Below are 72,089 nucleotides of genomic sequence, written 5' to 3'. Positions count from 1 at the left end.
GATAAGAAAAACCCATTTCAATGTGATGTTCATAATTTGTTTGGAGTGATTGATTAGGTTCATTTTACGTTGCTTTTCTGCCACTTTTAGCTAATCATGAAGATGAGGATGAGTGATGATATGATGAAATTGATGAAGGGACACTCACCAAGAACACCCACGCCAAGGCCAGGATTCGAACTTGGGACCCCTGGCATTGCAGAATGCTGTGTCGACACAGGGGTCAGCCTCAGTAGTTCGGAAAATTCCACATAATGATACTCTGAAGGCACCTGTGGAGGAAAATATTGCACCATACCTGAAAACCTGCCAAATGCTACTATGTCTCAGTGTCAACCATTTCTGAATATCTTCACCAAATATTGCAGGATAAAATAGTGAAGTGGGTCCCATGTGAACTAACTGAGCATCAGGAACAACACTGGCTTGAGATTTAAAGTAATCTTAGCTTTCACCATATAAAAAGAACTCGACTCAAATCAAACTGTAACCTGTGGTTAAATGTCGGTGCTGTGTGTTTGATTATATGAGATAATACAGCTTGGCTAATATTGCACTTTTGCATTGTAATCAAGTGGTCCCAGATTCGATACCCACTGGAAGCACATGGCACAGTAGTTCGGATCCCACTTTAAACTGTAGGTCCAGTCGCCGATTAGCCTTCTGTGTATAAAGTGTATTTAAAACTACAAATTAAACAGCACTTTCTTTTTTTCCCCTTTCTTCATACACAAGTAAGTATATGAGCTGTTTATCTGTGTATGCGCATGAAATTATGGTAAAAAAAACTTCGTTTGACTTAGTGCTAGTGTTCGAAGTGGAGGGTGATGCAGGTCACTGCCATCCCCGCAGCTCTTTCATTGTCACCATCTTAAACCATAGGAGTATTCTCCAACCCCCAAGGCTCGACCAAACATCTCTCCAGCTAACATATTCCACTTCAAGCGCAATTCTCTAATCCAACACAAGGCCACTAAATTAAGTTTTTCACATAATTTAGCATTATATTATTCATAACTGAGGTAATGTACGATCATGGCACAAAACAGTGTGCATTGTTCGCTATTTATCGTTGTTTTGAATAACGTGAGAAGAAAAACATTTTCAGAGGAGTTGGAAATTACTTTAAGTCCACTTTATGCACAGATTCATGATGAAAGTTATGCGAATTACTCACAAATTTAATAATAACTTACGTTTTGCGAGTATCTACGTATGTTGCTCCTGCGACATTTTGGGACGCAACTGCTCCCTTCCTCAGGCTGTTCACGTTTAGGTTATATTTAATTCATAACCACACCGACCTCTCCATAGGTACAGGATATGGGATTGGTAAAAGGTGTGTGGTTAAAAAACAATAAAAATCTAAAACCCATTACAGGTGCACTTATTTTTTATGCACAGAACCTACAGTTTAAAGTAGGATCCGAACCACTATGTGCCTCCACCGAGTATCGAACGAATTGGAAATTACATCAGCAGCTCATAATTTCAGACAAGGCCATTATATAAAACTATACATGTACTCTTCGCAACATCTTATTTGACCGCCCCGAAATAATTCTAAGTCCCGAATTCGTAAACTTAGCAACATTGTACTTCGGCTCTAGCTGAGAGTAGCCAACTTTGAGTTGGTCCTTCCACTAGACGAAAAACGCTGCGGTGAATGGTTTCCAATTTCGCACATTCCATGAACTTAGAAAATATAACCTGCTTTCGATAAAGAACCTTGAGGAATTCTTACGATTTTGCTTGCTGTACTTGAAATGAGAGAGGTTTGAAACACTGAATAGATTTTCTCCACCTGGAGGAAATCGCCATCAAGTTTGAACAGAAAGAAGCAAATTTATGAGGAGTTTATGTGACATTTTATTTACACTGTCCTCCATAATATTGAACAGTTCTCAAAAAATAATATTTTTCACGACTAGTCGAGAAAATGTGCTTGGAATGCAGGATGCTGGATGTTTCCACAAACGTCAAGGTGTTTTTAAGGATATAATGTCAGTAAGTTTAAATAGAGCAGTTGGTTAAACACTGCTATTTTCATTTTTCTTGAAGCATGAAAGGTTGCGGGTTCAAATCCCACCCTCTCCTTTTTTATTATTATTATTATTAGATGAACAGAGACCGTTGATATTAGAACATTAAAAGCAATTATCCGATGCACCCTTTGACTCTGAGGGACGTTTCTTCTGCATTTTTCCCCTTAAAAGCTGTTGATTGCCATGATTTAAGGTTCAAACTTTTTCTTTTAGCCATTCTTCATAAGTTGTGTTAACACACTCATAATGACTAATTTGCATATCACATACATGTATTAATTCTGGATCCTGTATGTAATGTTATTTAAGATATGTATTGTTTATGCTCTTCATTGACACCTAAAATATTTATTATTTCTATATACTAACACACACACACATATTAATAATAATAATAAACAGTGAGCTAGTGCATTACTGTAATGAAAGGGAGAGTTTAAAGAGTTCACACCCCTCGTTGCGGGGTCACAAAATGCAAAGCAACATGCCACGTTGCGGCACCACAAAATGCAATGCAACGTGCCACCACTCGCAACTCCAGGTTATGGAGATCCGAATTGGCAACACACCACTCCTTGCTCCGGCTGGTCAGTTGGGAACACCAGTTCTCACCCAGGGATCGGGATTAAGGCGATCCACCTTTCCTCCAGGAAGGAAAACACCGAATTCCAACACGTGACAGTAAATAAAATTCCAAATACTTTATAATTAAAATGTCCAAAATCTTTAATCACGAATCGCGCACGTACATACTGATTCGCACAAGTTAAAAGTTATAATTTGTTGGGTCATGCACGCTCGTAGGCAGTGACAAGCAATTTATTTAACACAAGAGTCTGCACACTGCCTTCACAGTTAATAGCAAGACCTCAACTGCCTACCTCAAGCGCGAGGCGCAGCATAACAGATCGTTCTAACTTACAATACAAACTCATAACATAAAATAACACAAGGAAAACTGGTAATTTATATAACACATCAATGTTAATTAGCGATAGTAAGCTAAAGTTCAGGTTGGCAACAATTAAAAATGCCAACATGGAAGTTTTTACATCGCCAAGAACACGAAGCATGGTTCCCCCACTCCTAACATAAACAGCCAATAGGAATACGATATTTTATTGAAAACGAGGGAGAAATACTTTGCTATAATATTACAATATTAAACTATATAGAAATAACTAAACTGATTTTATCAAATAAATCATATTTGCCCTTGTACATAAAAATGATTAAATAAAGATTTAGTTTATAATGAAGACAAATTACTTCAATCTGGTACATTGTTGAACAAAGATCGATATTAAGAAGAAATGTATTTAACTTGTGCTTGAAAAGCAATGAAAACGTTGCATATATTATTTGGGATAATTATTAGCCTATAAATTCTGAATAAATGTTGCAAAAATATGCGAATAATATTATAACATAAGATAATACGTAAATATATACATGAATTATAAAAACAATTAAGTATAAATAATTTAATCCAAGTTCTTAACTTGAAAGTATATGAATAAGATAAATGCCAATATACAACTTAAATCTGCCTAACATGGCGGTCGTTACAATTTTCCCACTTGTCGGCATAAAAAAAAATGGCTGAGTATATCGAAGTATTTTTTTTTAAAATAGATGCTTACTATCGCATAACACAAATAATATTCGATTAAAACAATTATAAAATTATACACTCAGATTACACTGAGGACATAAGTACTCGACTGATCCAAGTTTTCTGTCAAAAACAATATTTGGCATATGTAATTTATAGGTTACATGTTAACGTCAAAACTTTGAATAAATGTAAATTAATATGCACATACATAAACAATCAACTTGGATAATATAAGATATACCTTCGTAAATATAAGCTTGGTGTAACAAAACATTTTACAGGTCTGACAATTCTTTCATCCAATATTTATGTTCCTTTCTGGTCATTCTTATTTGACCTAGTTTTTATAAAGAGCACAATCTTCATTTGACATACTTTTGGCTTTGCTTCTTTGAGCTTATCAATAAATCAGTGTTTATTGTTTCATCAACAATGGCACTTCTATCTTGTTACAACCATTGTTGTTACATAACTTGCTTTGTTTAATTTGCTTTGTCAGAGAAAAATAAACAAGACACAAAATAAAAGAACTGATTGTTACATCAACAATGTTTTTTCTTACATGAAAAAGTCTTATAGCTTAATTTCCAAAAGAAATATCTTTTTCCGTGGTTCGTTTTTATCGTAGTACATTAAAGAACACAATGAACTAGATTGTTCATCATTGTTGAACATGAAAAAGAAAATGTTTGTTGAATAAATCTCATTGGTATTCCGAGGTTTCTTGAAGTTGTTGGACAAGGAGGATTGAATAAAAAGTTCCGAAGGAGCAACACCGATGTTTGCATAAATATAATTATTTATTAACCATATGTTTTCTGGTACAAATCGAGCCACAGCTGATCTTGAAAATATGGAATTAGACCAAACATGTACAATAACATTCAGTTCGATTTACTAAACAGCTGTTTTCCCACTTAGCTAAAACTTTCTCATACGCGTTTGCGTGTGGCATCGATAAAAGGTTTTGAAACACAGGCACCTGTTTCATTAAATTTAATTCACTCTCTACTCCGCTAAATCTTTCTCACCTTTCGGGAAATTCGACTTCATAAGCCAATAGTAATTGAAATGCATTTGAACTCTCATATAATTTACACTTCAGGTCTGTGCATTTGCTATCTACTTATCTTCACATTTATACTATCCTTTTTGCACTCGTGTCACATATAATATTTTCGGTGACGGAGGATGCATCACATAGTTGAAGTGTCAACTTATTTACTTGAAAGTCTACTTTCGTCTAGTAACCACATCAAAAGGAAACTCTAAAAACATGTCAGCGGGGAGATTCTTCACAACATAGATGTTGACTTTATGCCCATCAAAATTTCCTGTGTCCACTATGAATAAACAAACAGTCCAGCTAAAGTGGTGTTACTTTTGGAGTATTACAGTCTATAAATATAGCTCTTTTATGTCAGTTTCTTCACTATTTGACAGTGCTATTATAGTAGTAACATCAGGTGGTTTTACTGAGGCGGCTCACTCCTTGCACAATCATTGCCCAACTCGGAACGAATGAATTAGGCAAGACGAGTGTTTTCCTGGCCACTATGACCATCGAGACTCCAATAATAGCGCCTTGTATCATTTATGGCCTCTTGCTGCTCAGGTGTTATTTGCAGGTCTTCACTATTGGTCTCTGCGTTAACATTTAGTCTGCCCTGGAGTGAATCAGATCTTGACCGGTTTCCATAGTTCCGGTGGTAATAGTTTCCTCTTCTCGGAGGAGTCCAGCGTCTGGTCCTGTCTGAGTGCTCTCTGTTTGCACCGGGCGGTTTTGCTGATCTAAGCGACGAGGTTCCGGATACGGGCGATATTGTCTCTGAACCTGTCAATTAGGCCACACGTTCTGCATAATCGTGCGCACCTGCGGCGACCTGGTATTCTGCGGACAACGAGAATTAGCATCTTCATCATGTCGTCGCTCACCACCTGCGTTATCATACTGTCTGAAGCCAATGGGTTCCTCACACGACTCTTAAGCTTTTCAGGAAAGCAGTGAGATCACGAATGTTTCTGGGTGCATTCGCAAGGCACAGATGATGTACATGGAAGGGCAATTGTTCGATAATTAGCGTAACAACTTCCGGTTCTCGCAGAGTGTCCGATACATTTTTAAAACCCGTGTATATGCTCCAGGCATAACTTTCCATGCTCGCATTGGTCTGCTGCGAGTACCGCTGCCTTTGCAAGGCTGCCAGTTGCCTTTGCTTGGCCTCAATAGAAGCAAACTGTGCCTTAAACTGATCACAAAAATCCTCGTAGTCAAGAAACTGGTCACGATTAGCTGAGAGCCAGTGCTCTGCAGTGCCAATAAAAATTCTCGACAACAAGTCCAATCGACACTCATCTGGCACTTGTATCAGATCGAAGCTTAGGTTCAACTCGCGGAGGTATTTCTCGGCAGAATGGGCTTCGATGTTTCCATCAAACTTCGGCAGCTGGTTGATGTCTGAAATACGGGGAACTCGAAAAACACTATCTTGGCACAGGACACTGTCTTTGTCGGAAGGATCTTCGTATCTCAGTCCACGCCGATGATCGTTTCTTGCTTGCTTGGTGGGGAGAGACACAGGTACCTGTACATGAGTAGTTAACTGTCTATCGTTACCCATATTGTGAAGTCCATCAGCTGTTTGGGCACTGGGAACTGACTTACGGTTTAATTCAAGATTGTTTGTCACTGGAGGTGGAAGTTCTGGTGAAACTAAACCTGTACCTTCATGGAACGCCTTGTCTGCACGTAGCGATAAGTTGGTCACTCGTTCACCAAGATCTTTTATTGTGTCCATGAAGGTCGAGCGTGTTTCGTTGACCGTACTCTGCACATGTGTTCGAAGTCCCGAAATTTCACTCGACAGTCGACCACTGAGTCCCGTCACTTCTTCCTGTACAGCAACAACTTCAGTCTCTAAAACAGTCTGTTTACAAACGAGTTCTTGTTGTGCCGACTCCAGCAACAACTTCAGTCTCTAAAACAGTCTGTTTACAAACGAGTTCTTGTTGTGCCGACTCCACCTGAGTTATCCTCTCTTCAGTTAACTGAATCCGTGCAGGAATGGAACTAAGTTGCTGTACCATTTCGGATAACTGGCCCGTAAGCTGTTCATGGCGTCTCTTCTCTTCCTCCTTTTCGGCCTTCAATATCTCCTCGCACTCTCGGTCTTTCTCTGTGAATGCTGCAATCCACTGTTCATGTCACTCACGTTCCTTTTCCGCTAGGGAGGCCACCAAAACATTGACCCACTCAGGCATCATCACTGTTGCTGGAGATGAAACAGTAGCCGTCAGATTTGGCTGAAGTCGCACTTCGAAGCATTTCTGGCATCGAAACTCGTGATCACCTCCAACCACAACAGTCTCTGTCATTGGACAGCACTCCGGGTGATAAAGAAGCCGACACTCCAAACATTGGTAACCTGAAGCGTCGCTCCATGGCTGGCTGCAGCACGCTGCTGATGTCTCGGAGAGTTCGGTGCGAACTTTGCTTCTAAGTATCCAACGATCACCACGATCCATCTTCTGGAAATGGCAATGGAATGGGTGGACAAAACACTAAGGGAGCACTGGGCAACACTTCACTGGGAAGGGGGAATTCTTCTTTCTTCGCGCCCCTTAGTTGCAGCGCCACAAAATGCAATGCCCCACGTTGCGGCTACACACAAATGCAACTCCCCACGTTGCGGCACCACAAAATGCAATGCAACGTGCCACCACTCGCAACTCCAGGGTATGGAGATCCGAATTGGCAACACACCGCTCCTTGCTCCGGCTGGTCATTTGGGAGCACCAGTTCTCACCCAGGGATCGGGATTAAGATGATCCACCTTTCCTCCAGGAAGGAAAACACCGAATTCCGACACGTGACAGTAAATAAAATTCCAAATACTTTATAATTAAAATGTCCAAAATCTTTAATCATGAATCGCGTGCGTACATACTGATTCGCACAAGTTAAAAGTTATAATTTGTTGGGTCATGCACGCTCATAGGCAGTGACAAGCAATTTATTTAACACGAGAGTCCGCGCACCACCTTCACAGTTAATAGCAAGACCTCAACTGCCTACCTCAAGCGCGAGGCGCAGCATAACAGATCGTTCTAACTTACAATACCAACTCATAACATAAAATAACACAAAACTGATAATTTATATAACACATCAATGTTAATTAGCGATAGTAAGCTAAAGTTCAGGTTGGCAACAATTAAAAATGCCAACGTGGAAGTTTTTACATCGCCAAGAACACGAAGCGTAGTTCCCCCACTCCTAACATAAACAGCCAATAGGAATACGATATTTTATTGAAAACGAGGGAGAAATACTTTGCTATAATATTACAATATTAAACTATATAGAAATAACTAAACTGATTTTATCAAATAAATCATATTTGCCCTTGTACACAAAAATGATTAAATAAAGATTTAGTTTATAATGAAATAAATAAAGATTTAGTTTATAATGAAGACAAATTACTTCAATCTGGTACATTGTTGAACAAAGATCAATATTAAGCAGAAATGTATTTAACTTGTGCTTGAAAAGCAATGAAAACGTTGCATATATTATTTGGGATAATTATTAGCCTATAAATTCTGAATAAATGTTGCAAAAATACGCGAATAATATTATAACATAAGATAATACGTAAATATATACATGAATTATAAAAACAATTAAGTATAAATAATTTAATCCAAGTTCTTAACTTGAAAGTATACGAATAAGATAAATGCCAATATACAATTTAAATCTGCCTAACATGGTGGTCGTTACAGCTAAGATTGGTAATGTTATGCCCATTCCTTCGTAATGACTGATGTTAAACCCCTCACCTCCATATCGTAGCTTTGCACCCTGTAGAATGGGGGAATCGAACCAAGGGATGTAACTTACCCCCACCAATTGTAACACTTGATGCCAGAGACTGCCCCGAAAGGACCAGGTGTGAATACCTAGCTTAGCATTTAGTAATTAATGCAAAACTCATGTTGAGATTTAAACACTTCTGACTGAGCAATGAGAATGGCAAATTAGGGTGAAAACATGACTTACATTGCTCGGTAACGAATAAATCTATAGCTCCAGCTCCTCCAGCCGATTACCAACAAAAGAACCCGTCCCACTCTCCTCACCTGATGTTGTTCCATCTCTCGACCTTCGCTTACCTCACTAAAAGTAAACATCCTAGCCGTTTCCTGTGTAACTCATTATTCTACAATATTCTAAGAGCAAGTCCTGACAGGTTCTTTATTCGGGGAATGTTATGACATTCCGATGCATCCAAAAGTAATACTAAATCGCCAATTAACGTAAGTAAATGACTATTGCGATGGAGCCGATGTGATAAAAAACTACTGAGAATAATTGTTAAATCGCTACTACTTTGTATCCAAAATACTTGTCTTATTTCAACAGAAAGTATTATATCTAAGAAACTTTCTACTAAATTTGCAATGTTCAAAACAACCACCACATTAGCTCTACGTAACTTGATTTTGTCTCTTCCACGTGACACATGATTTCTTCCTACCATTGAAATAGCTTCCGGAAATGCTGAACCTCTTTCTTACTATTTTCTTTTGCCTCGTGAAATACAGAGACCATGGTTAAATTACCAGCAACGTGGATAAACTTTACGTCAGTTAATACTCCTGAAAAAATCCTGCCTTGATGGAGTATCGAATGCACGCCCACCCTCACCCTCGTCAAAATCAAGCACTCTACCTCTTCTCCAAGTAGCTCACATTAGCTGCCAGTTTGAAGAAACCAATGCACACGTGATGTTATTACAATTGTGTAAAGGTATTCAGCAAAAATCGATAGACACTGAAAGGGAAGAATGGTGAACTTTTCCATTGGTGTTTTGTCATATTTTGTAAATGGTGTGTAAATGCTGTGTTTTGAACAATCGTTCAGTTACGAAGTATTTTCTTGTTTGTTGAAAGTAGGATTTCGAAAGCGAAGAGGAGGCAGTTGAACTAGCACACGGTTGCCAAGAAACTTCAACCTTCCCAAAGACTAGAAAAAGAGAGAGAGGAAAGAGATATTCAACTTCTGAAATATAAAATATGTGTGCAATTAAAACAATGAACATTTTTTTAAGTGCATATTAACGAACTACAACCGATGATAAACCTACTTTCATGGTGAAAAACTTCATTGGTCTCAAGTCATTTTCGAAATATGAACCTGACTTTTCTGTATTATAAAGTGGGAATGTGGCAATATATTATCCCTCAGCTAGGAAAATTTACGTAAGCCGCTGTCTTCCCTCCAACTTATTCAATGGCTATAATGTTTAATCCTACAAGCTGTCCTCAGCTATCTTAAAAGCTCTAGCAAACATCCCCACATAAGACTTTTCACTTCACACTACACTACTACAGAAATGTGTGTGTCTTCATCCTTCGAACAGAGTGCTCAAAACAACGTGAGCTGTATGGTGTAGGGGGATCGTATTAGCTTGCAGAATGGAAGGTCCTGGGTTCAAATCTCCTTCCTTGCAGAAACTTTTTCAGGAATATAAACGGCCTTGGACAAGAATACCTGTCTACATTTCAGGTAAATTGCCGTTGATTGACATTATGCAATTTACATCCTTTCTGAAAGACATTTGAATCGTAGTAAGATGCAACGTGGAATGTGCAGAAACACGTGAAGCAAATTGAAGTTTCAAACGTTGAATGGCATAAAATTTGTGGTTGCATCATGGAAAATCTGACTTACATTTTAGGTCCGCAATGAAGATCACAAAGAACAAAGACCTTGTATATATATTTGTATTGTTTTAGGTCCACTTTATCACTGATAGGCTATCGGGACTGCACCTACAGTTTGAACTGGAATCCGAACCACTTTCCAATGTGCTTCCACCGGATACTGGACCCCTTGATTACAATTTACAGCACACTATTTAAGAACATGTATTTATGAGATACAAATGCTTAATGTGTGCTAACATAACTTATGATATCTCATTGAAATACAATGTGTTACCTACATAAAATCCTGCCAATCATTGATTATCGCTGAACTTCTGATAAGTACTGCACCAAAAAATCAAGCAAGCTGAGGAGAAGCATTCCTCGAGGAATGCATAAATACTTTAAGTTATTTATTATAATCTTATATTACTATTACAACACTTTGTACTCAGTAAATAACCAGAAAAAAAGAAACAGCATAGGGTGGGATTTGAACCTACGATGTTTCGTTCTTGACGTAAAAGTATAACAGGGTGTCTGTCTGACCAACTGCTCCATGAGATTACTAACATGAAGTTTTGTAAAACACGCTGATCTCAGTGAAAACAAACATGTGCTGAAGTTCCGAACCATTTCTCACCACAGATCAAGGAGAAGATGCACTTTGCAGAATCGTCCGGTATTGCGCAAGGTATCTTTACTGAAATTTCACCTAAAATTGTGAGAAATTTGCCTTTTTGCATTCAAATGTGACGACAATTCTCTCCAGGTGGAGGAGAACCTGTTCAGTGTTTCAAACTGCACATACATTTTCCTATTTTCGATTTCAGAACGAAGAATCCTACATTTTTTTTTTCTACATTCGTATTTCTACTTGCGATTTTTGTTTAATTATGTATTGTATTACTGGTTTAGGGTTTCAAACTTCATGGAATGTGAAAAAGTTTTAAAAAAGATCACAAGATCAATTTTTCTTAGAAATAAGAATTATTGCAAAGTTTGCTACTATATGTTTGCTCTGAGGTGCTATGTTGCCAAATTTATGAATTCAGGACTTTGAATATTTTCAGGGCAGACAATTAAGATGTTGCGTACAGTACATTGTAGTATTTTCCATGTGGGAAAGAATTATATATATGAGGGCAATTTTTTTTTCAACCTCAGATGACGCTGCCAGGTCGCCCATGAAGCATTGTGAAGTGGGCATTACGCAGCTTTATTGGCATCTCCCCCTGCCACTACCACCTCCAATGCCAAGGCCAACGCTTCAGTTGAAGCTAAGCGACGGGCACGTAGAGATGTCTGCTACGACTCTCCCGCCAAGTGTGAGGTGTGTTACTGGTTGACTTTATGGAGCCCAGGACCACAATCAGTGAGGCTGCATGCTGTGAGACATTGTGCAGACTTCGCAGGGCCTTTCAGAAGAAACGGAGAGGCATGCTGTCTTTGGGCACTGTCTTGCTTCATGATAATGTCAGACTGCATACCCAAGACCTTCAACAATTTCACTGGGAAGTGTTTCATCACTACACCATAGTCCTGGCACTGAGTGACTTCCACCTTTTCCTGGCGATGAAGAAGTGGTTGGGAGGATGGCGCTTCCACACCAATGAGGAGCTGCTTCAGGACACTGTGCAGACCTGTCTCAAAAGACAGGGTGGCACCTTTTTTTGCAGAGGGTATTGGAAAGCTGGTGCATCGGTACGATAAATGTCTGAATCTTCTTGATTACGTTGAAAAGTAGATTATACGTGTACGTACCATTTTGCTATTTTTGATTTCATGCCCTATCGGAGGTTGAAAAAAAAATAGCCCTCGTATTTGTAAAGCAATTTAACAAACATATGTACTTCATACAATAATGACAGAAAATTATGGTTTTGTCACTGTCAATGGGGCCAACCTCCGTGGCAGAGTGGTTAGTACAACAATAAGGGGGGAACCCCCGAATGTTACTAAACCTCCACCCATATGCATTCGAGGACATACGCTTTGTCCCAGTGCCTCTGTGAATAAACTGGGCTGTCGTTTGCTCGAATTACGGTTCCCCCATTATTGTTTTGCTCTACCACTTCATTAAATTTCCCATTACAATATTTGAAAGTATACAAGAAAATAACAGTACTGCATACATGAAATGATTACATAAAATAGTATATGGACACAGTATTACAGTACACAATTATTTCTTCGTGAGATCGAGATTCTGTATGAAATTGTTTGCAGTTTATATTGTAGTTTGGTATGGCTGTAAGTACCGGATTCTGTGGTACCAGAATCTAAGAAATTGAGGATATGTATGGCTCGAGTGCTCTATTTAATATAGTTGGTTTTTAAAGGTATGATTAGGCTCCTGGACCAGCCACCGAGAGAGGGTGAGTTGATGGTTGAAGACCATTTTAGTTTGTATTGTTTCGTTGTTTGCTCCACCCCAGAGGCTAGGTGTTCCACCCTCGGTGTCCCGTCCCGTTTCCTTTAGGAGGAAGTGGACAAGGTATAGAGCACTCGAGTTCCTTCACTATAGAGAGTGGTTAGTACAGCATGGCTATGATGCCAGGTAGTAGAGGTGATTGGGTGCTAAAACTGGGATAGGGGAGGACAGTTTCCTTTTCTTTGTACACAAAACTTAGCATTAAGAAGCCTTAGTGCGGGAGCAAAAGTGTCTAAAAGTGAGGAGCAACTGCCCCCTAATCGCTGTCACTGATGCCTGGGATCCAGTTTTCGAATCCTGGCCCAGGCATGGGTGTGCCCCGTGAGTGTACCTCTATCACTCACCCTCATCGTTGCGATTAGTTAAACGTAGAAAAAAGGGATGTTAAATAAAGAAACAAATTTCCTTATAGTGGTAAAGCAGCAATCCATTTTTTTTAATTGATTCGCTTCTGGCCGCCCCTTGTGCTCTGGCATTTTGAAACATGTCTCCACAGATTACTACCTGCTTCCTTTCACACACACAACAAAGAAAATGAGTACTGATTGGCTCCTGCAAGCTTTCAGTTGGGAAAAAAGGAAGCGGTGGCTTGGCATCATTTTGTCCAACTATGAGTCACCAACAGGTTGACCAGTTGCTCACCCTGATTAAGGGAAATTTGGAATTACCAAAGATCTGACATCCTTTGAGACCCTGAAATCTCGTGAATGCCAGATTTCAGTCAGTTCAACAAAAACAAAGACTTACCTTCCCAATGTAGGGAAAGCCGATAGATAGTTCTAATTCTATGTAGTTAGCATATAATTCCTCCGATTGTCACGGTAAACTGAACAATCCTGTGAGAAGTAACTGAACAAGGATACATTGAATTGACTGATTGAATTGGTGTTTTAAGTGCACTTTATGCACAGTAAGACTAATTGGGACAGGACCTACAGTTTAAAGTGGTATCTGATGAACCACTATGTGCCTCCACCCAGGATTCCTTGATTACAAGGCAACGACACATCTCATGAGGTTTTTGGGTTCAATCCTCTTTTGAGGCATATTGCACAGTGGTTCGAATCCAAATTTAAACTGTAGGTCTAATTCTGATAAGGCTATCATAAGCATAAAGTAGACTTTAATTAAACTTTAAAAACATATTCTTGAACCTATTAGGCACAATGTGTTAAAAAAACCTGGCAGTTGGGAGGGGCACCACCCCACGGATCCACACCTGACTTAAGACCTCCTGCAATCCTAATAACCAGAGTTATCAATGCTGTTCTTAAAATTATGCATAACCATTGTTAACCCTTAGCCAACACAGCTGGGTCCTAGGGACCCGACAGAAATTTGTTTTGCCTTGCATTATGAGGTGTTTGGCAGCAATGATTTGACTGGCTCAGTAGTTTCCTAACCCTTTCTTTGTTCTCTTCGAGCCAGTGGAGTGGTTAACATTGTGAGGGTACTAAATGTGACAAAAGCAATGAACATTGAGTCCTCGGGACCCAGGTGTGTCATTAGTGTTACTTTTTGAGTTAATGTGATTTTTACATCGACCAAGTTAAATCGAGGATTGTGAATGAAAAATACATCCTTGCAATCTTGAATGATCCCCTAACAGATATTGACAAATATCAGAAGTGCTGATAGTGAATATGAGGTTAGTGAACAGGAATCAGAATCAGGGGAAAGAGTAGAAGATGGTAATGAAGGTGAACCTGCAATGTAGAAGATGTAGACAAAAGTGAGAAAAATTACCTAGGGAAAGGTACTCAGGCTGGCCACTCTAAGACAATGATAACATTCAAGTATAATTCCTTGTTTCAAGGCAAACATTCCAAAAATGCAAGGGTACAAGTAGGTGTTTCCTCTATTTCAACCTTGTGTTACCACCTCTCACCCCACACAAATATATTAACAATATAAAGGGTCTGTGAGATTCCAATGTATCGAAAAATTCTATATCAACACACACACTCACACATATATATACATACAAACATGGGATATACTAATCTACAAAAAATAGTTAATTGTATATGAATTTCAAACTCAAATTTACCTAATCAACTCCAATAATCGTCCATCTGTCAGATAGTGTGTTCTGCAAAGAACACTAACAAAGTAAACTGATTGAGAGAATTCTGTTTTATTTTTCATGCAGCTTTGTTTTCCTCTCTCGATAAAAATGAAAGCTAAGTGTGAAAAACTTGTCCTAAAAACTGATAAGCTCATATTAGCTGATGGTTATCAAAACATTTTGGATTCCATCATCACAATTAACCTGGCAACAGAAACTGGTGACATTTAATATCCACTCTTCTCATCAACTCTGCCAAATATCTTCAAGGACACCAAATATTAGGACTTTGCTCAAATCAAAATTAAAATCCATATAAAATGTTTTTAATTAATCCAAAGTTTTTTATTTTAACATTTTAGCGTCATTATTAAGGCCTGGAAGAATGTTTATAGATTAGTTATAAGGAAACTTCTTAGAAAACAGTTCGATTTTTAACTCAACATATTAAAACATATAAAAATATACATACATAGGACCATCAGCATACGCAGAAATTGCAATCAGAGTCTTAGAATAAGTTCTCTTATCATTTGACATGAGTTTTCAAAAAATGCAATTATTATTAGAATGTAAATAGTAGTTCCGAAAGTACATTCAAGATGGACAGTTTTTGATGAAAGTATTGCTGAAATCCTATTAACTTACAACGAAGCACAATATTTTGATGTCTCAAACACATGCAAAAACCATAAACTCCAACTCTTCTTTAACTGAACAATAACTTCACTGTGATTATATCAGCCAAGTATGTTTCAACATTTAATACTTAAACAACATCTTAAGGAACTTGGTCTACACATCTTCACAAATTTGGTCTCCACTTGGGTTCATCAAGAGCATCCATCACTGTCCCTGTAAGAGGCAATAAGTATTTATCAAGTGTGTAGCATACTACATAAGGTATGAAAATCAGTTCTATTTTTAGGGTATATAATGTTCATTATTGATCCCCAACATGGCCATCTGGTCTAAGGCATCAAGCTACAGGATCATGTGCTGATTTGAGTCTCCTGGGAGAAGTGTAAAAACTTTTCCTGAGATTTTGGCCTGTGTATGGGACCAGTAGCCACCCAGCATCGTGAGGAAATTGGGTAGCTATGAATAAGTAGCTTAACCCTGTCATAGAAAACCTACAATGATTGAGGGTTCATCATGCTGACCACACCACCCCATAACTGGATAACTGCCCATCTCTGCTGAGGCATGTTGGGATTGAGGCCAAAAGTGTTAGAAGAGCAACACCAAGAAACAAAAATTACAAATTAGTATTAACATTCTGCACACAAAATGGCCATAGGCCATTTAGTTCCATGCCATGTATGCCATGTAGTTCGTAAAAATGTTGCCATTTTGCACACCTGCAAGATGGAAAAGTTTGGAATTCGCTAATTAAGATTGGATGCTAACAACACATTGTCACTGAAGTCAACATTTATTTCAATTAAAATGTTGTGATTTAAATAACTTTTCATGAACAGCTTTCCCACCACCACCACCACCAGTATGTGCAGAATTTTGCAAACGGGGTGGGAAAGAATAATGTCTTTCTTAGTAGTCAGTCCTAAATTGTGCCATCTTTTCCTGCACTCCCATACTTTTTTTTTTATGGAATGCTCAACCAAGGGGTTTATGACTCCCCCCCCCCCCCCAGCTGAGCCTCACTACTGAATGATGGAGTGGATTTGATTTGATACAGTTATTTAGTATCGCTTTTCTGCCACTTTTGGCTACTCACGACGATTAGGATGAAATTGATGGACACTCACAAAGAATACCCACGCTCAGACTGGAATTTGAAGCCAGTACCCCTGGAATCAAAGTAGGGGACAGTCCTGGAGACGACAGTCAAGGATCTCAGTTACACTCTATTTCATGGTCAGGAGTGAAGCTTTCAGCATGATTCAGCGCCAACTCATAAGGCTCGCATGATTCAGCAGTGGCTCGAGGCGAATGTGCCAGATGTTCCCTCAGATGGGCCATCTCCAGTCCATACCTCAACACTCTGACTGCAAATTGTGGTCTGTGCTTCAAGACATTGCTTGCAAGAACACACACTCCAGTACGCACCTCACTCCCACCTGTCGAAGTGCGAGATCATCTAACCAATTATGAGGGTCACCTGTGATCACCATGGCAACCCCAGTTGTCGTTTCCATGACCAAGTTATGCTACTCATTCATAGCTCCCCAATTTCCTCCACACACAGGACAAAATATCAGAAGAAAAGTTGTTACCCTTCCCCCGACGAGACTCAAGCCTGCACGCATCCCAAAGCATGGCATCTTTATTCCCACAGTGTGTGACTAAAACTGATAATGTACTGTTTAGATTTTGCATGTTACCACACAAAAATGTGCTGTGCCAAAAGGTAGTGTTTTGAACTTTAGTGGGCCCTTGCTAAGAAGCCACACAGGAGGAATCTGGACATTTTAAATGGGCATGAGTGTCAGGTTACATCCCATTTGATAGGTCTATTAATTTCAAACAAGTTTTGTAGGAAACATTTACAGTGAAACCTCAATTTTACTTTCCCAGGGTATGATCATCTTAATTTAATATAAAATATAAGCTGATTTAAGCTAAGTTCTCCACGTTATTCTTTCATGCTATGAATCCCACATTGCAAAAAAAGTTAAGTAGCTATTAATGATTTCTTATGTTGGGGGGGAGGGGGAGTGCTTTGGATTCGAACATGTGAATGCAAGCATCAAACATTGTCAGTGCTTTCGACGCCATGACCAAACAGTCACAATGTTGAGGAACGAATAGGTAAGCAATTATCGTGGATAGGAAAAGTTGGAGCAGTTGAAAATTACAGTTACTGTCACTGTTCAAGTAATATCATCACTAAGGATAACGTTTTCGCTTCAATGTTAGCACAGACAACTAACTAGAAAGGGTGTCAATTGCGATTGCATATTCTTTGCTAATAAATAGTTGTGCTGTTCCAGCACATAAAGACATTGTTAACGTGGAATTACGTAACTCGCGTGTTTTGGAACAATATCTCTGCTTGGCATTATTCAACTTTGTAAGTTTTACTCCACACGGCGAGCCTTACATTTCAAACATTTTGGAAAATAAAACATTTTTTTGATGTGTTAGGTGGGATAGAATTATGCCAAAAAAAAAAAGTGCAACCTTCATCAATCAAATCAAACTAGAGTTAACAGCATGTCAGTCTAACATGATAAACAACAAACCAAATGAGAGAACATGAAGGTCACTCGCAAGTAGCAGACTGAAAGCAAAATTTACATTGAAGGAATTGAATGTATTGTGATGGTCCTCACATTGTATTCTTGTATTCTCACTCTTGCTCCATGTATGTTTGTTTGTTGTCTGTCTGTGTCCGTCTAACAATCTATCATAAATATAATCTTTCTTTGTAGTCCCACGATATGAGGTAACGTGGATGGGTAGGTTTCTCTTTCATTTCCTGTATTTTTTGAGTTGCTTTGGTTTCTCCTTAGGCTAGTCAAGATGATCATGATGAATGTTGTTTAGACAAATAATGCTGAAGAGATACGCAAAAATAAACACCCACACACAAAATGCAGAAAATCGAGCCTGGAACCTTCAGTGTAAGGTATGTTTCAGAGAGAAATTATGTGTGTGTTTTTGTTTGATTCATGGTGTTTCATTAATTGGTTTGAACAGACAATGCAAATAAACTTGACAGGTGGAAGTGAGTTGAGAATCGTAGCTATGGGACCTTCTCGATAAGATATCCTACACTTTGCTACTAGGAAATCTTATATCACCTTGTGGTAGAGTACCTTTTAGAAGAATGAAAGGACAGATTAAAATATGAAATTTGATGTGTGTCCTTTCGTTAAAATGCCTGGCAAACAATATTACATACTTCTCCACTGATAGAAAAGAAAAAGTTTTGACCTTGCTGATGAAAGTTCTGTACACTAACCAACACACTATCAATAACACTACATTCTCTCTAATCCCCAGTCATTTACTTCGCGTTTTGTGCCTCTTGGCTAATTTGCGAAGATGGGGATGAGTGATGAAATGATGAAAGTGATGAATGGACATTCACAAACAACCAAGCCCGACCAGGATTCGAACCTGGGACCCTTGGCGTCGCAGTGTGATGTGCTAACCACTCGGCCACAGGGTCGGGCTCTATTCCCCAGTCAGTCTGTTGCCTTCATACACCTAAAGAACAAAATGCATCTTCATTTCTCTCATGATTGTTTCATTGTCTAGTAACAGAGACAACGTATGCTAAAGTAGATGCATTCTTACTGTAAAAACTCCCATGTTTCAGATATCGTGCTTGCCATTTACAGTTCTTGGGACATTCATTTGGTTTGCTGTTCCAGGTATTATTTTTGTTCAATGCATTAATATAGTTGTAAAATATAGAATTTCAATAATTAGGGTTACCAGACGTCTGGTTTTTCCCGGACATGTCCTACATTTTAGCCTTATGTCCGGCATCCAGGAGGAATTTGAAAAATATCATAAATGTCCTACATTTTAAGCATCACAAAATATGAATTAGGAAAATACGTGATTCAGTTGAACAAAGAGAAATCATACAAATTAGAGTCTATGAACTGAGCTCCCAAACTCAATAGTGAAATCTATTTTGATTCAGTCATTGCCCAAAAAGAAAAGAAAAGTTAGTCCTGCTAGAAGATAAATGGAAAAATGGAAGCAATTGATGCACAAAGTTTTGGGGCCACATTCTAATGATGTCACTGTTCAATGCCTGAGTGGAATCTCTTGCCTTGGGGTTTATACTGATGGAACAAGGTGTTTCTCAGTCTTGTTCAATATTTTGATTGTAAATTATAGAGAACAAAGTTATTCAGGGTGTCTGCTTCAATATTTTGATTGTAAATTATAGAGAACAAAGTTATTCAGGGTGTCTGCCAGTCAAGAAAGTCATAAAAATCAAGAAAAGTAAAGAAATCAACATGTCAATATAAGGTCAAGAAATTATACGTGTGGTGAAGAATTGTTGCTATCACAATGACTGATTGATTGATTGATTTAGTTTATTTTACTTCACTTTTCTGCCCCTTTGGCTAATCATGAAGATGACGATGAATGTTGTTAAGATAAAATGGTTGAAGAGACAATAACATACATATATGGAGGATCTTCACCCAAACATGAGCACCACATAAGATTATACTGGCTGCAAGTCCAGATGACAGAGCCTCCCTAGTCTGCCAAATGCAGCCCAGGATGCATTAACCTTTTGAGTCCCAAGGCCATTTTCACAAGTAAGCCTCTCGGTCCCGAGCCGATTTTGAGCAAAATGCAGAGTTTCAATTAAATGAGTGTAGATCGGAGACTAATTCCCCTAGAGAGATGAGGGATATACCGTTGTACGTGGAATAAACCAGAGATTCAGACTATATGAAATTCATGCAAATTCGGCGTATATATGGAGGGGGAAAGGGGGGAAATCCCATGAAAATACTTTTTTTTTTAAAAAAAAAAGGTGTTTCGCCCCCCTCCCCCCGAAAAAAAGGATATGAAAAGTTCAAAATGCACATAGAAATTATCGCTGGCATGTAAGGAACACAAAAATATTTGCATCATTGTTGTATGACCAATGTAACGCGAGTTGTACACCCAAAAGGAATGGTGGGCACGCCACTGATTCAAGCTACAAAATGCAGCGGTACCTTGAAATGACTATAGCTCAGAAACTAAATGCCCTAGAGATATGAAAGACATGCCGTTGTGTGCAGAATGAATCACAGATTCAGACGATAATTAATTTATGCACATTCGGTGTACATATGGAGGGGAAAAGGGGGGAAATCCCCTCAAAAATACTTTTCTTTAAAAATGGAGTTTCCCCCGCCCCCCCCCCCCAAAATTCAAAATGCACAAAATGCAAAATTTGTGCAAATTTGGCGTATATATGGAGGGGGAAGGGAGAAAACCCCCAAAAATTATTTTTAAAAATTGTTGAAATGTTTGAAATTTAGATTTTCCCTTGAAAAGAGAAGTCCCTTTTCCCGCCTTTTCACCTCCATTTTCATGAAGAAAAAAAAGGTGCAAGAAACATTTCTGTTAAATACATGTGTTAGGAACAATATAAAAAAAATAATCGAAATTCTAGCCAAAAATAGAAAAGTTATAACGTAAAAACTACGACCTTGACACAGTGTCTCGATCGAGATGCTTGGGACCGTGAGGGTTACAGTTGAGTATCTCGTTCGAGACGCTTGGGATCCAAAAGGTTAATAGACAAAGCAGGTCTAATTCTCTTGTTAAATGCAGCTTCGGTTTTCAACTTTACTGGCCTTTTGGTAGGGTTTTTTATTTAAATAGGTACTTATTTTCTTAATTCTTTACCTAAGCAGGGGTTGAATAAATAAAGAAAAAAAATGCCAAGAAAAGTCCTGAAAAAGTCTAGAAGTTTGGATTTGTTATTTTGGTAGAAACCCTGTTATTGAACAAAAAACTACCAAAGATGAAACTTCTGGAACAATTTCAAATTACAGTAATTGCTGAATATTTGTTTGCATTACAGGTCATAATACAAATGTTGAGATAGTACTTTCATTACAATCAGCACAAAACAGTAACGAGGGGAAATTTTTTTTTCATAAAGTCTGTAAAAGGTTTTGTAATGGTCACTATAATTTCCAGTCTCTCATAAATTTATTTTGACTAAACCTTAAATTGTGAGAAAATTTGGCTCCTCTGAGAAGTACCAGTTAAAACATGTAGTAAAAGTTGCATTGTTTAGTATGATTACAAGTTTGGAAATTTTGCATTTAACAATTGGTTATGAAATATATACATTTTCTTTAAACTGACAAGTGTCAAACTTAAATTACTTTCCAAGGTGTTCTATAGAAATATATATTATTTATTGTGAATGTTTTGTGTCCTACATTTTGACATAAAAGTCCTACATTTTGGGATGTTATGTCCTACATTTCCCTTATGGCAATCTGATAACCCTATGAATAATGAAAACAGTAAAAATATAAAGCAAGTCCATCAAGTTCATTCCCAAACAACATTAAATAAAGGAATATAATGTGGACCAAGTATTATTCTATGTTGAGAACATGAGACATTTCGTCCGGCAATCTTCATCTCGTAACTCTCTTTGGCATCACTGCTTAATTTACCAAGATGTATACCCGTGATTTGTATACAAGCCACGGAATTGCAATGTTGGTTGGGTTGTCTACTCACAAGGTGCTTGGTGGTCAGACATTGAGGGCTTGCTTCAGTGCATTTTCAAGAGGGTTGTTACACACTAACAGTGTCCGTGACTGTACAATCAAATAATCACAAACATAAACAGTAAAGAAGAGAACCGTGTTGGGCAATATATCGTCTATACAATATTGAACAAATATTGACCATGTGACATCAACTAGACAATACATCGTCATGATATTTTGATGATATACGAGGGATGATCGGAAAAAAGGTTACAAAGCACATAACTTTTGTTTTATTCACTGTAACGTAACGAAAATGTATGTGTAAATTAATAACATGTTTGTCTTGTTGCGAGTTTGAGGAATTCGTATTCTGACCATGTATATCAGAGAAGCGGACATTTAAAATGGTGACTCGTCTAGAAAAATGGTCAAGAGTAGAAGTGAGGGCAGTGGTGCGGTTCCTGTGGGCCAAATTCACTACACCTGCTGACATTCATAGGCAGATTGTGGAGGTGTATGGGGAGGGGACAATTTCAAGGCAACATGTAGCGAAGTGGTGTCGTGCCTTCAAAGAAGGACGGACCAGTATTGTTAATGACAACCCTGGACATGGCTGTAGGCCCAGTACCTCAACCACTGACGTGAACTGTGCTCTTGTGGATGGGTGTATTCGTGAGGACAAAAGAAGAACATTACGCTCAATATCAGCTGAGCTGGGGCTACCATTCGGTTGGCTGGCCACCATTATCTGACATGTGATGATGTCAAAAGAGCTGCCTCACAGTGGCTACGAGAACTTGACGCGGATTTCTGTGCAACTGGTATGGAAAAACCTCATCTACCTATGTCTAACACATACGCCATAATAGGCTTTCTAACCTTTTTTTTTTTTTTGATCATCCCTAGTATATTGTGATGGCGATATATGATCATGATATTTTTGCGATATACAGGGTGATTCTAAAGGTATAGTACAAACGAAAACCACAGATACCTCCCATGAAATAGAGACGAAAGTTCCCCTTCCACTTTGCCGAGAGATGCCTCCGTGAGGAGCTAGACAACGCCGAAAACGTGTGAAAATGAACTTCACACCTCTGTACAGCCAGTACCAGTGAAGATAGAAAGGCGGAACAAACGAAGTCAAAAGGAACACCAAAGTCGCCCATCCGAAAAACACTAGGCGGCAGCTGCACAACGCATGCGCATGGGGTTCCACAAAGGAAATAGGAGTGTCCCGCAAGACAAGTGAAGGGAAAGGGTAGCGATCGACAACGGTAGGGAGAAAAGAAGCTATGAAGCATGAAGTAACAATTGCACAGCTGGAAACAAACACCATGACTGAAGCAGTGCAGTCGAGAAAAGTAGTGCGGGGTTGCAGAACCACGGGAGGACGACGTAGGATGTAAAAACACACCGAGAATACAAGCAAAGTGGTCCGTGACACTCGACAGGCAACAGACGCGTACATGGTTCGGGGCAGAAATGGCGGCGCTGGTGGTGCAGCGCAAGGGGAGTCCCCAAAACACAGTGGGGAGACACCGCAGCAAGAACAAAGCACGGTTCAACAAAAGAGAAAGAGGACCGGACGGGGAATGGTACCTGCCAAGGAGACAACAAATGCGGGACGAGGGATTCCCCGTAGCAGCACCGAGGGGATGTCACACAGAGGTCGTGCGCCAGCAGGACAAACACAGCAACTACGGGCACAGGAGGTTATTACTAATGAAAGGTGCACGTACAGATAGGACCACGTACCCCGTACTGACGTTGTAACAAACGACGTGATGGGGCCCAATCAGCCTCTTAGAAATGAAGCTGGAGGCACATCGCTGGGTGGGAGCGGGCGAAAGGCTGCTGGAGTGTCGTACGGACCCCACCACTCCGTACGGTGGACGACACTAATGGACGAGGTCGGAATGTTTTCATCCCGATCACCAGGTCCACCGTTCCCAGACCTGACGCGGCTGCTTGCTTCCGAGCGCAACCCCAGCCGAACCACTCGAGTCCCTCCTCGGCCGCAGCCTTCCGCTCCAAAACCAAGCGTGGCCTCACACCACCGCAGCCGCACACTGCCGCGTGGGTGTGAGACCGGGCCGAGCAAGGCTGGACAGATAAACTGCGTGGGACAATCGTGTAATGAAGCTACGTGGGGGTATGCACGTCTGTTCAACTGCTGGGTTACCCCACATTGGTGTACACAAACACCACACGATCGTACGTAGTGCTCCCCGTCGGCTCGAGCAAGACGGACGAAGTACGTGTTGTGGGTGAATGGGGCAAGAATGAAGGACGCTACATGTGTTCCACGATGACAAGGCCCCAGAGTACATGGCCCCACCTGACGGCAGTGGTCAGGTAGTGAAGAGCACAGGCACGGGTGGCTCAGGAACGTCAGCTGATTGTACCACAGCGCCGTGCGGACGTGTGGGCTGTTTGGAAGTGCAGCGTCAGGGAGCGTGTCAGTGAAAGAGCCGGTGCGGTAGTAGTGTGCTTGACGTACGACAATTGAGTACGTTATTTCGAAGCCGTTGTGACCAGTGTGTGTGTGTGTGCCACCTGTGCACTGCAGTACAGTATTCCATAATTGGCACTATTCTCACCGTACCATGGAATGCTACACATTTGTAGAACTGAGGGACATGCATTTTGTCTACGGCCTTGCAGATGGCAATGGCCGAGCAGCTGCACGCCTTTATCGCGGACGGTATCCGGAGAGGCGACAACCCGACAGCAGGTTGTTTTTGAACGTGCACTGTACCCTTGGTGAATCGGGTGTGTTACGTGCAGGCCATCATGTTGGTCACCCAAGACATGTGCGCACCGCGGCGGTCGAGGAGGACGTACTTGCTCGCGTGGACGACACACCATCCACTAGCACCCATAGCATTGCACGTGCAGTGGGAGTATCACAGTCGACAGTGTGGCGTGTCCTTCATGATGATCTGCTGTATCCCTATCATCCACAGCGAGTCCACGCGTTGCAGGCTGGGGATTACCCACGACGTGTGGAATTCTGTCAACGACTGTTGCAGTTTTGTACAGACGATCCCCGTTTTTTGCGCCATGTGCTTTTCACGGACGAGGCAACATTCACTCGTGAGGGCATCTTCAATTGCCGAAACAGCCATGTGTGGGATTATGAAAATCCACATGCAGCAGTCGAGGTGCACCATCAGACCCAGTTTGCAGTGAATATCTGGGCAGGTATCATCAATGAACCGATTATTGGTCCATACCTGCTGCCACCACGTTTAAATGGCCGCCTCTATTGCACCTTTCTTGCATCAGTCCTTTCAGAGCTGCTAGAAGATGTACCCCTCAACGTGCGACATCGTATGTGGTTTCAATTGGATGGAGCGCCTGCACATTTTGATGGCACAGTGCGAACCTTTTTGCACCGTACCTACCCACAGCGCTGGATCGGCAGAGAGGGCCCCGTCCCCTGGCCCGCCCGTTCGCCTGATCTCACACCAATGGATTTCTTCTTGTGGGGCCATGTGAAAACACTCGTCTACGAGACCCCGGTGCCTGACAAGGAAACATTGGTAGCGCGGATACTTGCAGCATCGGCCGAGGTGTGTACCATGCCAGGGATTTTTGATAGGGTTCGCCAGAATTTCCTGTGACGCTGCAATGCCTGCATTGAATGTGGTGGTCGTCAATTTGAGCAACTTTTGTAACAACGTCAGTCCGGGGTACGTCTACGTACTACGTACTATTCCTATCTGTAAGTGCACCTTTGCGTGGCAATAAACCTCCTGTGCCCGTAGTTGCTGTGTTTGTCCTGCTGGCGCACAACCTCTGTGTGACATCTCCTCGGTGCTGCTATGGGGAATCCCTCGTCCCGCATTTGTTGTCTCCTTGACAGGTACCATTCCCCGTCCGGTCCTCTTTCTCTTTTGTTGAACCGTGCTTTGTTCTTGCTGCGGTGTCTCCCCACTGTGTTTGGGGACTCCCCACGCGCTGCATGTGTTTGTTTCCCGCTGTGCAATTGTTACTTCATGCTTCATAGCTTCTTTTCTCCCTACCGTTGTCGATCGCTACTCTTTCCCTTCACTTGTCTTGCGGGACACTCCTATTTCCTTTGTGGAACCCCATGCAGCTGCCGCCTAGTGTTTTTCGGATGAGCGACTTTGGTGTTCCTTTTGACTTCGTTTGTTCCGCCTTTCTATCTTCACTGGTACTGGCTGTACAGAGGTGTGAAGTTCATTTTCACACGTTTTCGGCGTTGTCTAGCTCCTCACGGAGGCATCTCTCGGCAAAGTGGAAGGGGAACTTTCGTCTCTATTTCATGGGAGGTATCTGTAGTTTTCGTTTGTACTATACCTTTAGAATCACCCTGTATATCATGTAGGTAATATACTGTCATGATATTTTAACAATATATATCATCATGATATTTTGATGACATATACCATGGCCACAATATATATCATGTTGACAATATGTAGTCACAATATTTTAGCAATACAGTGGAACCTCGATTTTATGATTTTCAGAGAACCAAGCTGTAAAAACTTAAAATACAGGAAAATGTAAAATCGAGGTAAAATTTTGTAACATTTTGCTGTGTTGGGACCAACAAGATTGAATGTACAATGCAGGAAAATTTAAAATGTATATATCGTGTTATTGATATATAATCATGATATTTTGATTATATATATCATGGAGATGATATATCGTCGATATCACAATATGGAAAAAATATATCATACATACTCTGTGATAATATTTTCTTGATATATCCCAATATCAAATTTATATCATCAATCCCTAGAATAAAATATATACTCACAGATGCCACAGAATCTTTGACGACAACAGCAATTGCCAGGATGCCAACGAGGATTGCAGCAACAATGATCTGCATAAAAAACTTAGCAACGGCTCTCCTGTTTGATGCTACATCCTCCTCTCCTCCACCGAAAGTACTAGGAAAAAGGGGAAAAAATAAGGGCACTGAAACAAATATACAAAATTTTCAACAAACTGCACCGAAGCCAATAAAACTTTTCTAATGAAGTGTTAATAATTATATGCAGTCATTATCTTAAACATAGGTACATAATTGCAAACAGTTAATCGTCACTTGGTATATGAAAAATATGTATTGGATAAGGAGCATGCATATACAGGGTGTTTCGTAAGTTCGTTTACAATGCTTGGGAGGTGATTGTACGAGTGAAAATAAGGTGGAAAGTTCATGTAACGAAATTCTGGAAACGGCTTTGTTGCCGAGTTATTGACGTTTGAAAATGTGGGAAAATGATTTTCCGAAGTGAATAATGGCAAAACAGGTGGAGAGAAGTCGTCGGTGTTGGGCGGTCCACTAAGAAATTGTGTCAAAAATCACACGGCAATGTTGTGCAATGTCGGCACAAGGGATTCCCCAAAGGACGCGAATGAAGATGTTGAAGGGGGTGGGGTGGGTGTGCATTCTGCGTGAGCTGGTATCAACGAAAATTTGCATGTGTTGAATGGCACAAAAAAAAAAATCCTGAGCGAAGGTCACCATGGCGTAAAAAACGAAAAAAATGAACTGTCATAGGTTGCATACCCTGAAGGGCACACACTATGCTTAATGAAGATGTGAAGGGAACCTCATCACAGACGGTGTCCACCATGTACTTCCAAGCAGAGGCGACAACGGAGAATCAAAGATTGTCTAGTGTGACCCAACAACCCCGGCGTTTCTGCTATCAATGCTGCAGCTACATTGATACGGGCAACGAGGTCCTCAGCTGACACAACAGGTGTTTCGTAAACGAGGCATTTCATCTCTCCTCAGAGGAAGAAATCCAGGGGCGTAATATCAGGCGATCGAGGTGGCCATGGCACAGGCCCTCCCCTGCCAATGCACTGGTTGTGGAATACGGTATTGACGAAATGGCGCACATTCCGATCAAAATGTGGGGGTGCACAGTCATGTTGAAACCACAGTCTTTGTCTCAGTGCCAAGGGCACGTCCTCTAGTGGTTCAGGCAAAACCTCGCTGAGAAATACTTGATAAGTGGGTTCACATAGGCAAACAGGGAGAATCTACGGTCCAATCAAATGGTCATGCAGTATCCCGCACCACATATTTACTGCAAATCTGTGCTGATGATGTGCCACCAGCAGTGCATGTGCATTTTCATGTTCCCACACATGACTGTCTTTACTATTGAACACACCAGTTTTCGTGAAGATAGCCTCATCAGTCCACAGTACCGTATTCTGAAAATTGGGGATAGTTTCAATTTGATGAACAAACCATTGGCAAAAGTCCTCATGTGGGCCAAAGTCCCGAGGTAAAATTTCTTGCACTTTCTTCAATTTGTACGGGTGCATCCCCTCTTCTGCCAGGACTCTCCACACATTCACATGGGAGGTGTTTCGTTCGTGGGGTAGTGTGCGCATACTGGTGCCTGGATGATCAATCACTGTAGTTAGCACATCTTCCACAAACCATCGCGTTCGCACACTTCGTGGTCGTCCAACTTCTCGACGAGGTGGCAACACTGATCCTGTTTCCCGAAGTCGAGTGTCTACAGTTTGAAATAAGGTGTGCGATGGTAAAACCCTATTTGGAAAACGAGCCCCATACAGATGCCTTGCAGCACGGCTATTACCTCCAGCCTCCCCATAAATCAGATGCATGTCCGCCAGTTATTGGGATGTGTATGTAGCCATCCCTTACACCGGGCTACAAGTGTTTGTGGCCATTAACACTAGTACACTTCACAGAACACGTTGGTCTGTGGCTAAGAATTAACACGTAACGCTGCTAGGTCAAATGGTTGCCCAACACTACTGTCCAAGAACCTCAAGTCTTTCCATTCAACCGTGAATGTTTAACAAACTGCTGCTGGCACAGCACCTGAAGCACGAATGGCACAGACACGTGCGCTCCTTCAGGACGAAACCTACACTGTTGGTGCCCCTAGCGGGAAATGTGGTACTTACCGTCAGATCACACGGACACCCATCTGCCCTTCAGGGTATGCAACCTATGACAGTTCATATTTTTCGTTTTTACATATGGTGCCCTTCGCTCAGGAAATTTTCTTTGTTTTTTGGTGCCATTCAACACATGCCAATTTTCGTCGATACCAGCTCACGCAGAATGCACACCCACCCCACTCCCGTCAACATCTTCATTCGCGTCCTTTGGGGAATCCCTTGCGCCGACATTGCACCACATTGCCGTGTGATTCTTTGACAAGAGCGTACCCAATTTCTTAGTGGACCGCCCATCACCGACGACTTCTCTCCACTCGTTTTGCCATTATTCACTTCGGAAAATCATTTTCCCACGTTTTCAAATGTCAGTAACTCGGTAACAAAGCCGTTTCCGGAATTTCGGTACATGAACTTTCCACCTTATTTTCACTCATACAATCACCTCCCAAGCATTGTAAACAAACTTACGAAACACCCTGTATATCTACAAATAAATAAAAGATTTGAAAGGCTTATGGAGAGATTAATCTCAGATGACCTTGGATTAAAACAATACAAACTGAATTGCTAAAATAAGTGTATAATTTCTAAGCAACAATGCCACTCAATTAGTAATAAAAGTTGTGGTAATCACATCATGGAGACAGGCAGTTATAGAATCAAATTACTACTATCGGATTAATAATTACAGATACTAGAGTTTGGACTCCAATTAAAAATTAACCAGTAGACCTACATAAAAAACGAGTTATAATTTAGCTTATTCAATTGTGTGTTAATCTATGCTAGCCAATCTTTTTTTTTCAAATATGCCTTCTATTTTTTTATCATCGTGAGGACAAAAAAGGGCAGTTTTTTTTTTTGCAAACTATTGCTATCTTTGAAATTCTGTAAATAAAAAACAGGTTGTCCCATAATTATGAACTATTAGTAGGTTGTAGGCAGAAAGGCTTTAAACAATTATTAATTTTCAGGTTTTTAAAATTTCTCAAAAAAACGTTACTTTCATGCCAAACAACTTTTTCTTGGTATTGGGTAGTCCTACAAATACAATATTGGTCTTGTTTCGAAGCTCTTGCATCTCTTTTTAAAATGTATTATCATTGTCAATTCACATTACGAAACCGATTTTATACAGATTCTTTATTCAGCAGAGTAAAGCTGTATGTGGAACGTGGCAACATAGCATGCAGCGATGTCCGTTAAACTGCGGAAACTGCCGGCGGGCGCTGGGAGTCAGTGCTTGTGGTGTTGCCACGTTCTATGTACAGCTTTAGTCTGCCGAATAAAAATCTGTATAAAATCGGTTTCGTAATGTGAATTGACAATGATCATGCATTTTAGAAGTAGAGTGACTAGCCATGTGAGGTTGTGTTGTTGTATGTGTAGCTTGAAAAAGTTCTGGGAAACAAGGATGAAATGCAGATAAAATCAAGTAAAAACCACTAAAAATAACTGTGTTACATTATTTTGCATGTACAAAAAGTGGTTATGTGAACACTCAAGAAGTAACATTTTGAACTTCCCTAATTTGATATATCCATAAAAATGTAAATGTAAAGAGCTCTGTTCATCTTGTCTGTACACAAAAAAAACCACGGTTAAAAATCTGACATTTTATTGGTACTGTTAAATTTAAAATGAATTTAAAAAGATGAAGGTTCTAGTAGGAGTGGGGTGTACTTAATTTATACTAGGGTTGTTCAATAAATAAGTTTCCCTGTGGCATCAAATTTGTTACAAAAATAATTGAGTAACACTATGAACATGGTTGACGAGCCCTATCTGTCACCTTCAAGGAAGGATAGGCATTTCTCCAGCAGAAGTGAAGGTGCATGCGCAGAGAGGAAAGAAATGACGGAACGTCGTGAAACGCCGGGTTCATGCCATGTGCCATTAGAGAGGATGGCAGCATGGCAGGTGCACGTGTATTGGACAGCTGGTGTCAGGAAGAAGTGCGTGCCGAGATTCGGTATGAATGGGCAAATGGCTTGACATCCACAGGAAGCTAGTTGCTGTGTATGGCGACACTGTAATGTCTGTGCAGATGGTCAGAAGGTGGTGCAACATGTTCACCGAAGGCAGAGTAGGGATTTTTGATGAAGTTCGATCCGGTCATCCGTCAACTGGCTCCACTGATGGGAACATCACGAAAGTGGATGAACTGATCCGACAAAAACAGAAGAATCAAGGTTTGTGAGGTGGTCAACACATTGAACATTTCCCTTGGGACCGCTCACAGCATTATGAATTATTGAAGGGACACTCACAAAGAATGCCCATGCCCAGGTTGGGATTCGAATCTGGAACCCCTAGCACCATAGTATGCTGTGGTAACCACCACAATGCATCTCAGCATAAGTTGTTTAGCATATGTAACTTATTGATAAAATGATACAGTGTAATGGCAAATATATGTTCATGGATTTTACATTTTCAGTTCTTTCATATTCGTCCTCTGCAAAACCTATAATCAAGGTTTCACTTTATGTCTATATTGGCCAACACTGTTATGGTACCAATCAATGTTCAGTTTCTAGTTTTTACATTAGTTACATTAAGCTGCAGGGGTGAAAATTAATTATTAAAAAGGGGTGTGGGAACTAAAGAATGAATCAATACACAAAATACCTTTCATTTTGCTGCATGAAATGACAACAACCACATCAGAAGCCAGCTCTGTAACTTTGTTAATAAAATTGTGCAACTTGAATGAAATTTCTTCAGAAAGAGATCAAGCACAATAGCTAATAAAAGTGAGGTATAACATTTATCCATATTAAAGAATAATATTGTGCCAATACAAAATAGCAAATTACATTAGAAAATGAAGTTGTGTGAATAAAGATTTATAGAGTATTTATAAAAACAATAGCAAAACATGAATAGATAAACTGTATTGGTAAAATTTAAAGCAATCTTACAGTAAAACCAATGTATAGGGGTCAGCTTAAGTCAGTTTACCGATGCATGCTTGGTAAACTGACTTATGTCGTTCCTTGTATTGATATATTGTCCCAGTTAAAAGTAGCCCAGCTCCGATCAACAGTTGCATGGCAAGGATCATGAATAGAAATTGAGTGTGCACTGATGGCCTTGAGTACCTACCATGGTTCACGTAACAATGGGCTATTCCATTTTACTGGTGTAATATAACCATTATTTGCCTCACAGACAAATGTCTTTGAGCTGGGCTTTTTTAACTGGAACACCCAATAACTATCATACAAATTCAATAAAGTACATTCAAAATTATAGCTGAGCTAATACCGCTGTTTCGGTATTGGCCAATGTTAGTGATATCAGAAACAATTGGTTTGGTTTTATTTACTGATACTGGCCGATACTTTTCAGGCATATTGATCATTCACGGGGCCCCCAAGAATGCAGCGCCAACACTTTCATGGACTCTAATTATCCTCGAAGTTATGCAAAATTCAAAGTTTCCATTGATGCTGCACCATTATTGATGAAAAAACTTCACTTTTTTATTACATAGCAGGTATTTATATATTCTGATGCAATATTTTATTATTTTAAAGTAAAACTCTGATAAATTGGTGCTTATAATTGTAGTGAAAATACTCAAAGTAAAGTGCTCCCCTGTGCTTTGCGCCATGACATGAAGGCAAATAGGGGGTGTGGAGTTAGGGCCCCACACTTTCTTGATCACAGCCGAAGGTGGGGGTGATGTGATCAGCACCACACCCCTGGCCACCTTTACCCCCATAGTTTCCTCAAGGTGTACACTTTACAGGGTGCTGGGTGGGTGGCGGAGCTGCTTGAACAGGTGGAAAAAATCCCGGTTCTCTCCCACCGAGATCGAACCCAGGTCTCTCACATGGTAATCAGATGCCCTAATGACAGAGCTACTGCAGCTAATTAATATATTACTCACTAATAAAAAAAAAAAGTAAAGTGTTCCCCTGTGTTTAGCACCACGCGATGAAGGCATATAGGGGGTGTGGGGGTAACGCCCCACACTTTCTTGATCCGGTCGTGAGTGGGGGTGATGTGATCAGCATCACGCCCCTGACCGCCTTTACCCCCCAGGGTTTCCCCCAGGTACCCATGTTATTCGACGCTGGGTGGACGCCGGGGCCACTTCCATCGTTAGAAAAGTTCCCGGATTTGAACCGACCGGGGATCGAACCCGGGACCTTTAGCATGGTAGTCAGACGCGTTACCGACTGAGCCACCGTCTTAACAACCTTTAACTGTTACAATTGTTACATATCGATATCAGCTCAGCCAAACTAAAAATATAATTTCAAAAGTGAGAACTACGTAATTTTCCATTTTAAAGAACTGTATCATACTTGAGCTTGGTCCTAGACCAGATCTGGTCATATTTGAGGATATGCAATTTCATAGTAAGAGGCTCCATCAGTTGTCTTTGTGCAGTTGGAAACAATTTATCACTTATCAATTTGTAATTGGAAATTGTTATACACATATATTTTTCATCAACATAGTTTTTTTAACATAATACTTACAGGAAACTGTCACTGTCATCAAAACCACCCGTGGAAACTGAAAAAAACAAAGTTGAAAACAGTAAGTCATCACTCATCACATTTACATGTCTCAAAGTGAAACTTCGCTAAAAACACTGTTAAAAGTTTCTAAAAAAACACAAGTCAAGAGACTACTATTTTACCATCTATACAGAAAAATTTTAATATGTAACAATTAAGGGACTACAAAAAATTTTATCTGTGAATTCAACAAATTTTAACTAATATTTTCCAACATTAAATAATTATTGGGAACATCCTGTAAATACAACCACATGGGCTAAAAATTATTTACATACAACATACGTCACTGCAATCAGCGAAAAAGTATTTAAATTGGGAGGAAACTGAGACTTGAATAACAACTCCTTTAACATAGCTCTGGTGCTATTTCATGTGTGACACCCAAGACTAAGTCACAACACATACTTTCTCTTGGTTCTTCTCATTCTTCTTCATTAACATGTAGTCAGAATATTATATTGATTACTACACTAACCTAACAGAAAGTTAAGATTTTCACAACAGCACAGTCACTCACTCACACTCACTCACTCACCCACCCATTCACACACAAACTTCCACTGAAGTAGTACATTTTGCAAGTTTTGTAATTCAAGAAAATTGTATGCATTCTGTGTCTGTATACTTTGTTACTCAAAATGTCATTGAAGATTTTATTAAATATAGTTATGTTCATTAATTTACCTAAATATTGTATTATCAGAAGTGTAGTGTCATATCCATTGATGGAATTTTAGATATGCACCAAGATTTCTTTCATGCAATAGTCAGTATGTATGTATGTATGCATGTGTATGTGCAGAAGCCTGCATAAGACCCGGAAAAAATTAAATAAAATTAAAACCTTTTTTTAACGTTATAATTTGAATGAAAATGTTAAATCAGAAGAGGGCGGGAGCTCTAAGCCTAAGGGGCCCCAAAAAAGTCATTTCTCATGTGAAACATTAACGCAAGAATGGTTTAGACACTTTTGTCCATTTATTATTTTCTTGAATAAAAAGCGCTTTGTCTTGGCTTTCCTTCTGTCTTGTGACCTTGCATAACCTACCCGATTTTAATATGTTAATGATAAAACACCTCAAACTGCCAAGCAGCAAAGTATGGGTCATTTAATGCTTCCGGTGTTTTAAACTGAAGAAGGGTATGGATAATATTAGCAGTTCTTCCTTCCTTCCTACATCTTCAGATGCAACTATTGCCCTCTGTAACGAGCTCTTTCCTGATGAAGTTCTACGTTTCAGGAATGTGCTTAAATCTGAAATAAAGTGCTTTGGCCAAATTTCTTCTCCTTGATAGCTCTACACTAGCTTCCAGTGTTCTCTGTATCCTGTACCGCCTTCTGTTTGTTCCCTACTCTTCACGTAACAACCACAAAAAAAGAACTACCTTTCTCAAAATTGAAACTTAGGAAAAACTTCTGGAACGTAGTGTCGAATGGTATGATTCATCCCAAATTTAGCAGACTCTGTAATCTCACTCTTGAATGAGAAAGGGCAAGATCTAATGTAAGAGTGTCATTCGCTGCCCAGAAGCCAGTAAGAAAAGTTCTGTTAAGCAAGGTGGTTTGATTTAAATCAGGTTGATTTGATTTAAATTGGGGAATTCTATTTTAAAAAAATCACTTATTGAAATCACTTTAAATAAAATTATAGAATAATGTACACAAGAAATGTGTAGATATCAGAATCACTTTTTATGAAAGCATATTAATCTTGTAATCATTTAATGGTGTTTATTATGCTCTAAGAAAGGAAATGAAGGAAACAAAATATATGTACTGATGGGGCATAATTGTAATATGTCATCTGAAAAAAAAAAACACTTAAATTTCCCTTGATTTAAAATTCAATATTTTTATATGCAAAAAAAGCACATTTTTTAAATAGAATAATATACAAAATACTAATCATGTTAAACTGTAAATAGTGTCATTTTCATTAAACTGTAAATAAATATGGCAGCTGATATTTGGCTAACTATCATTAAAAACACTAAAATTCGGCTACAAAGACTAAAAATTATTTTAAGTTAAAAATATAAAGTACTTCCAGAATTTATTATTTTCACTGTAAGAAATGTTACTGAAATTATAACAGTTTCATTAACACACTCAACAAACATTTTCATAGTAGGTTCATTATGTTCAGTTCCAGAAACAGAAATGCATATTTACATGTAATTTGTTATTTGCTTTAACTGTTCAAATATTTTACAGGGCTGTTTATCAGATAAAGCCTTTATATATAAAAATATGTCTATGTGTACGGTGCCAAAAAAGAAGAGAGATTTAAATAAAAAATACCAAAAATTATAAATAAAAATCATTATTTTTATCCACCCAGCTGTTAAGAGGGGTGGAGAAGGGGATAAGTCTTTGCCCAGGTTCCCCGGAACTTCCATTTTACACCAGACACTGTTGTTTCCAGTACAGATTCGCCAACATATGAAGTAAGAAATGAGCACTTGTTTTATCAGTTGTGCGAAGATAGTATAGAAAGGTATTTGTTAAAGTTTTACCATGAAGGAGTGGGCTTGTTGAATTCTTTGGATGATAAAATGCAGTGCAGATTATTAAAAAACAATGTGTCTTTGTGGCCGCCAGTTGTACATGCAGACATACAACATGGGCAGTACACGCATGAAGAACTCAACTTGTACAAATGTTTATGTATTAAATTGTTTTGTAAATGGAAAAGCGAGGGAAATAGAATGCTACAAAACTGGTGATATTGTTATAACACAAAGTACGCTGAAGTGAATCTTTGAGAACAAATCTGCAGAAGTTAAGTATGACATATTCAAATGCTGGTAAATGTGTGTATTAACTTCACCTTTGTGCCTGGGGAATTTACGGAAAACCTATGGTAAAACATGCCACTTTTAATTGAACTATTTACTTCAAACAGTAATGGAGCTTTCAGACTGAAGCGACAAGCGATATTGGTATTTCACACCAAAGCAACAAGCGACATGGAAGCATTCAATCTAAAGCAAACCGTTCACCACACATGCGCAAAGAACAGACTGGGGTGACATGATAAAACGACCCAGTCCGAGCAACACACAAGCGACAAACAATACTTGCAACTTGTCATGTTGCTTTGGTTTGGAAGGTTTTGTTTATTTCTGAAGATTGGTTGCCAAGGGATGTGTCGCTTGTCCCTTCAGTCTGAACACTTTTTTTTTAACCACATCGACATGACAAAATGCACATGTCACTTGGACTGGGCTGTTTTCTCAATACCATGCATCATCTCACCTCAGTCTATTGTTCTTACATGCGCAATGAGTTGTTTGCTTTAGAATAAAGGGGTTTGTGTTGCTTGTCGCTTCGGTGTAAAATCTCAGTGTTGCTTAAAAGTGAACCCTCAGTAATCAATGCAACCTTTTGAACTAAAGCGACACAGAAAGCTGTATGTCTCATGTCACATGCTAATTAGGTCTGAAATCTTCCTAATGGATCTTTCAGTCTGAAGCAACAAGCGACACGTATCGCATGGAAGCAAACCATACTAATCAATGCAACCTTTCGAAGTGAAGCGACACGACAAGCTGCACGTGTCGCTCAGACTCCCAATGGTAAAAGCGTGACAAACCTTTGCTTGCATATAAAGGGGCCTTTGTCGCTTGTCACTTCGGTGTGAAACACCGGTGTCGCGATCTGAAACCTCCCTAACAGATGTGTTTTTCACTATCTACACAAATACAGGATCCATATGCTTGTAAGAAAATACATGTCGTACAAATGACTGTTGAGCTAGGTACCAATCCTTTCTTCGTTCCGATTGTATCTACAGATTTTCCTCTCTCCATGTCCTTTGAAAGCCTAGAAGTGATACTTGACTCTATTAATTTGTTCCTGATTGTACTGTGTAACCATATGCTACAAAGCTTGCATCTTTTTTTCCTTGTAAAAGAATCTCCACTTCGCAGTTTAAAAAATAAACGTCCATAACACACTCAGCGTAATCGGATGTTTGAGGGGGACCAGATGAGTGTGCATGCTCCACCTTTAACACTGTCCTTACAGCTTCGGTTCTTGACATAAGTATGGACAAATTGGTTTTATTTCCTAATAAGAATAGATTGACTAATCGATTGATTAATTTGGTTTACTTCACTTCGCATTTTTGCTACTTTTGGCTAATCGCGAAGATGAGATTGAGTGATGGTATGATGAAATTGATGAAAGAACAATAGCAAAGAACATCCATGCACAGGCCTGGATTCGAACCCTGGGGACCACTCCGCTACGGAGACCTGCTCTTAATGAGTTGATCCCTTTATTAATTTTATTCTGAATTAATTTACCCCTAAACGACTTTTTTCTTTTTCCGATTGCAAGGGCCCTTAACATTATTTTGTTTTTGTAAAGGACTTGTTTCAATATTATGTGACGGACTCGATTAGAAATTATGCCAAGGTATAATTACCAAATAAATTGTTGTAGTATGCGTGTTAGAAACGAGGCAGTGAGCACATTTTGTTAACATTTGTTCGTTTTTCAATTTCATCATCATCTGCCACATGTCTCTGGCGATTATTGATATCACATGACCATCACAACATGGTGAAGACTTTTTAGAATGAACACTCTTGAATTTCAGTCCTCATTCATTGGAAATCATGTGCCTTGGTAAGTTCGTAAGTACTTAAACACTTTGTACAGCATCATTATTCTTTTGTATTTTGCTCAGGTAAGACTGCTAAATGACGCTAGTGTCAACCATGCCGCATGCCCCTGGAAGTTATGTCAGAGCGGTAGTTTGCTGTGTTGGGTTGCATACATACAGGATATATTTTAAGCGCTTTCGAGGTAAAGTTTATAAGGAAAAGTTACTTGTTTTTATGACATCTACCAGCACCCAAGCATTATTGAAGTTGTTTTGCGACACCCTGTATATTGCATGAACCACAATGTGTGAATCCAGGACTAAATCTCATGAAATGGATTTAAGGATAGACAAATTATGTCCAGATCAGAGGCGTAGCGTGCATGTAGCCACTGTTACCGCAGGTAACACCAAAACATAAAGAATTGAAGAACCTGAATTAAAATATTATTACGTACATAAACTGGTAATATTGTCGTAAAGTAAACATTCCAGACTGACATTTTTTCTGACACCGGCAAAAGCGAAGAGGAGGACTGATCCGGTACCCTCCTCAGGCAACATGAAGAAAGGGCCCTGAGCCCACCCAAGGAAGACTTTCCGTCGCGGCAAAGACTGTTACGGCAGGAGGAGGAGGCAGGTTATTGGCATGACTGTTTAGCCGGCGCAGTTGCCGGTGATCCTTACCGGATACAGATCAGTGTTGCTATATTCAATTGACAGAAAAGAGCTAAGTCGCTTAATCAGGTATCTTACTCTGAAGATGCCCAGTCACACTGGGGAACGATGGCACAGTGGTAGCGTCGCCGCCTTGTAATCAAGGGATCCCGGGTCCGATACCCGGTGGAGGCACAAGTGTTTCGGATCGCACTTTAAACTGTCCCAATTAACATTACTGTGCATGAGTGGACTTAAATCGCCAAATCAAAATTTTAAAATATCAAATCACACTGGGGGAAAAGCAAACTACCAAGTGATATTTTGTATTTACTCTAAATATCAGCGATTATGAAAGTCCTCTTTGTCCTTATTCGACATCATGGGCGAGAAGGAGAGGAGAGGGATGGGATGGGTATGGTCAAGGGGTATGCTGTCCTTCTAAAAATGTCAACCTAAAATTCTATATTTCACACATATAATATTATTTCGGTTACAGGAATTTGTGATAATTGTTGAAAGGGCCGATTGAGATTGACATACGTTGTTGCAGGAATGCAATAATTTCAGATTGAAGCAATGTTTTTGAGGTGGTAGAACTGTTTCTGGGTGAAAACATCACTTACAAGCATAATTTCCTGATTGTTATCTTAGCACGCTCTGAAGTGTCAGGTGTCGCAGGTTCGAATCTTCAGCAAGAAATGGTTATTTCAATGTTTGTTGTTATTATCTTACTTACATAATTATAAAAATTAATAATTACATACACAAAGAAAGAATAATTGTATTTCAATAATTCACCATGCATCCTCATCGTCACGATTATCCTATAAAGCGAAAGCCTTAAAGGTAGCAAGGGACGTAAAATATACGAAATAGTGTCAGAAATGAGATTTCAGTGGATTCATCGAAACATGGGAGTGGGAGTAGTTAGGAAACAGATAAAGACTACATCTACTTTACATACGTCTTATTTGAAATGAAAAGTTTCGCCATTTGGGCAAATCTGGTTTCAAAAGAACCAAGATGGCAACAGTAGTAGAACTGGACTTCTTGCAGGTTCCGAAGGAAATATTGGGGAAGCGCCGATGCTGAGAGGGGAGGGGGCAAGGAGGGTGCTTCACGTGTTACAAAAGTAAACAACGGTTTGTGTTAGGGACTGAGAAGTGCGAGTTTTGTGAGTGGTGTATTTCGTCTTTATGTTGTTTTCGGGCATTATCAATTAATTAACAAGCAGAATGGAGCTTGCTCTGAGTTCCGAGGTGGCGGGTTCATCCTATCTGAACAGTGTGTGTAATTGTGTGATAGAAGATACTTTGAAGCAATCTTTTGGTTCTTTCTTTTGCAGAAAAAAGCAAAATTGTGGCGAAAGGGAGGCCAAAGCCTACTTTGAACGATTTAGAAACCAAGTCGTCTGCTGGATATGACCGACATTTCAATGTTTCATGGTATAACGACTATCCGTGGTTATGTGGATGTGCGCAGCTGTCGAAACTGTTTTGTTGGCCATGTACTCTATTTTCAGGTGAAAAAAGTGTAGATAACATGGACCATGATGCACCAAAAAATTCCAATTCAAATGAAAAACTTCACTTTATGACAGCATCATAGAACTTTTTTGATTTGATTTGATTGATTTTGCTTTGCTTGTGCCACTTTTGGCTAATTTGCGAAGATGGGGATGAGTGATGATATGATGAAATTGATGAATAGACATCACAAACGTCCATGCCCAAGCCAGGATTCGAACCCGGGACCACAGCATCATATAACTATTTTCAAAGAAGAGTCATCGGATTGATCTGCTCTATAAGTAGCCTTCGAGGTTTCAGTAAGTATCAATTCTGTAAGTATTGTGTCAACAACCAATGTTTGCGATTTCACTTCAGTCCTTATATCAATTTTTTTTTTCCTGATTAATAACTTTACCAAAATCTAGTATTGAATTGCAGATGTACCAGATTAATATTATATGAACTACTTGGAAGACATTGGGGGGGGGGGGGGAGTAAATGTCCTACTGATAACCTGTAACACTTTTAAAAATCCCACGCCACGCCACAGGTCCAGATACTATCAAGTTGCAATTGCTCTAAGTTAAAATAATGTATACATGGTAGGTGTAAATTACCAAGTCAAATTTATTATTTTCTACTCAATGCAATGTCATTATCATTGATTCAAACTAACCTCCCATGCTTCCAGATGCTGTGGAAAGAGACAAGTCAGAGTAACCTGCCTGTTCTCCAAGCTCCTCACTGGAACCGTCTCCCGACATTGCCCTTACTAGCAATTTCAAGTACAACTTACGGGTCGAACCTAAAATAAAAAGGAATGATTTTTAATTACAAGCAAAAGAGGCAAAAGAAACAAGATATTATTGATTACCATTATAAAAAATCCTTGTGCCCAATTATCCATTCTTTATGTGGACATCGCCAACCAAGAGTGATTAGCAAAACCTACAATGAAAATTCACATATGAATCTGATAAGTAAAATTTCCTTGTGTTGATCAAAATGAATTCAGTTATTAAAATGGTTGTGTTGCAATGTTTACTTTATATACGTAGTTACATAGAATCAAGCAAACATATCTTGGTAGCATTTTCATTGTTGAAAACTTCAATAATGACCAAATAATGTTATCTAAAATCTTGTGTTTGACAAGTCTACTTGAAAATACAAAACCCTCATGCACTACTAAAATTAAAACTCCCCCTCTAGTAGCAATGACATTAATTATATTTACTAGGACTGAGCCGATACCAATGCAGATACCAATACTTGTATAAATCCAATTTAAAATAACAAAGGCTAGTTATTACATATGTGTTTAATATTATTACATTTTGTAGATATGTATTTTTGACAAGGGGCAATGAATAAATAAACCAACCAAACGATGCTCTCTTGCAACAATGCATCACAACTTTACAGATTTTTTATAGATCAGTGACAATGGATCAGATGTTTCAAATATGAGAAAAATATTATGAGAAGCTAATAGCGAGGTGATCGTGCCCCTCCCCCCCCTCCCAATGTTGAAAAATTAGATCATCCCTATTCAACCTCCTTTAAACTAAGGGATCACGCAAGAATAATTGGCGATTTACCAGCCCCGGACACATCATCTAAAAAAAACTAACAGTAAAACTGTAATGTAACCCTACCTCGTCCCTTTTTGTAATTTAACAAAGAGAATAATAAATAATAAACAAAATGTAAGGAGAGAATGATAACTTGCCAGTCTCTTGCTTATACATTTCAGCTGATTCATTTCAGTACAGTGATATACCGACTTGACTTTGCTTAAAAACAATGGTATCGGTGAAAAAATGTTGACCAATACTGATGTGGTATCGGCTCAGCTCTAATATTTACTCTGAGTGCTCCTTAAAGAATAACTATTATTTAAGTCATTTATTTAACGTAAAGCTTGGGTAAAGCACCAATTCACACTGATGAGAGGTTCATCAATCCTTAGAGTTTATCCTTAGAGTTTATAGAGGAATGACAGAAATAATCTTACCTGAGAATGTCCACCTCAAAAATCTAAGGGAAATTTCACACTGAAGTGACACGTGCCATATGACACTTGGGAACCAGCCAATCAGCAGAAACGTTTCATACCATAACAGCACTACAGGCCATGCAAACCTGCGTTCAATTGGTGAAATCCTCAAGCAACAAGTGCAACTTGTCGCTTGGGTGTGAATTCTCCCTTACACAGTCTTCTAGATGGCAGGTAGATGCACTACCAACTGGACCAGTGTCGCTCTCTAATTATGAAACTAAACCCCAACACGAACCACACCTACAACCCTTTGATTACAAGGTGTTAAACCATTATGAGTAAACAACTACTTTGTCTGTTTCAACTACCACCATTGAAGAAAACCGTTTCAATTCCTTTGTAAAACCAATGTACATTTAACAACAACCGAGACCCAAGTTTTGTTGGTATTCACAATTTTTTGATCGACCTCGATCCTGTTTCGTACAAGGGGAAAGAAGTTAAAACATGGTTAAAATGGATTGAAAGGTACAAAAATTTCATGCCAGGTTGATGTCAGAATGCTGAGCTGTTTTCAACAATTTCCACACAAACCTAGTAAATTTCTCATACATGCAAGTTGAACTACTCATGTTTTACACATTGAAACACCATTAAAACAAAATGCATACAAAATTACTCAAATAGAAACATTACCTGTGACTGGTCCTGCATCAACACCATGGGCTTTCAGCCTGTCAAATATATCTTGATCTGACAAGGACGACAAATCCCTTAGCAAAGCTGCCTGCCTTGACATCTCCGACATCTTCTTCAGAACACCACAGTACTTGCAACTGAAATATGAAGTTATATCAGATGTGATACAATATTTTATGAATTTCAAATTTTGTTATTTTAGTTATAAACAGGCAAAAGTGCTGCCAGTACATCCTCAAACATCAGACTGAATCAATTTCCCATGAAATAAAGCAATTACCCTACCATACCATTCTGCATTTTTCACATACAACAGTGCTTATTTATTCTTCTTCTTCAGTACCAAGAGTAAATCATCATGTATTTTGAAATACTTTCTTTCCAAAAGTTTCATCACCATCTTCTGCAAATTAATTTCATGATCACTGCACGTCAAAAATATACAATATCCACAATAAATTTGAATCCATGGTAATTTTTCTTCTTGTAATTAATTGTTTTCTGCTAAGGTGTGAATTTTGTATCTTAGAGTGCCACACACGTAAATTTGCCGTTGCGTAGAAACGAATTTTCGTTTCGTCTCCCTCTCTCTTAGCATCACGTGTTCTACCCTGCTCGAAAACCTTCGCTATTCTTGCCATATTGTCATTCCATTCCTGGACACACTCGCGCAAACATCATTGAAAACAATTGAATAGTGCTCCAGCTCGCGGTTCCCACCCTTCGGCAGGGACGGTAATGTGGCAATATAGCACGGCGTAGTGGTTGCTTGTTTTATGCAGTGCATGCTCATTGGCTAGCTAGTAACTAGTGTTGCCAACTGTAATAATGAAGCACTATATCTGTCACGGAAGTGGAAGGGCAGGTAAAGTGGCGGTGAGTTTTGTTGGATTGGAAGCACCATATTTTTATTTTATACTAAGTATTTGAGTGGATTGACGTTGTGTGCGTGTATTGCGTGTGTGTATGTAAAAGTGTGTGTTTGCTAATGAACGTTAAATTCCATAATGCCTCCAGTTCTGTCGAAGTTGAAATCAAAAACCTTGCATAGCCAAGCTCGGGAAATTCTAAGCAATTTAACTCTGGCTCCGGCAGGTGTTCTTGTAGAAATTGCATAGAGGAGGCTGTCATTTTTGCTGCTTAATGCGATACATATTGTTTTCTGTGTTAAAATTGCCATGCTTTGATGGGTGACCAAGTTCATAGCAGGGCCGGCGGAAGGGGAGGGCGAACCGTGCTATTGCCCAGAGCGGCAAAATTTGAAGAGAAGAAAAAAATAAGCCTATTGAAAACTGTGATCGAGCGAGATATTATTTTGCGCTGAATAGTATTGAAATAGCATAAGAAGTCTCATTATTTATTTTATATTTTGATGTTTTAGTTAGGAATATATTGATTTTCAATTTTCCGTTGCTGCGTAATGACTGGGGGGGGGGGGGGGTCGAAATAGAGCGGCATCTGCAGCCACCTCCCAGGGAGGCAAAATGACTAGCTCCGGCCCTGGTTCATAACAAAAGAAAAAGCCGCGCAGCTTATCGTCTAGTGGCAGTATATGTAGTTGTTACTGTTGTGGAAGCCGGCATCCTTTGTAAATGTACAACAAAGGCAACCGACTGTCGCAGATCTCAGAGAGGAAATAATAATACTGTTTGAGGAGGAGTGTTATGGTGCAATTGTAGCGGTTTAACACGTTGGCATGTTATTATCTGCCGTTGCAGTTCCATACCAGTGTATACGGGTTTTGGGAGTGAAAAGTTAGAACGCCACCAGTGCATTAATGCAATGAAAAATAATATATATATATATATATATATATTTTTTTTGTTTGAAATCACTCAAATAAGGAATCGTATGAAGAAGTCTTCTTTGCAGCATTTTTGGTAATTTTACTTATGTGTTAGTACATATTTTGCGAATTTTTAGTCCATATGTATGTAGCTACATACAAAGCCACTTGTTAGTACATATTAATCCTAGTCCTGGTATAATGCATGACGTTTAAAACTCAACGTTAGATAGACCTGAATTCTCTAATTTTATTGTTCTACGTAACAGCTGTGCATCGGCGCACTGTAGCGATTTTTCTATCTGCTCCATTAGCAACACTGCTTCTTTAGTTCTGTCGCGCATCGCACGGCAGAATTATCTGTGCTGGACTCTACATGATTTTTTTTTTCATCTTTTATGTCTGGAAGAGACAAGCATATTCATAAGATGGAATCATTCAATGTGTCACCAGCGAAGCATAGTGGTGCCACAGACTCTGAACAGGACACACAGGTAGGGAACATGAAGGCCCAAGTTTGTTTTATTGTGATTTCATCATCATGTGTGTGTGCAATTTTTGCATGCTTCGATTTATGTCTGTTAAAGACATACTGCAGAGTTTTAGCGATTATTTACTGCATGGTTCCTTCACACTGTTCTTTCACTTCCATATATTCCCATATACTTCTGAACTTACCAACAGCCATTTGTTTACTCCCAGAATGACGATTTGTTCAATACATGCTTTCTTATGGCGTGCACTCTAGAAGCTGGCGTGGGGAGTGGGGAAACGACCTATCAAGTGCAACAAGACAGGCCGGTTAGAGAGAGAGAGTGCAGCATTGCCAGAGTAGCAGGAAAGGCAAGTTAAAATCGAAAGAACCATGAAATACAGACATCCCATTGTTCGCGTATGGCCCGAGTATGCGTATTATCCCCATCTTGTGGTCAATAGAATACCGATGAGTGCATATCAAGTGTATACGTTGTAGGAATTCTTTCCAACTGTACTGAATGGTAGCTAGCATTGTCCATTACAATCACTGTGTCTTTGATGTTCCTTTCGTCAAGTGTATCTAAAAACTGCAAAAACCAATGTGTAAATACTTTAGCGTTCATATCAGTGTGGTAGTCATCAGACGTCAATTTTGCCTTTGGCCTGAAAACTAATTTACATTCCTGTAGAAAACCAGTGTGACTGGAACCTACGTGACAAACAATAATGCACCCACCTTTACCCACGGGCACTTTTAAACCTCCTGTACCCTCTATATTTTGTCAGATTTTCGTTGGAGCGTAATCCTGATGTATGTACGTTCACCAAAGGACCGCTGTTTTCTGCTTCCTTTTGAAAATATCCATGAACCCTACTGATTATTTTCCTGCCTTGGTTACGATCTACTTCCTTCCTGTTCGCCATCGTATGATACTTACTGCGTTGATAAACACAAGCTCCCAACGGAACAACGAGAATACAAATAAATATCACATCACATGCCACATACACGTTTATTGAAGAAACAATGCAGTTAGGCAATACACGAAGCGACAACAATTACTCCCACGCATGTTGTTCCTACATTCTGCTCATAACAAACAGGAATCAACGCTGGGGCAAAACACCATCAGCAGTGCGACGAATTGGCAACACAGCAATATGTAGATTGCGATTACCGCTGCAGACTAATTATCGCAGAAATATGGCAATGATTGTCACACTAAGTTCGAACTTCCTGAAAGTAATTAGCACCGTTTGGATTTATGGAAACGGGCATTTATGGTCGGAAAAACTTAAAAACTACCTTACGCAAGCATTCACACTTCCCATGGACAAGGCAGTATCTGTTCATACACTATGTGGAAGAAAGTCATTGGACACCCCGGTTTCAACTCTTAAACGAACTCCTCATGGAAAAGAGAGTCCAGACGGGTACATATACGTCAGCAGGAGGCTTCTCAGATCATTCGCTGATAAAATGACGGACAGGAAAGAGCTCAGCATGTTTGAAAGAGGGTTTGGTTTGAGTTGATGTTTTAAGTCCACTTTATGCACAGTAAGGTTAATCGGGACTGGACCTACAGTTTAAAGTGGGATCCGAACCACTTGTGCCTCCACCAGGTATCGAACCCGGAACCCCTTGATTACAAGGCAATGACGCTACAAATGCGCCATGGGGGAGGCCCGTTTTTTTGAAAGAGGAATCATAGTAGGCTGCTCCATAGGAGGCATGAGTATACGTAGCATAGGTGATGCCCGACATGTCCCTAAATCAACTGTAGCCTTTGTCATCAAGAAGTGGAAGAAAAAGGGACACTGCAGCAATGCACCACAAAGTGGAAGACCCACGAAATTGGACAACCGGGACAGGAGAGTGCTGATGAGGGAGATTCGGAAAAACAGGAGCCGTCTGATGCATTCGATTGCAGAAGAGTATCAAAGTGCGACCAATTTGACTGTTTTGACGAAGACACTTCGCAAGGAGGCCCATGCGCTTGGTTATCATGGTTGAGCCGCTGCCCACAAACCCCTGATAACAAAAAACAATAAGCGGCAGAGACTATGCTGGTGTAAAGAGCGGAGAAACTGGACGGTGGAGCAATGGTGGAAGGTCCTATGAAGCGATGAATCACGCTTCACACTGTTTTGATCAGATGGGAGAGTGTGGGTATGGCGATTACCTAGAGAACGTCTGTTATCCGAGTGTGTAGTGCCCACAGTGAAATATGGTGGTGGCAGCATCATGTTCTGGGGTTATTTCAGCTGGCATGGCGTGAGTCCACTGGTACCGGTGTATGGCCACCTGACGTCTGCGTCCTACCGAGATATTCTCGACAAGTCCATGCTCCCCACATTGTGGAGTTTCCAAGGAAATGAAGAATGTGTGTTCCAGGACGATAATTCGACTTGTCATGTTTCTAGGGCTACCACGGAGTAGTATGCAGAAAATGATATCCGACTGGATTGGCCTGCTCAGACCCCTGACCTCAACCCTATCGAACATCTATGGGACGAACTGGAGCACCAATTGAGGTCTACAGTTCCAGGGTTGGTGACTGTACTGCAGGAGGAATGGTGGAATCTCCCACTCGGTGTACTACAAGACCTTGTGGCCAGTTTACCACGACAAGAGGCTGCTGTTATCGCTGCCAATGGCGGACCGACCTCCTATTGATTGCAAGAAAACTGATGGTATCCGCTGACATCTGGTGCCCAATGACTTTCTTCCACATAGTGTAGAAGGAAGCATCGTAGACTAATAGGAATGATTGTGGAAGTAAATTGTAAGCTTCCTGACAACAATTTGCACAACTTCCTGTTCGAAAAAGTCCAATTTATAGTCAAAAAGAAAATGTAAGAGGTGCCTTGCACAAGCATCCCCGTTTCGCATCAATGAGGCATTCATTCTACACACTACCATTATGTACTTGTTCCAGTGAGGTCTCACTTATCGCATGTAAGTCAAACACCTTCTTGATCAAATGCTGTACTTAGTCTTCTGAAGCCAGGTTAAAGGCTTTCGTTGTTAGGCTACATGTAGTGTATTTATGCCAAGAGATTAAACCTAACAAGCCTAACCTACCCATGCAAGCATTCTGAGATTGCATCAGAAGACGAATTATGGCACTTGGTCGAGAAGGTGTTGGATTAATGTGGGATGAGTCATACCCGTAACTAAGATGACAACAAATGGCTGGTGGCATGTAAAGAATTATATAAGAGTATATGGAAGTGAAAAACCATTCACAAGGATACACACAGTAAGAAATCACTAAAACTCCACAGTATGTGTTAACAGACATAAGTTGAAATCAAAGGTAAAAGTAAAGTGCTCCCCTGTGCTTAGCACCACGCCATGAAGGCATATAGGGGGTGTGGGGGTAACGCCCGACACTTTCTTGATCCGGTCATGAGTGGGGGTGATGTGATCAGCATCACGCCCCTGACCGCCTTTACCCCCCAGGGTTTCCCCCAGGTACCCATGTTATTCGACGCTGGGTGGGCACCAGGGTCGCTTCCATCGTTAGAAAAGTTCGCGGATTTGAACTGGCCGGGGATCGAACCCGGGACCTTTAGCATGGTAGTCAGACGCGTTACCGACTGAGCCACCACACCATGCAAAAAAAAATGCATGCGTAGCATGATGAAATCGCAATTAAACAAAAGGAACTTGGGCCGTTTAATCAAATGTTTGACATAGAAAACTTAAGTCATACTGCATGTGTGAGTGCGTGCACACACACGAGCAAGTGGAGGTGCAGTCACAAGAAATGGTTTCTTCATATTCTGTTATTTTGTGTAACAGCCATGTTGATTCAATACGTCCACCCAATAAAAGATCACAATATGAAGACGTGCAGAATGTATGCTAAGTGCTGGAATGATGTAATGCATCTATTCAGAAGAACAAGTGCCATTTTTCAATCAGTCGGCTTATTTTCAGCTGAAATGATAACTGTTCCAATTTTTGATGATTTTTTTTAATTCTCCTAGCAGCGAGACTAATCATCGTAGAATTTTAGCAATCATTGTCACACGAAATTTGAATATTACTTAAGTAATGAGAGCTGTTTGGATTTCGAAAGAAAAAAACTTAAAAATGTAAGTATGCGCACTTCCCATGGACAAGGCATTCTCTTTTGATAGACTCGACAGTAAGTATTGTAGACTAGTGTGAATGAATGTAGAAGTAAATTGGAACCTTCCCGGAACTAATCAGCACAGTTTTAATTTCGAAAAATGTCCAATTTTTAAAATGCTAAGTGAACTAAACCTGACCCACCTAACCTAACCACAAAAGCATGCATGGTAGAAAGCATTTAAGGTTATTACTAAAGTGCTAAGGGAACTAAACCTGACCTGCCTAACCTAACTATGAAAGCATTTATTGAACCAAATCTTCAAACATTTTGGAAGCAAGAAGAAAGTACACAATTGAAGACTACACGGTGAATGAACCAAGGTACGAGGGGCAGTTCGTAACTAAGACAATAATAAACGAATGGCTGTTGGCAAGTACAAAAGTATATGGAAGTGAAAAAGCAGTACGAAGGAAACACAACGTAAGTCATCGCTAAAACTCCACAGTATGTGGTAACAAACATCAATTGAAATCAAACCATGTAAAAAAATGCATACGTAGCATGATGAAATCGCCGTACAACAAAGTGAACTTGAGCCAAAAAAGATTCCCATTTTACAACAAAAATATCATACACTCTCTCTTCCAAGTATCAACCCTGAGGAAAATGTAAAATAGCACAAGTTTATTGCAATTTCATTATACTAAGAATGCAATTTTGCATGGTTCACATCCTTTAACGCATACTGCAGAATTTACTCTTTACTTTTACTTTTTTCAGCGCAAATTTTCTTAGTCATCAATTTTGGTGCCTTCGTCAAGTGTGTAGGTACTTATCAGAGTAAATTAACTATCTCCGTGTAATCGCCAAACAGATAATTTTAGATACAATGTGCATACTGCGGAGTTTTAGCAATTACTTAAGATTTTATTCAATATATGCTTTTGTGGTTAGGTTATGCAGGTCAGGTTTGGTTCTCTTAGCACTAAAATAGTCCCTAAATGAATTCTACTAAGGTTCCGATTAACTTCTACATTCACTCCCACTATAATGCAGAAGGCCTTAGAAAGTTCGCTTCGCGGGCTTACAGCAGACAACAAAATAAGGGTGTGTCTGCGAGAACCAATCAGGTCCGCGAATGAGCAAGCCCGGTTGCCACAGCTAGCTCTCGCTGCACCCTTCTGGAAGGGTGAATGACCTCTGCCTCTTGCTACCTCGGCCTGTTTGTTCGGCTGAGTAGCAGACGACACGAGAGTATCGGCAATAGTGTGCGAGCGACGTCTGCTGTTAGCCCGCGAAACGCTCTTTCTAAGGCCTTCTGCATTATAGTCTACAATACTTACTGTCACTTGTCAACAGAGAATACCTTGTCTATGGGAAGCATGCATGCTTGTGTAAGGTAATTTTAAAGGTTTTTTTTTCAACATAAATAACTTTTCTTTCGAATCCAAACAGCATTCATTACTTTATGGAAGGTCCAAATTTTGTGTGACAATGATTTCCAAAATTCTACGATAATTAGCCTTTCTCCTAGAAGAATTTGAAAAAAACATAAAACATTCGGAACCGTTACCTGTGAAATTTAGGCCAAAACAGATAATTATGATATAGAAGTACTGTTTTTTACATAAATCACATTATTGTATCATGTAGTGTGTGGGTGGTATCTAGCAGAAGGTAACAGTATGGTATAGTGAAAACACATTCCTTCAAATTTACAGTAGAAACTACTTATGGAAATGAGTTTCTGTAGACTCTTGGAAGCACGTGGAAGTGTTTTCTCCCTTCGTTCAACTTATTCGGCTGGTAAATCATGTATTTTCTTTACATTAATGTATCTCCGATGCACGATAGCTCTTGACACCATTACCGTCAACTACGTGAATCAAATGTTCATTGCGTTCGATTATGTAATCCCCTGTTAGTGTTGCAACCACGTGGTAGTTTTACAAGATGATGTGTGAACATTTTCTTTTCCAATTTATTTTTCTATGTTTGCCTAACCTAACTGAACCTAACCTTCCGTGAATGGTTTGTGGATCAATTTTAGCTTAAAAACGTTCTGTAAATAGTTTGTGCGTAATTTTTCGGTTAATAAGTTCGGACACACTGCATATCAGCTGACGATAGACGTGTGTTAAGATTTGCCCTCCATATTGTGTGTAACGAAAGCGAATTAGCAACGAACAATAAATACTTGTAATGTGAAAAATTACGCTTTTTTAAGCGACAAAAGCAAAATCCCACGTTTAAAAATGTTCCGCTATGCATAACAGGTAAGTACAAATGTAAATAATTAGGAAATAAACAAGTGAAATGTGTTTTCGCTATACCATACTGTTACCCTAGCAGAAAATTACCATCCCTTACTACGAAATGCAGAAATTATAAAGTATCAAAAATTCTTCTACACAAAAAAATTCAGCATTCATTACACATATTTAATACATATATATAATACTATGTAGAATAGGAGCATTTAAATGAAAATATCACATATTATGTGGAAATTTGCTCAGAAAATAATAATAAAAAAAACTATTGTAACCATTGGACACGAGTTCTTGTGGATTTTCTAGATTTTGTGCTCGAGACCAGATATTATGTGATCAGGTGGTTGTGATTGGACATTATTTTAATACTGACCCACCTTCTCTAACAACGAAAAGATTCAGGGATATATTATTAATGCTAAGAGGCAATGCCAGCATGCCGAACCTAACAACAATAGCATTTAGAGACAAAATACTCCTTCCCAACACATGTGCTTGAAGTAGACGGCAGCAGCAGTACATATCCAAGACTACAGTAAATGAATGGCTACTCACAAAGAATCATGCTGGGGTATATGAAAAGGAAAATATGGCCCAAGTTCCTTTTGTTTAATTGTTATTTCATCATGATACACACACTTTTTTTTTGCATGGTTCGTTTTTTCCCCCCGCATGGTTCAATTTCAATTTATGTCTGTTAACACGCACTGCCAAGTTTTAACAATTACTTACTGGGTGTTTCCCACTAACACTTTCTCAGCCAAGTACCGTATTTAATCTTCTGGCACAGAATGCTTTTGTGGTTAGATTAAGCTTAAATCTCTTAGCATAACTACACTACATTTAGCGGTAAAGGTTCAGATTGTTTTATGACTTCTCCTAGCACAAATACTAATTATCGTAGAATTTTGGAAAGCGTTGTCACATGGAATTTGAACCTTCCTTAAAGTAATGAGCACTGTTCGGACTCGAAAAAGTTATTTATGTTGAAAAAACAACTTGAAAATTACCTTACGCACTTCTCATGGACAAGATATTCTCCGTCGACAAGCAACAGTAAATATCGTAGAAGTGTGGGAATGAATGTAGAAATAAATCTGAACCTTAGTAGAATGCATTTAGGGACTTTATTTTAATGCTAAGGGAACCAAACCTAACCACGAAAGCACGAACAAAACCTTAAGTAATTGCTAAAACTCTGCAGTATGTGTTAACAGACGTACATCAAAATCGAACCATGTAAAAATTGCATTCATAGCATGATGAAATCGCATTAACACAAAAGGAACTTGGGCCCTTTTTCGAACAGCAAACTGTACTAATTACTTTCAGGAAGCTTTATATTTACTTCTACAATCATTCGTACTAGTGTACAATACTTCCTCTTTCTTCTATGAATGAAGAATGTCTAGTCTGTGGGAAGTGCATACGCTAGTACTACTTTACTATACCAGAGACACCTATCAATGATTTATTTTGCAATTTTTTACATTGATAACGTACTATTCTGTGTTGCAGAACATTTCTTTAGGTGAAATAATGGATTTCTAACGAAAATGATGTCTATTTCTTACATACAATAGCCCCACGAACCATCACGGGGACAAGGTATGCCTACTAGGTTAGGTTAGGTTCCATTAGCACTCCTTTCGTTCAATTTAGCATATATGGACAACATCGGAATTACAAATTCCACGGCATCTTCCACACCCGGCAACAACTTCACGACACATCCTCGACACATCATGTTGTAGCAGCAGCAATAGCGCGTATTGTGCTCTCGTGCAGAAAGCAAATGGCTGCAGCAGCAATTGCGCGTCGGAAATAGATTTTCGTAGAAAACCACATGCATTCGCATTAAAATGGATCAAAACTACATTCCCGAACATCAACAACGTTACAGAAAATGATTTGCGTAAGTACTTTCTCCTGTAAATTTGAAGAAATCCGTCTCCGGTATAGTAAAGTGTTACCCAGATGCTTGCATAACGTAATTTGTAAGGTTTTTTCTTTCCCCATAAATATATATTTCCGGAAATCTGAACAGTGCTAATTACTATAAGGTAGATTCAAATTTAGTGTGACAACCATTTCCACAATTCTGCGATAGTTAGGCTTTAGCATAGAAGACTGAAAAAATTATTAAACAATCTGAACCATTGCCAAAAATTGATCTCCAGAAAACGCACAATGAGTAATCACTAAGACCCTGAAGTATGTGTTAACTGGCATAATTAGAAAGCTAACCTTGTAAATGCTTGTGCATAATGATAAATCTGCAATTAAACAATCAGAACTTGGGCCGAGAAGTGGTGTACAATTCACTTTGTGACACACCAAGTGTTTTGGAGATGACAGTCATTTATTGTATCCCAGGTAACAGAAAAAAATAACATCTATCTGGGAAACAAGTACAAGTGAATGAAAAACAATTCTTCGACTAGACAAAGACAGTAACCTGTAAACTACTTTAGTAGTTGCTTCTGTATATGAGTAAAAATTGATTAATGTACAAAAAGGATGTAAATAATGAGGATATCTGCATAAAATAACTGGAACTAGGGCCTCATTTGGTCTGCCTGCCCAACATATTAACTTTCAATATCACTTTGATGTACACATTTAGGACGTTTTTCTACAAAACAAAACTTGCAGAGTTTATTTTAAAGTCAAATGTATATACATGGAGGCTAATTAATAGTTTATCCACAGTTTAAAGTGGATTTCTGAACTGCTGGGAATGGAGCCTGATACTCCTTAACCAATTGTATCAACATTAACAAACTATGCTACAAGAAAGACACATTGTGTAAAACAACTATTACTAATAAAGCAACTACAAATTGTTTTAAACACATGTTATAAAGGTGTAGTGAATACATACTCCATATTTTGCACCTGAACTTAGTATCAAATCTCACACTTCAAAAATCTCAATTTTGGAATAGCGCCTAATCGTTGCCTAGGTAACGGGACTAGTGGTGCCACCTTTGAAACTTTTACCAGTTTAAAAAATCTTGCACTTTTATCTGCTCTGTGCAATTAAAACCAGTTTTCATTATATCCCTCGATTTTCCTTCGGTGAAATAGTAGATGTTAGGTTTTTATTTATTTAATTTATTTGGGATTACCGCTTTTTGCAGCGCGTATTCCGGTAGAATGGGATGCATACAGTATTACGAAGCAAATTGTCCAGCACCATGTTATTCTCTTTATTGTGCGCAATTTGATTTTCAAGATTTGAAACAAAACGCCGAAAAATGTGCTTACAAACTAACATTTGTAAAAAAACATGATTATTAAAAGCACGTAGGATGTCAGAGAAAAAAAGAATTTAAATAGTCATGGACAATTTGGTGATCAATACTTGTTCATCATAACTGTATTTCTATAGGCTTCTTTTCGCAACTAAATTTATACAATTACACCTTCCCGCAACTTAAAAACAATGTATTTACTTTCTAGAAGCTACAAACATTAATTTACACTTATTTCGAAACTCTGGAACATTTAATTTTCCCATAAATGTTGCGAAAATCGTCCACCACACGGAAGTAGGAGCCAAAGCACAAGTCTGTGCATGCAAACACGAAAGTGAGGTAAATCGTTACTGCATCATTTACAGTCCCACAGTATTACAAATAATCGTCCAAAACAGAAAACGTCATGGTGTCTTCAGGAAAATAAATAGTCTTGCAGATCTTTACATCGTCGAGTGCAAAAAAGGATGGATGGATGGATCGGATCCTATGCCCTTTCATTAGGTGTTGGACATAACATACGATATGCGTATGGAAACTAAGTCATAATTTAAATATTTCGCAGTACAGAAAAAGCCCTTAGTAATAACTTGTAGCACTTTACTCAGAATTAATCAACTTACTTAAAAAAAAACTACAGCAAACACAACGTTCTGTAACAAGATCTACACCAATAAACGAACCAACCGCGCTACCACAGATTACTGCCCATTATATTTGTCACAGACTGGCAGTGTTTCCACCCAGCACCGCGAGGAATCTGACATCCCATTTGCTTTGGGGGGACCAAACTCTGGGTGAGAAGTTTATGTACCCAGTGACGTGCACTGAGGAGTAGCTAGTCTAGCAGAGATATATCAATCAATCTCACGTCTCTAATTATTTTCAAATCACAATATTTATTATCTTGAAGCCTCAGTTCATATGCAACACTTCTTTCCACGCGCTTCTCGTCCCTCGATGTGATCAGCTGGCAAGGCTGAATACCCTAGCTGACTCTTCTTCTGCCTTACCAGATCCAGGTATAGACAACTGCCCGAAGCGAAAGGGAAGATTTCTGCCTGTACCTCCCTTGCCGCCTCGCCCCCCGCTCCCATGGTTGAAAGCCCGTGGTTTCCTCCAGTCTATCTCCTATAGGACAGATAGGGGATAGGTTTCCTTTCGATTGCTTTGTAAATCCTCTAAAGAACTCAGGGGGAAATTTTCTGCAGTACTTATGTTCTCTGTATTTACACAACATTTTAAACGTTGTACAATATGTATGTATAATATGGGATGTAGTTTTATTTGTATATGAATGGGAACGTACTTGTATTATGTGCAGACAAAAATGTTATGGTTTCTTTTCTTTTTCAAATATGGAATATACAGGGTTAGTCAAAAGTATCGGGACAGGCCAGTAATAATGAGACCCGTGGACGGAGAAAAATCACATGTTCCAAGTGGGTATTGGTGAGGAAACTGCATTGAATGGGAGTGTGGATATCATGGCAGCCATCTTGGATTCCGCCATATTGGATATCACACAATATTTTCAAATGGAAAGGGGTATGAATGACACATCAATTTAGGCTAGAATCGTCCCACAAATGACAATCCGAAGTCATTTTGGACCTATCGCCATTCGTGGAAGAGATAGAGTGTACTACGTTAGACTGCAAAAAATGAAATTTGTCTGAAAGAATTGTTTACTGTAATCTTGTGGGTAACTGTACACTGCAAATTACAGAGACCATGAACAAGAAAACATGACATTGACTTACAGAATGCCTCAAAGCAAGTGCTCACCAGTGTTGCCAACAGTACGAGAGAAAAACGGGCTAAATCGCACCCAAAATGGAGCTAAAATTCACATCCAAGGGGCTAGATTTACAAAGGTGCGGCTGCGTACTGAAAAAAAATCTGGTTCTTAATTCTTGGGTGTTTTTGGTGCAAAATTTCTGAAACCGAAACACGCACGAACTAGTCTCTTTTCGAGCCTCACTGTTACGAACGATTCGTCGATTCCGCACCGCATTTCTGTGAACTTTCAACGACCAGATGCAATGCAACTGAACAAAGATTGGCATTTCCTGGAATCGACGCTATCCGTAATTCGCCTCGGGCTGCACAGCATGCCAAAACAAGGGGGTGTGAGAATGTGCACTTGCTACCTGCTCCCCAGGAGGGGTCGCAGGACGAGCTTGCAGATGCAGAGGAGGGTCGGTTATGTGAATTCTTCCTTGCGTGTTGCAATGGTTCTTATTAAGCTGAAAATATGAGTTTACTTTACTGAAAATACCAAAAAAACATTTCATTACTGAAAGGGCTAGATTTGTAGCAAGATTTCTCTCTGTAGGGCTAAAAAGCCCCTTGGGGCTTTTGCTGAATTTTGGGGCTGAGTACGTACTCAAAAGGGCCAGTTCTGGCCCCAAAAGAGCCAAGTTGGCAACACTGGTGCTCACACTGCTTCCACGGACAGCAATAACAGTATTCGTCTGGATATGGACCCTACCTGCACACATGCATGATGCGAAATATCGACAACGATAGTATTCACCTTAATGACATTGCATTCCCTGATGAAGCGACATTTATGTTAAACGAACATGTGAACCGACATAACTGCCACTATTGGAGCGATGAAAACCCATATTGGATGATGGTATCATACATCATACCCAGTATCCACAGAAACTGAATTTTTGGGTAGGAATGATAAGATGCATCATTCTTGGCCGTCCCTTCATTGATGGCAATCTGACAGGTGAGAAGTATTTGAAAATGCCTCGTGAGAAGTTTGTCCCTGTCATCCGGGACTTTAATTGTGGTTTGTTCCAACAGGACGGAGCGTCGCCACAATACTTACATGAAACCTTTCCACAACGATGGATTGGAAGACGACGTATGATCGAATGGCCTGCAAGATCTCCCGATCTATAAATCCCGGAGTACTTCCTATGGGGGCACATGAAGGACAAAGTGTGCAGCACAAAACCACACTCCCTGAATGATCTACAGAATCGCATTGTGGACGATACAAGAGAACTTCCTTGGGATATTCTACAACGTACACCTTGCAGTTTTTACGATCGGTTGACATAGTATTGTCAGACAGTCGCCGGGAGCAGTGTGAGCACTTCCTTTGAGGCATTCTGTAAGTCAATGTCATGTTTTCTTGTTCATGTTCTCTGTAATTTGCAGTGTACAGTTACCGACAAGAATACAGTAAACAATTATTTCAGACAAATCTCATTTTTTGCAGTCTAACGTAGTACACCCTATCTCTTCCACGAATGGCGATAGGTCCAAAATGAGTTCGGATTGTCATTTGTGGGACGATTCTAGCCCAAATTGATGTGTCATACATACCCCTTTCCATTTCATGTGAAAGTATTGTGTGATATCCAATATGGCGGAATCCAAGATGGCTGCCATGATGGCTACACCACCATTCATTGCAGTTTCCGCACCAAATATCCACTTGCAACATGTATTTGTCCTTCGTCGACGCGTCTCTTTCAAACAAATCTAATTTTTTGCAGTCTAACGTAGTACACCCTATTTCTTCCACGAATGGCGATAGGTCCAAAATGAGTTCGGATTGTCATTTGTGGGACGATTCTAGCCTAAATTGATGTGTCATACATACCCCTTTCCATTTGAAAATATTGTGTGATATCCAATATGGCGGAATCCAAGATGGCTGCCATGATATCCACACCCCCATTCAATGCAGTTTCCTCACCAATACCCATTTGCAACATCTGATTTTCCTCCGTCCACGGGTCTCGTTATTACTGGCCTGTCCCGATACTTTTGACTAACCCTGTATAATGATTAAATAACAAATATTTGTTCCCGCTCTCTCTCTCTCTCGCTCTCGTTTTAGTAGTGTTTTATTTAAATATACTAATAATTTGGCCTCCAATAAAAAATGGGTAAGCTATACAGTCATAAATAGGGATGTATTAATTTGGGCAAGAAAACTAATTGTTGGTTTGGTTTATTATACTTCACCTTTCTGCCACATTTGGTTATCGCGAAAATGAGGATGAGTGATGATATAATGAAATTGATGAAGGGACCTCACAAAGAACAATTCAGGCCGGGATTCGAACCCGTGACGAGCGCGCATTCTTGTTCCTGTGTTGTACTCTGCAGTGAATAATGAAAAAAATTGGAATGTAAAATGTATCCCAGAACTAAAAATACCGATTGAATATTGTTGAAGAATCTACAAAAAAGTGTGGTTGTTACCTGTTCATCCCCTCTAATATATTGAATTTTTGCCACCTTCCATCACTTTTTCTAGCTGTATAGATTTAATCGCGATAAGTAGTTAATGAGCTTATGGAAGTCATGAGGGACAATCATAAACAGAAAACTCTGGACTCCTGATTTCACAGTGCCCTCCAGATGCACGGGGAGGAAATTATTTGTATTTTCCCTCATTTCTTTAGCGTTGCTATTCCATCACTTTACCTAAATTATGCCATGACGATGAACGTTGATTAATTAAACGGATGAAAAGTTGTTACAAAGGAACACTCATGCACAGGCCAGGGCTTGAGCCCGGATCCTTCAGTAACGAGATCGTGAGATGAAGAAATTAGGGAAACCAACCAATGCAATTTTTTTTTGGAAAAACGTTAATCATACGCAAATATGGTGTTTCAAAAATCCAATTGAAATACGTACCATTGAATAAATACGCAGTTTGCTTTACCGATACCCAAGTATCCGAATAATTACAGCTTTCCCCTCATCTTTGTTGTCGGCCGACCTCCGTGGGGGAGTGCAGGTGGCCCCGGATCGGTACCAGGTGGACGCACATAGTGGTTTGGATCCCACTTTAAACTGTGGACCCAGTCCCGATTAGCTTTTATGTACATAAAGTGGACTTAAACACAAAATCAACCAACCGTGGGGGAGTGGTTATCACTGCACGCTATGACACCAGGAGTTCCGGGTTCGAACCCCGACCTCGGCATGGGTGTTTTTTTGTGTTTGTATCTTCATTAATTGTATTGTATCATCTTCGCGATTAACCAAATGTGACAGCGATGCTAAATAGCATAAATCAAATCATTGATTGATTGTTTCATTTGGTTTATTTTACTTCGCTATTCCTACAGTTTTGGCTAATCGTCAAGATGGTACGATAAAATTGATGAAGGGACAAACACAAATAACAACCATGCCCAGGTCGAGGTTCGAACCCGGGATCTCTGGCTTAATAGTCAAATCAACATGTTTTGGATTTTCGAAAGTGGGTGGGATTAACGTGTGCTTCTTTTCAGTAGTCGTTCCTCATTTTGCAATCCTTTCCTTTCTTTGACGTTCTATTTTTAGGAATACTGGGCCCTAAAGGGGGGGAGGGGGCTTATGACCCACACCAACCTCCCTTGGGCACGCCACTGATTGCTACCCCAACTCTCGACATCACCGCACGTCACTGGATGTACCTGAGGGTTATTGAATATCACCTAGTTTGTAAGGGGTCCGGAGGCCTTACCCCGGAAATTAAAAAAAAACAACTTAAAAACACTGAGTTTTAGGCCTTTAAATGTTAAATTTCCTTGCTTAAGTAAACAAATATTAATTATTATAGTGATTGTCAGTTTTAAAAGAAGCAAAACAGTACGATTATTGTATTTTGCATTTCATAATTTTTTTATTAATACAATACTCGTATTACTTTTAAAAAGTTACGGTACAATAGTAAGCTTCAGACATTTTAGAAAAATTAAATTAAAATATTCTTTTGATGCCTCAACAGTAACTGTTGACTCAACACAAAGTCATTTTACGTTTTTCTTTCTTCAGACTGTACACATCAATCAAATCGTCTAAATAGTTTTAACAACATCTGAGTCAGAGTATAAGATCATTAAATTGTACTGTACAACGCAACCAGATGTGGATTCGCCTCATAGCAGAAAATGTCCTCTCACAAGTGCCCACTTGTAAGATTTACCCACTATTACGGCGCAATTACCGCACATGCCATCATGCCAAACTTCAAGATTTGCGGTATGGCTTCATAAGAAAAATGTAGTAACTGAACTTAATCGTGTGTTATTTTTTTTAGTATTTTCTAAGTTGGGGGCAGGCCCCACCTGGCCCCTCCAGAAATCCGCCTGTGCTGACATGCATCTTGAATGAAAAAGGATTCCAACAACCGTATAGTGTGCCGTGTTTCCACAGGGATCAAACCAAAGGTTCCTTGACTACGTTCCCCTTCCATACGTTGCAGAACTTCTACTATATTCTTTAGATTCATTCCAAAAGGCATGGTAAGGTCAAAGGAAATAGGAAATCGCAATACAACAGATAATCTGTGGTGTATGATTGTGGCCTAACTCGGGGGCGGAATCTTTTTCACCCCACAAGAGTAACGTCCAGCAGTGGCGTAGCACGTGTTTTTGGGGCCTCCCCGCGGTGAAAATATAAGGATCCCTTAGTAAAAAAAAATCGAAAATAGTTAACATTCCTAGGTATATAGCAGTGACGTGCACTGATGAGTAGCTAGTCTGGCAGAGATAGATCAATCAATTTCACGTCTCTAATTATTTCCAAATCACAATATTTATTACCTTGAATCCTCGGTTCATATGTAACATTTCTTTCCACGCGCTTCTCGTCCCTCGATGTGATCAGCTGGCAAGGCTGAATACCCTAGCTGGCTCTTCTTCCGCCTTACCAGATCCAGGTGTAGACAACCACCCGAAGGCAAAGGGAAGATTTCTGCCTGTACCTCCCTCGTCGCCTCGCCCCCCCGCTCCCATGGTTGAAAGCCCGTGGTTTCAGGTCTACCATTCTATCTCCTATAGGACAGATAGGGGATCGGTTTCCCTTCAATTCCTTTGTAAATCCTCTAAAGAACTCAGGGGAAAATAATCTGCAGTACTTATGTTCTCTGTATTTACACAACCTTTTAAACGTTGTACAATATGTATGTATAATATGGGATGTAGGTTTATTTGTAGGCCGAGTCTGCTGCCACGCACGCGTCAAATTTGCTCCTGCCACGTAATTCGTCTGCTAAGAGGATGTTACAAATCTTAAGAACAGATGAAGACGAGAAAAATGCAAGTTTATGATTAATGGGAATAAATTACAGGTAATTTAGAACCTTTTTCTTTAGATAGCATTTAGGGATATTATTTTAATGCTAACGGAACCTAACCTAACTACGAGAGCATGTAGGTTTATTATTAGAAGAATGCTAAGGGACCTAATCTTAAAACATTTATGTGAAAGTAATCGCTTCAACTTCACAGTATGTGTTACAGACGTAATTGCATACATAGCATGATGAAATCATCAAGGTTATTAGAAGTATAGGTTGGGCCAATCCGTTGTTTACTCGTGATGACGAAACGACGGTAAGAAGTGAATTTATCCATGAAATGAATTCCGAATCTAAGCGCTAAATCATGATAAAACAAAGACCGAGTTTGCTGCCAATTGCATCTCTTTTGAGGTTCCAGCAGAAAAAGAACGTGGCAGCAGACACTACCTTATTTGTATATAAATGGGAACGTACTTGTATTATGTGCAGACAAAAATGTTATGGTTTCTTTTCTTTTTTTCAAATATGGAATATATAATGATTAAATAACAAATATTTGCTCACGCTCTCTCTCGCTCTCGGGGAACTTTTCTAACGATGGAAGCGGCACCGGCGCCCACCCAGCGTCGAATAACATTGGTACCTGTGGGGAAACCCTGAGGGGTAAAGCTGGCTCTTCTTCCGCCTTACCAGATCCAGGTATAGACAACTGCCCGAAGCGAAAGGGAAGATTTTTGCCTGTACCTCCCTTGCCGCCTCGCCCCCGCTCCAATGGTTGAAAGCCCGTGGTTTCAGGTCCTCCAGTCTATCTCCTATAGGACAGATAGGGGATAGGTTTCCTTTCGATTCCTTTGTAAATCCTCTAAAGAACTCAGGGGGAAATTTTCTTCAGTACTTATGTTCTCTGTACACAACCTTTTAAACATTGTACAATATGTATGTATAATATGGGATGTAGTTTTATTTGTATATGAATGGGAACGTACTTGTATTATGTGCAGACAAAAGTGTTATGGTTTCTTTTCTTTTTCAAATATGGAATATATAATGATTAAATAACAAATATTTGCTCACGCTCTCTCTCTCGCTCTCGTTATAGTAGTGTTTTATTTAAATATACTAATAATTTGGCCTCCAATAAAAATAATGGGTAAGCTAAACAGTCATAAATAGGGATGTATTAATTTGGGCAAGAAAACTAATTGTTGGTTTGGTTTATTTTACTTCACCTTTCTGCCACATTTGGTTATCGCGAAAATGAGGATGAGTGATGATATAATGAAATTGATGAAGGGACCTCACAAAGAACAATTCAGGCCGGGATTCGAACCCGTGACGAGCGCGCATTCTTGTTCCTATGTGTTGTACTCTGCAGTGAATAATAAAATAATTTGGAATGTAAAATGTATCTGAGAACTAAAAAAGCCAAATGAATATTATTGAAGAAACTTCAAAAAAGTGTGTTTTGTTACCTGTTTATCCCCTCTAATATATTTAATTTTTGCCACCTTCCAGCGATAAGTAGCTAATGAGCGTATGGAAGTCAGGAGGGACAATCATAAACAGAGAACTCTGGACTCCTGATTTCACAGTGCCCTGCAGATGCACGGGGAGGAAATTATTTGTATTTTCTTTTTCCTTTCTTAGCGTTGCTTTTCCATCACTTTACCTAACTTCTGCCATGAAGATGAACGTTGATTAAATTAAACGGTTGAAAAGTAGTTACAAAGGAACACTCATGCACATGCCAGGGATCGAGCCTGGATCCTTCAGTAACGAGATCGTGAGATGAAGAAATTAGGGAAATCAACCGATGCAAGTTTTTTGGAAAAACGTTAATCATATGCAAATATGGTGTTTCAAAAATCCAATTGAAATTTACGTACCACTGAGTAAATACGCAGGTTTCTTTATCGATACCCAAGTATCCAAATAGTTAGAGCTTTCTACTCATCTTTGTTGTCGGCCGACCTCCGTGGGGGAGTGCAGGTGGCCCCGGATCGGTACCAGGTGGACGCACATAGTGGTTTGGATCCCACTTTAAATTGTAGGTCCAGTCCCGATTAGCTTTTATGTACATAAAGTGGACTTAAAAACCAAATCAACCAACCGCAGGGTAATGGTTATCACTGCACGCTATGACACCAGGAGTTCCGGGTTCGAACCCCGACCTCGGCATGGGTGTTTTTGTGTTTGTCTCTTTATTAATTGTATTACCATCTTCGCGATTAACCAAATGTGACAGCGACGCTAAGTAGTATAAATGAAATCATTGATTGATTGTTTCATTTGGTTTGTTTTACTTCGCTTTTCCTACACTTTTGGCTAATCGTCAAGATGATACGATAAAATTGATGAAGGGACAAACATAAATAACACCCATGCCCAGGTCAGGGTTCGAACCCGGGATCTCTGGCTTAATAGTCAAATCAAAATGTTTTGGATTTTCAAAAGTGAGTGGGATTAACACGTGCTTCTTTTCAGTACTCCTTCCTCATTTTGCAATCCTTTCCTTTCTTTGACGTTCTATTTTTAGGAATACTGAGCATTAACCTTTAGTTTCCCAAGCTTCTCGATCGAGATACCAAAGTGTAACCCTTACGGTTCCAAGCGTCTCGATCGAGACGCTGTGTCAAGGTCGTAGTTTTTACGTTATAACTTTTCTATTTTTGGCTAGAATTTTGATTTTTTTTATATTGTTCCTAACACATGTTTCTCGCACCTTTTTTTTTCTTCATGAAAATGGAGGTGAAAAGGCGGGAAAAAAAGGCTTCTCTTTTGGGGCTCTTTTCAAGGGAAAATTTTTGCCGACAAAGGAAGACGGGCTTTGTTGTTCTAAAGCAATGCTTTTCACTCCCGCCTGTTAACTGCATTCGAAGGAAACTTCTTTATCAGTATCCGATGTCAAAATGAAAGTTTTCCGTGAGGGTGCAAGCAGGGGGTGGGGGTGGGGGGGAAGACTGGTTGTTGAATCTGCGTTGTGAGAATGGAATTTCGAAGCGCGCTCAAGGAAATCTTTGTTTTTTTAAGTTGCGACAGGGGTTACCCTGCATTGTCTAAAAATATAATTTCAAGCAGCTGCAAGAATCGGCACTCATTTTTCACTGCGTTCTAGCTTTTCGTCCGTGAACGTTGTGCGTAGGTGTCGTTTTGTGCCCAAGTGCGAGGACATTTTTTGGGTGAAGGGACAATTTTTTAAAATAAATTTTAAGGGTTTTCTCCCTTCCCCCTCCATATATACGCCAAATTTGCATAAATTTTGCATTTTGTGCATTTTGAATTTTTTTCGGAGGGCGGGAGGAAACACCTTTTATTTTTAAGAAAAGAATTTTTGAGGGGATTTCCCCCTTTCCCCTCCATATATACGACGAATGTGCATAAATTATATATCGTCTGAATCTGTGATTCATTCTGCGTACAACGGTATATCTTTCATATCTCTAGGGTATTTAGTTTCTGAGCTATAGTCATTTCAATGTAACTCTGCAGTTCGCTCAATTCCGAAGCTTGAGACAGTGGCGTACAAGCCTTTCGGTTCAGGGTTACAACTCGCGTTACATTGGTCATACGACAATAATGCAAATATTTTTCTGTTTCTTACATGCCAGCGATAATTTCTATGTGCATTTTGAACTTTTCATATTCTTTTTTTTCAGGGGGGGCCGATACCCCATATTTTTTAAAAAAAAAGTATTTTCAGGGGATTTTCCCCCTTTCCCTCTCCATATATACGCCGAATGTGCATAAATTATATATCGTCTGAATCTGTGATTCATTCTGCGTACAACGGTATATCGTTCATATCTCCAGGGCAAATAGTCTGTGAGCTAAAGTCATTTCAAGGTACCGCTGGATTTTGAAGCTTGAATCAGTGGCGTGCCGACCATTCCTTTTGGGGTACAACTCAAGTTACATTTGTCATATGATAATAATGCAAATATTTTTGTGTTCCTTACACGTCAGCGATCATTTCCATGTGCATGTCGACACTGTCATGTACTTTTTTCTTGGGGGGAGGGTGGGGGAACCAATTTTTTTTCCGAAATTTTGAAATTTTGAGAGTTAGCCCCTCCCCCGCCACATGTACGCCGGATTTGTATAAATTTTATATGGTCTGAATCTCTGGTTCATTCCGCGTACAACGGTATATCCCTCATCTCTCTAGGGCAATTAGTCTCCGATCTACACTCATTTAATTGAAACTCTGCATTTTGCTCAAATCGGCTCGGGACAGAGAGGCTTACATGTGAAAATGGCCTTGGGACTCAAAAGGCTAAAGGGGGGAGGGGGATTATGACCCACACCAACCTCCCTTGGGCACGCCACTGATTGCTAACCCAAGTGTCGACATCACCGTACGTCACTGGTATATAGCAAATTACCTTGATATCATTTAAACTATTAGATTGATTGATTGATTTGCTTTATTTTACGTCGCTTCTTGTACCATGTTTGGCTAATTTGCGAAGATAGGGATGAGTGATTATATGATGAAATTGATGAATGGACACTCACAAACTTCCATGCCAATTCCAGGATTCAAGGTTCGAACCCGGGACCCCTGGCGTCGTAGCGTGATGTGATACCACTCCGCCACGGGTACTATTAGAAATATCTGCCCTGTCGACCTCAATTTAGAAAAGGATCTGTCTGCCGAAGCCAATGTCACTGGAAGTCTTAGAAATGGTTTCAATGCCACTGCTACATCAGGGACACTCGGGATGACAGGTATTAATAATCACAATATATCTGATAGATCTTTCACTGAACCGTTTTTATGGCTCGTATGTCTTTCTTAAGTACATTTCGCACCATTAACAACTGACGAGGAAAGTCAAGTGAAAATCATCAGGATATTCGGATACAAGTCTTGTTGCACTTGAGAAAATGTCATCATCATCACTTCTTTCCACTAGAATATAAGGTTGTAGACACTCAAATATATCGAAACTTTCATTAAGCTTCCAAACCGCACCCTAAACTGGTCACAAATATGTCAAGGTTTTCATAGAAAACAGAGACTTTGAAGTGATACTCTGGATCACTTAGTCGTTCATCTTCACAAAGTTCATCAAAATATTTCTTAACCTTCACATTTCGTTTCTTTAAGAATCGGCAATCGGTTCCCTATGCATCTGCCAAAATCTTAGCTTCTTCTTTTACTTTTTCAAAAGCATTTCTGAAGCTGGGGACTGTATTCAATGCTTCTCCCAAGAGATTTGTAGCGCTGTGGAGATTTTCATTTGGCGATTGCATAACTTTCGATGCAACATTAGTGGTTTCCAAAATTTTGTGCTGGATAATTACATGAAGAACAAATTCAAATGTCTCCATTTGCTTCTTTGTGGCAATACATTCACTACGCTCATCAGATCTCTGGATGTTAAGAGAATTGTACTCAAACCTCTCCTGATATCTTTGTAACGAAGTCGAACCGCTGACAAGGCATCATGTGCTGAAGACCATCTTGTTGGACACAGTCTTTTCAATGTTAGTGTACTTTTATTAACTTCCTGTTGAAGAAGTTTCCGCCTTTTAATGCTGGAGCTGAAAAAAATATAGTCTTTCGAGGCACTTGTAAAACGATGACACTTGAGGTATCTTCTATGACGAGTATTGTCTTAAGGCCTATTTATACTACTGTTTTTACATGTTTGTCGGTAAATTAGAATAAAACTTTCACGTCCATATGGCATACTTTCATGTAGTTAGGGGTATTCACGATACGTGGTGCGCAACGGCTGAATGAAGTCGCCTTTACATACGTTAATGATGGAAAAGTTCGCTAGATGGCACTGGCCACTCGGTGTAATTAACTGAAATCTTGCGAACTGCGTCTTACCTGTCTGGTATCAATATGATTAAAAGAAAGTAAAAGTAAAGTGCTCCCCTGTGCATAGCACCACGCCATGAAGACGTATAGGGGGTAACGCCCCACACTTTCTTGATCCCGGTCGTGAGTGGGGGTGATGTGATCAGCATCACGCCCCTGACCGCCTTTACCCCCCAGGGTTTCCCCCAGGTACCCATGTTATTCGACGCTGGGTGGGCGCGGGGCCGCTTCCATCGTTAGAAAAGTTCCCGGATTTGAACCGGCCGGGGATCGAACCCGGGACCTTGAGCATGGTAGTCAGACGCGTTACCGACTGAGCCACCGCGGTTAAATTAATTATCAAATGATCTTCACAGTAGCATATATTTCATCTTGAGCTTATCGAATTTTCATTATCGAAAGTATAAATCCACAAAGTATTGTATTGGCGTATGCAATGGGTCACTTTGGTCGGATCTTGATTTGACCGGGTTCAGCAATTTGCCCCGTATAAATTGTGTAGCAAAATATACAGCGTGTTTTATTACATGTAATCACAAAAGGTGATAATTGAAAGTATTCTGGATAAGGCACTGTGAGATTCTTGATACACGCACGACTGCTCACTAAAGCATTCGTTCAATCATCAAGCTAACGTTGGACAAACGCATTGTGGAAGTTGTGAAAAGTGAAGAGGGTTCCCGCAAAAATGTGGGTAATGATGCTCGTCCTGTATATTCGGAGGTAAGAAACCTTTGAATTTGGTGTCCGCGGATCAGATGGACAGTTTTGTTTGACTGCTTCTCGTCCAGGAATGCCAGAAGAACAGCTGGCCGGAAGCGAACTATGTGTTGAGTCAGCTGGACTTGAGGTGGAGGAACGAGCGAGGTAGGACAGTGACCGATTCTCATTTCCCCCATCCCCAATTGGACGTAAGCCGGCTTTCCACATTTTGTCTCACATGAGCTCATGTAGTATACTAGAATAGTAGATCTACTTCATAGATAGTTAAATATCATAGCATGCTGACGTGTGTATCGTGTGCCGGGAGGAAAAGCTGAAATCTTCGATTCGTTCAACGTGGTTTCAGCGTGATGGCGGCTTACGCCATTGCCTTGAAAAATTGAATTTTCTTCAATTTGAACATGAAACAGGTTGAATCCACATGTAAATTTAGAGTTTGAGATTGAGTATGAACGGACGTTGTTCTTTTGTCAGTTTTGCATAGTAGGAAGGTCAATTTTCACGTATCAATATTTGGTCAATGTCATATGGCCTTACATTGGAGTGAATAGGATTGACATAAACATCTCGTACCAGTGGAATTTCAGGGTGCAAACATATGACTGGAAAGACGTCGATCATTGCATTAAAGTAGTTTGAAGTATTGTTGCTATAAAACCTGCGTAAATGAGTTAATCAGGTTATTGATAAAAATCTCTATTTATACGGTGGTATAAAAGAACGCTTTCAAATTTGAGAGATAAAGTTGAGCAGATCTAAATTGTGATGCAAGTCACTTCACTAGGCTCATATAGAGCGATAGATCAATTTATCATAAATAACAGTTGTTCTGAAGTAATAGAACGAGCTGCACGTCTTTCTGGTATTGTCATTAAGTATGGGCAATATTTTACGTTGCATGGTGGCAACGAATTTGTATTTGTTTCAGCTTAATAAATGTGTTCATTAATTCAACGAGTTCCTTTCCATTGGATGAATATATGCAAAGGTGCATGCTATAGTTATATTCATTTGTGTATTAATCAATGTTTTCCTTTCAGAAAGGGGGAATTCTGAGGTGTTCTGGTCGTGTCTAACAGCGACGTTAGATTCATGATACCAACAATTTCATCAGCTGTGGTATTTAGACAATACTAAAACATTTTGGCCCACTTTTGACCTAGGATAATATATTGCACAAAGTGTAATTACATGTAGCTCAGTTTAATATTATACAAAATCATATTGCTCGTTGGATGCATGTGAAAGGGGTGTGTACTTGAAATAGCTAAGAGTAGGGTATGGATCCAAAGGGCTTTGAGTCTTGATTGTATATACGAGGGTGGTACATACATCTCACACTTTACCCTGAGGAGGGATCCGTGGAGGTCATGTTTCCCACTTTCCTCGTAACTTGCATTTTTTCGGAAGGATGGTGCGGTCGCCAACAGAGCTCCAACGCTCTTCCCGATTTTTGTGCGTGGACAATTTCCAACCTGATTTCAGCATCCATGGAGAAATCCGACTTTCCTCTCATAACGGCTACGAAAAAAAATCAAAATGGCTGAAACTTCAAACCGTCGAGGGGGGAGGAGGTGAACTCTCGAACAAAAATTTCGACATTTCGCCCCCACTTTATAAACCTCCTAAGAAAATGGTTATTTTGGATTTTTCGTACATAGCATGGTTTGGGCTACTCCATTAACGGATTTGGGACCCTGTGACGTCACTCTCATAATTAACAAAAATAAAGCAATTTTCAAACTTTTTGCAGAGCTTCACTAAATCATGAACTGCAACTACAATATGAAAGCTGAAGACTGGCAATTTTACATGCGTGCGCAGAAAAGTGCACCCTACGATTCCTGAACAAAATGGCGGGCACCAAATCCTAATGGAGGCCCGCGAACCGCATGGTGACGTCATCAACTCGTCCTGTACGGTATATATGAAAAGTCTCTGAGCGCCTCGCGGTGGACACTGGAAGAACAAAACAAAATTAGGCTTGCCGGGGACATGTTGGCCAACATTCCCCACCCCCTTTTCCCTATATCTATCTTCAACTGTTTTCCCGCCAAAAATTTCGAAATACGGAATTTCGATTAAAATGGCAAAATTTCAAAATGGCGGCCAAACTAAAAGCGGTGGAAATTGAAAATATGTATCAGTCAATTCGCGATTAAAATTAACCGATATGCCATCTGCCGGGATTTTCAGGAAGTACTCTAAGTAGGATACGTTGTGTTGAAGTCGTTTAAATCATGGTGAATATGCGAGAAAGTAAGGTCTACTGTTCAGGTTTTTTTTTTGCTCTAAATAGTTTTATGGGTCAGAACAAATTAAAAGTTTTCATGTGTTTCCACCCCGTGGAATCAACAAAATGAAATTTGTTAATAAATCAGGGAAAACGTAATTGACAGAAGATTGGTATGGGGGATATAACACTGTAATACGGCAAGGAAATTACGAAGAATGCACGAGTCTGCTTACTTTATTTATCGAAAGATAAATATATATTTCCATGAAAGTAAAGTTTTAAATTGTACTTTATAAATAAAGCTTTTTTTTTCGAAAAATCATGAAGCGTCTTAACCAATGCGTCCATGTATTACCGGTGTTACGTATGTGTGAAATTTGAAACAGGTGCAACTCGATTAAGAGGGAAGATGAAAATAGTTTGAGAATGAATTAATGTCAAATGTAACCAGAAAAAAAGTGGACATGCTAATGTTACTGTTTCATTCAGTACGATGTCCTTTTTCAGTGAGTATAGCCTGGTCATGAAATCGTGAATATTATTATTAAACCAGCCTTTCTCTTTCGAGAAAGAACTGCAACGATATGTTCGCAATTTTCTCCTGTCTCAGCTTTTCAAGTACAGGTCAATTTCAATTCTTTTATTTTCAAATAATTTCCGAGAACCCCAGTTACATGACGTGCAGATGATACAGCACTGCTTTGGACAACCAGTGCGTATACATAGTTTCGTCTGCATTTTCCGTGTTATTTTTGCCTATCATAATTAAATGCTTCGTTCTCAGTACAGCTTCACGTTTGTTAGAGTACCTGGAATTCACATCGTATTCGCAATATTTAAAAATAATGCGTAATTTAAACGTTTTCTACCATACCAGTCATGTCAACACGCTGCTCTTTTGTACTACTGCTGAATGTAAACAAAGATCTATCCTACTTAGAGCGGCCATATTGGAAGCGACACTAGCGCTCAGGTGGTAATTTTAATCGCGAATAGGTCTGTCCATATTAAGTGACGTCCACTCACCGCCATGTTCCCACAACACGCAAAGAGGGCGCTGTTGTCGTTCAAATGTCCAAAATTGCAACATTTCAGGCATCGAAAATCGGCCATTTTGAAAACACTGTAGATGCAAGACCGTAAAGAAATTCGAAGTTTGGACTTCTGATAGCACCTCGTACATCCTTTCCCTACATGATGGCGACGTCCATTCTCTTCTACATCTCACACTTTACCCTGAGGAGGGATCCAAGGAGATCATGCTTCCCACTTTCCTCGTAACTTGCATTTTCTTGAAAGGATGCTTCGATCGCCAACAGAGCTCCAACGCCCTT

The 72,089-nt window shown here is 39.6% G+C and overlaps 1 protein-coding gene across 2 annotated transcripts; it reads right to left on the bottom strand.

The window, feature by feature from the left end:
• Positions 1–15,196: 15,196 nt before the first annotated feature.
• LOC145980985 (uncharacterized) lies at positions 15,197–55,643 on the bottom strand. Of its 2 annotated transcripts, none has more exons than XM_083114080.1 (6): positions 55,530–55,643; positions 43,023–43,162; positions 41,001–41,129; positions 33,496–33,532; positions 26,853–26,988; positions 15,197–15,734 (listed from the first exon to the last, which is right to left on the bottom strand). In XM_083114080.1, exons 2-6 carry the CDS (start codon positions 43,132–43,134, stop codon positions 15,726–15,728), a joined length of 423 nt encoding a protein of 140 aa, XP_082970206.1. In that variant the 5' UTR covers positions 43,135–43,162; positions 55,530–55,643; the 3' UTR covers positions 15,197–15,725. The 2 variants fall into 2 exon arrangements, with proteins under 2 accessions (XP_082970206.1, XP_082970213.1); XM_083114087.1 differs by lacking the exon at positions 55,530–55,643 and adding an exon at positions 55,133–55,478.
• Positions 55,644–72,089: the final 16,446 nt, after the last annotated feature.

Source organism: Lepisma saccharinum, chromosome 2 (assembly GCF_977018435.1).
Source record: "Lepisma saccharinum chromosome 2, izLepSacc3.1, whole genome shotgun sequence".
Classification (NCBI taxonomy): domain Eukaryota; kingdom Metazoa; phylum Arthropoda; class Insecta; order Zygentoma; family Lepismatidae; genus Lepisma; species Lepisma saccharinum.
The sequence above is the reverse complement of the archived record's forward strand: the minus strand, read 5'-3'. Positions and strand labels throughout refer to the sequence as shown.

Excerpts from the sequence above, each read along its gene's own strand:
- LOC145980985 (XM_083114080.1), bottom strand. The coding sequence starts at position 43,134 with ATGTCGGAGATGTCAAGGCAGGCAGCTTTGCTAAGGGATTTGTCGTCC. Across the intron at positions 41,130-43,022 it reads TGATGCAGGACCAGTCACAG|GTTCGACCCGTAAGTTGTAC; the intron begins GTAATGTTTCTA and ends TTTTTATTTTAG. Across the intron at positions 26,989-33,495 it reads GATGACAGTGACAGTTTCCT|TACTTTCGGTGGAGGAGAGG; the intron begins GTAAGTATTATG and ends CCTTTTTCCTAG.